Source organism: Canis lupus, chromosome 34 (assembly GCF_003254725.2).
Source record: "Canis lupus dingo isolate Sandy chromosome 34, ASM325472v2, whole genome shotgun sequence".
Classification (NCBI taxonomy): domain Eukaryota; kingdom Metazoa; phylum Chordata; class Mammalia; order Carnivora; family Canidae; genus Canis; species Canis lupus.
Window position 1 is genome coordinate 10,960,960 of NC_064276.1, and position 70,396 is coordinate 11,031,355.

The 70,396-nt window shown below is 55.0% G+C and overlaps 2 protein-coding genes across 3 annotated transcripts; one reads left to right on the plus strand and one right to left on the minus strand.

The window, feature by feature from the left end:
• Window positions 1–11,131: 11,131 nt before the first annotated feature.
• Window positions 11,132–20,583, minus strand: NDUFS6 (NADH:ubiquinone oxidoreductase subunit S6). The gene is made up of 4 exons (XM_025451285.3): window positions 20,350–20,583; window positions 19,776–19,829; window positions 12,123–12,245; window positions 11,132–11,318 (listed from the first exon to the last, which is right to left on the minus strand). Exons 1-4 carry the CDS (start codon window positions 20,479–20,481, stop codon window positions 11,253–11,255), a joined length of 375 nt encoding a protein of 124 aa, XP_025307070.1. The 5' UTR covers window positions 20,482–20,583; the 3' UTR covers window positions 11,132–11,252.
• A 1,132-nt stretch (window positions 20,584–21,715) lies between these two features.
• On the plus strand, window positions 21,716–23,325 carry MRPL36 (mitochondrial ribosomal protein L36). Of its 2 annotated transcripts, none has more exons than XM_025451287.3 (2): window positions 21,716–21,740; window positions 22,879–23,325. In XM_025451287.3, the coding sequence occupies exon 2, from the start codon at window positions 22,895–22,897 to the stop codon at window positions 23,225–23,227; it is 333 nt and encodes a 110-aa protein (XP_025307072.1). In that variant the 5' UTR covers window positions 21,716–21,740; window positions 22,879–22,894; the 3' UTR covers window positions 23,228–23,325. The 2 variants fall into 2 exon arrangements, with proteins under 2 accessions (XP_025307072.1, XP_025307071.1); XM_025451286.2 differs by lacking the exon at window positions 21,716–21,740 and adding an exon at window positions 21,999–22,063.
• The last annotated feature ends 47,071 nt before the right edge of the window (window positions 23,326–70,396 follow it).

Here is a 70,396-nt window from a genome sequence, read left to right on the forward strand (position 1 = left end):
TTATAAGTAATTGCATGAAAACGGAATTTAAAATCTCCCCGTGTCTAATAAATCAGTACCGTGATGCTGACCCTGGGCTCTGAGGACCCGCGCGGCCGCTCAGTGCAGAGGGGTGGCCCACAGCTGGGGCGGTCGGCAGTCACGCCCGGAGCTCCCCCTGGGTGCAGACACCCTGCCGGCCAGGCCCACCCAGCAGGAGCATCCACCCTCACTCGGGGGCTCCTGGCCAATCACCCCGGGGCAGGGGGCCGTGCCCACCTGCAGGCCCACCCCCTCGTGGCCACACAGCCCTGCGCTGGGCAGGGAGCTGCAGCACCGCCGGGTCTGTGTGGAGAACGGGTCTGCAGACTTGCCCACGAGCTCGCTGGCTCGCGAGACCAGAGGTCCAGCTACACGGCCTCCTGACCGGGTGTCCCAGCTCAAGGACACTCACAAGAGGCCTCCTGTGGGACAGTGGCCTTCGGGCGTCCTGTCCACCAAGTGGAGCTAGGACCCCCCCCCCCGCCCCCAGGACGGATCTCACAAACATCCCCTCCCCTTCCTGGGGCAGATTCTGGCCTCCTGGCAGGTGGATGCTGGATGCCATATCAGGTGTCTGCTCCAGGGCCGCCCGCGGGACGCGGCCACGGCTGTGCACCACTGCCCTCTGCTGGACAGGCCAGGGCGTGCGGCGGCCTGGCAGGGGCTGGCAGTGCCACCCTCCCACCCGGAGCTGGCCGGCCCCTCCTGCCCTGCCTGGTCGGGAAGCACGGGGTTGCACTACTCTGCACCCACCCTCCTCCAGACCCCAGGACAGGCCTTTGCTCCGCAGGCTGGTGCAGGGTTGCCTCCCGGGACCCTCACGTGGGCGAGCCCCTGCCCGGCCACCATCCGAGGGCTCCGTGACTTCAGCCACGCTCCCCCTCCTCTCAGCGGCTGTGAGGCTCCCCTCCGCATGTGGGCCTGTCCTGCGGCGGCGGGGTGTGGGTGCAGCTGCAGGCCGCCAGCAGAGGAAGCGGCTTCCAGGCTCTTTCTTCATCCTCTCCAGACACCCTTAACCACAAATGTTTTCTTTTTAAATTGTATTATGATTTATTCAAATGCATTCTCGAGGGTCTCAGTGTAAGGAAGACAGTTGTCAATGTCAGACTTTCAGGGGACAGATGGCAGGACGGCCACCTCGTGGATCCAGGTGAAAATCTGAAATTAGTTCCTCCACATGAAAATGTCTCTTCAGAGTCCCAGAAGATAGTTGTCCCTGGATGTCCTCACATCTGAGCCACAGCAGGACAGGACGTGAGGAAGGGGCTCCCATTGAGGTCAGGCTGCTCCCGGGGTTGGCCAGGGGAGGACCCAGGGCCCCAGCCCTCTCTGTCCCTGAGCCGACTCCTGCCTGCGATTCCTGTGAGAGGGGGCCTTTCCCTGACCCCTGGCGTCTTTCCCCGTCTGTCTGGTCTGTCTGTCCCTGAAGTACCTCTGGTGGCCTCTATCCCCCTGCCCTGGACTGGAGGGCAGCTGCAGTGTGGTGCCCCCTCCAGCACCCCCCGGGGCCAAGCAGGGTGTGCACTCCCCGCAGAGGTGAGTCGGGTGAGGCCTGGCCTTGGCACACCAGCTGCCCAGAGCCTGCCTTTGTGTGCGGGGCTTGGTCTCCCCACCCTCCCATCGCTGGGCATTAAGGATGCCAGCACCCAGTCCCCTAAGGAGAAACCAGGACCAGCAAACCCCCAAAGAGGTCAGGGGTGCCCTGGCCCTGCAAGGCAGGTCCACAGGGCGTCTCCAGTGAGACGTGGCCATGGGGTCTGCTGGGTGTGCAAAGTGTCCCAGGGTCCTTGTCCCGCTTCCATGAGCTGCCGTGATCGAGCCCCACGCCGGTGTGACCTGCCTGGCCTGGAAAACACTTTCATTCCCACGACACGATCACATCTCAGGCAGTGGCTTTGCTGGCAGCCACAGGGGACATGGTCCTCTCCTTACACGGGTCTTTGAAACCCACCAGCCTGTGTCTGGACTGTGAATGGAGAAAGGTGGCAGTGCGCCGGCGGGTAACACACTCTGCGTGATGTCAGGGCATCCTCTCTCTCCGACCAGGGGCATGACTGATTTCTTGGAGGAAATCTACATTATGTGGGCTAGAGATTCACTCTGCCAGAAGAACCTGGTGTTCAAAACCTGCTCGTGACCCTGCCAGTGACCAGCCAGGTTGTGCGGTTCCCCGGGCCTCCTCCCTGAGTCAGGACATGCGCTCAACCATGTGATCACTGCCCTTTGGCCGTGGCAAAGCCAGGAAGGACACGGCTCCCGCGGATCCTATCTGCCCCTTCGCAAAATCACCCTCATTTCTAGACCATCACTTCGCATTTGCAGACAACACCTTGTGACCTTGGGCTACTTCCTGTGAGGTTCACCAGGATGGCAGCAGAATTCATCCCCAGAAGCTTCAGAATCAGGCCAGACCCAGGCTCCCTCCCCAGGAGGCACCGAGGGCAGAGGGGGCCTGGCCCCAGAGCCCTTGCGAAGGTGGCCGCACATGGTCCTCGAGCCCCGACGAAGCAGCCTGGGCCCCATTGGCGGGAGCAGCAGCACGCGGGTGAGCAGGTGCGCGTGGAGGTTTCCAGAGGGCGGCGCAGGCCCCTGCCAACAAGGCTGACCGGCCCTGGCTCAGGTGAGGCAGTGCCCGGGCACCTGTGCAGGCAGGTGATGGCAGTGGGGAACCAAGGCTGGACTCATGCGGAATGAAGGTGACCTCCCTCCTTCCCGCATCAGGCCAGGTCAGGGACCCTTGTAGCTGCAGGACGGGTGGCCGGCTGCACAGGACCCAGAAGGAAGAGCCCTGCCATGCACAGGGCCCTGCAGCGGCAGCAGCAGTGGCCTCACCCCCCAACACCGCCCACCTCCGTTCTCCTCGGCCACGGCAGCCGGTACGACCCAGCCCTTCACCCCAGGAAGTCTGAGGGCTCACTCGCCCAAGGCCACAGGAATGAGAAGCACACGTTCCCAACATGCCCCCAAGCCTGACGACGAGGAGCTGGTCCTCCTTCCCATCCCGCACCCAGGCTCACGCACTGCCCACCACCCAGGACACCCGCTCCCTGAGGACCGTGCAGAACACCTGCCGAGGCAGCAGGGGCAGCCGCCACACTCAGAGTGGGTGTCCCTGCTGGTGAGGGCCACCCCGAGGCCCTGGCTGGGCCCCTTGGGAGATAGTTCCAGGCCAGCATCCACTGCTGGTGTCTGAGCTGGCGACTGGCACCTCCATCAGGCTGGCAAGCAGGGAGCCCACGCACGGCCTTCCCCCTGCCTCCATGGCCAGGGGCCCAGCGCCCCGTGTGTGAGCACCAGGAGGCCACAGGCCGAGCGCTCGGTGTTTACACGTAGGAGCAGCAGGGGCCCGGCCCACACCCTGGGCAGCTCCGACAAGCACGCCCGCTCACGGGCCTTGCCCCCAGCCCGCCGAGCCGCCCGCCGCAGCCCAGGCCCCACCAGTCCCACAACTACGTGTCCTTCCCGGCAGCAGATGGCTGTGGTCCTCTGCCCCCGGGAAGGTGGAGCTGACCAGCACGCCTTACTAAATGCCAAGGAGGACGCCGGGCGCCACACACACCACAGAGGTTGGAGGACTCTGGGAGGGGCGGGCAGCTGGGACGTGCTGCCGAGCGCGCAGCTGGGGGGCCCCTGACACGGGGCTGGAGGGCTCTGAGGGCCAAAGCCGGCAGACAGACAAGAAGGCCTGTGCCCTGTGGCCAGAGAGACAGTGAACCGGCCTTGGAAGCGCGGCCGCCCCCACTTAGCCGGCCAGGGCCCCCAGAGCAGGTGGGGCAGGGCCACGCACACCTACGTAAAGTCAGCCCGCGGCTGCTCTAAAACTCTAAAAACTGGTCGGGGAACTCATGGGAGGGCAGGAAAAAGAAAATCGAGAAATAGAACAAAAAGCAAACAAAAAAGAGGCAGATGTGAGCCCTAACATACCAGTAACTACATTCAGTGCAAACAGTCTACACACACCCATTAAAACTGGATTTAAAGACTGTACGCGGCCGTGGGAACCTCGAGAAACGTCCCCCAAACGTGAATCAGTGAAGGCAGGCGGTGCAGACCCCAGAGCAGAGGCCAACCCCGAGCGGGCGGGGGGGGGAGGTTTCTGGGTGACGACCCGGCTGCCACAGCCACGTGCGCTCGGAGCCCACAGCCCTCTGGGGTCCTGCCCTCCTGGGGACGTCTCCCGGGGAAGGGCCGGGACGGTCCACCCCGTGGATGCGCCCGTGCGCGGTCCTGGGCGCCTTCCCGCTGCGCCAGCCTCCGCCTCCTGCAGCCCGGTTCTGAGGCACCGCTGCCCGGGCCGCCGCAGGCAGCTGCAGGGGGGCGCTCCTCACTCAGAATCACACGCTTGGCCTCGGACGCTTGGGCGCTGGCCTGGGCTCCGCCGTCCCGTGGACATGCGGACCCCGGCACCGGGGGGCACCTCCCGATCCTGGCCCATACAGGACGGCTGTCACTGAGAAGTGGGGAGCCCTCCCTGGGAGCCCCTCATGGCCCACGGACAGGATGCCCTCTGGGGACAGTCCTGGGGTCACAGCAGAACTCTGGACGGCCGGGCTCCCCCCTCAAGCCTCTGCTGGGCTGGATGTCCTGAGGACCATTGTCACGCCCGCCGGCAGCCTGCCCTGGCCCCAGCCCCAGCCCCGCCCGGGTGGAGGGGTTCTGCTGCATCCTCAGGATGGCGCAGGTGCTCCCCGTGAATGCTGGCAGATGTTAGCCTCGTCCTGCTCCTTCTGCGGGGACGGGGTGTCTAGGGTACTTCCACCAGGATCCAGCGGCAGACCTCCCCTCGCGGGCTGTGCTGGGAGCTGTCCTCAGCCTGGGGGCCGTGGGGGCCGCAGGGCCCACAGGGTGGGGCAGCTGTGGGGGCCGCGGGGCGGGGTGTGCCCAGAGGACACGGGCTCTCCTACAGACATGGCCTCAGCGAGGGCCATGAGGCCGCCTGGCGATGCCACTCCTGACCGTAGGCAGGCAGGCTTTGGGGGGTGACCGCGCAGGGGGACGCAGCTGTAAACAGAGCCTACTGACTCGCTTGTAGAAAACCAGCCATTGTGATCCATCTCTTCATAAAAGCCAGGGCTCCTAAGGCCACTCTTCCTTATGGTGACCCCCCAAGGAGGAGCATTAGCGTCGGTGGACAGTGTGGGGAGCAGGGTTGGGCTGAGGACCAGCTCCTCCAAGGTCATGGGTGGTGGGTCAGGACCAGGTGGGCGTGGGGGTGCTGCCCCTGGGCCAGCCTCCCTCAGCTTCTGCTCCTGCGGGACAGGGAGGCGGGCAGGGAGGGGGCAGGTGCACCTGGGAGCTGAGCTGGGCACAGAGCTGCGTGGGCCCTTACAGCTTCCTGAGGACCAGGAAGAGCTGGGGGAGGGGGAGGGAGCTACCCCCAGGGAAGCCTCACACCCCAGGCAGGGATCTCAGTGGCTCCTCCATGCGTCTGGTCCATCTGATGAAATCTGGTTTTGGACATTCCCATGTTAATAGGTTTTTGCTTGTTTCATCTAGTTTCAGAAATAGTGATTTCCATTTTTATGTCTCAAGATAACTGGGAGACGAAAGTGTGTTTTTACCTCCTTATGCAAATTCCTGAGGTTTGTGTGTTTATTCAGAAAACTATCTTATAAACAGAAAGTGAACCCCCACTTCCTTCGTGGCTCCTTCCGGGGACCGGTCATCCCTCTGTGCACACACGATGCCGAGCCCTTGCGAGGTGGCAGGCGGTGCCACGTCAGCCCGCCAGCATACCTGACTCTGCAGTTGGATGCCAGGTGGGCAAAGCCTAGTGAGCAGGGCGCACGGGTCAACGGCAGGGAGCATGCACCCTGTTCCCCAGGGAGGTGTCCCCCCAAACCCTCATGCACCCAGAACAGAAGAACAGGCCTTATCTGGAAACCTGGTCTTTGCAGGTGTCCTCGGTGACAATGAGGCCGAAGTGGAGCAGGGGGATCCTGCCAACGGCTGGTGTCCTTCCAGGAAGGCCATGGGCCATGTGAGGACAGACTCAGGGGCAGGAGGGACAGCAAGGGCTGAGGCAGAGACGGGCGGTCTGCCAGCCCAGGACCCCCAAGGCCTTCCGAGGGATGGCACAGGGGAGGGGGCCCTGGGACACCCGACTTCAGATTTCTGCCCCAGGAGAGTACAGTGCTGTGTTCTAAGCCTTCAGTCTGTGCTGTTCATTCAGGCAGCACTGGGAAACCGCACCTTTCGTCCCAGGACTCCGGGAATCTGCGACACCTAGGAATACGGCTGCTGTCGATCACCAGCGGGGGACAGGTGCCCAACACGTCCACCCTCCACCCAGGTGACTGTCGCACACGTACACGTTCAGTCCAAACTCACAAGCCTGTTTCTGGTGTGCCCGGCCCAGGGGGACCGCTGCCTTGTCATCCAGACCCCTGCAACCCTGTCCCGGATGCTCCTGGTGGATGACATTGTGTGCACCCTACATGCCCCCCATGCTCCACCTGATGACATCATCCAGAACCTGCACCCCATACTCCACATATGACATCATCCAACCCCGCACCCTATGCTTTGTGCAATCACACCACCCAACCCTGCCCCAATGCTCTGCATGAGGTGACCTGACTCCATGACCCCAACCTTTATGTGGATGACATCCAGGACCCTGAACCTCTATGTGATGATGTCATCCAACCGCTGGCCCTGATGTTCGTGAGATGACATCACCCGATACCAACCCAAATCTGTGTGATGACATCACCCACCCCACCTCCACCCCATGCTCCACCTTTGAGGGGCGGGGCTCGCTGGCTGCAGAATCACACATTAGCCTCCATGTCCAGTGTCCAGGGTCCAGGGCTATGGCGTGTGTCAGACGACCTGAGAGCAGGGGCTAGCATGACTTTGGGGTGCCCCATGTGAACACGGCACTCTGGCTTCTGTGACATCAGGAGGCCAAGGTGGCAGCCTGATAGGAACAGTGGCCCTTTCAGCTCTGAAATTCCCAAACCACTGTGCACTGTGCTCACAGGACGTTACCTCCCCAGAAAACTCTGTATGCAAACAGAAGGGTTATGGTTTATTACATGTCATATAAAATCTGTGACGAGGGCAGTGAGATGATAGGGGTCACCCAAACCACATTCCCGAATGGCTGGTGTTTCAGTGAGCGAGGGGCTGTGACACATGGGTGTCCTGCTAGCGGCTCCTAACCAGGCCACGCCCGTGCACCTGCCACGGTCCACATATGGTGGTCCACAGTCAGCATGCCAGGGTCAGCACACAGTGGTCAAGATGGCTATGGTCAGCACGGCCAAGGTCAGCATGCAGTGGTCAGCATAGCCTCGGGCAGTATGCAGCAGTCATTACACAGTGGTCAGCACGTGGTAGCCAGCAGGGCCACGGTCAGGACAAGGCAGTCAGCACAAGGGCAGTCCACACCGTCCTTCAACTAACACACTGAGGCAAGTAAGAGAGACAACCTCCCAGGCCCTAGTTTGGAATAATTTGCTTGAACAGTCGCGAACAAACACCCCATAGCATCTTTTCCATGTTTGCCAACGGATCCCTTGGGATATTTTCCTTATGGAGCCCTGCATGCACATTTCGGGGAACTCAGCTGCCCTGGGGCACATGCGGCAGGTTGATGCTATCTGCCGCCGCACACGGCCACTGGCACTTTGTGCTCCTCTCACGGAGCGTCCACCTATGCCTCTTCCCATTTCCCCTCCAAGATGGAGTCTTTTTTATATCAACCTGGATTTGAGGATATTAGGAGTTTATTTACCATGTGAGCTGCCAATATTTTCCCATCTTCGTTTGACTTTTCTGTTTTAAAGACAAATCAACATGTAATGTATTCCAGGGAAAGCAGAACAAAAAAAAAAAATTACATTCTTCCACACAGAACACAGGAGGGTCAGGAAGCAGCAGAACAAGGGCAGATTTACACCCAAGTACTTTACATGAAATAAGGTGGACAGAAATCTCCAGTGAGGACACAAGGAACTGTAAATGGGGCAGCAAACATCCAACTAGGTTTTATTTCCAAGAGACCCAATAAAAACACAAAGATACATTAATGTTAAGATAAAAGGACAAAAAAAAAAAAAGATAAAAGGACAAAAACACATAACATGCCAATACTCACCTAATAAAGGTGGTGTGGCTGAAGTAAGAAAAGCAAGACAGACCCGAAAGTAAAATGTTTTCTAGAGACAAACATAATAGAGACACAACTGTAAGAGGTTCTGTCCGATGGAAGGCACGGCTGCCTCAAGTCGCATGATACTAACAGCAGAGCCTCACATGTCCTTTAAAATGGGGAACCAGAGGAGAGAGAGCTTGGTGGTAAAGCACCCCAACCCACACTGGGTGCCTGGGCGACTCCTGCTGGCTTCTGCACCCCACCTGCAGATGTCACCCCTACAGGGGCACCCTAGGTGCACAGCAGCCAGCCGCAGAACAGACCTCAAGCAAGTCCTGACCCACAGATTTCCAAGGACTGAATCCTACCGAGAATGTTTCCCTGAACTGGGCCACTACTAACTACACACATACAGTTACATCTGAGTGGTAACAAAATACAACCTCTCAAAACAAGGGGGTGTGGTTAAAGCAGAGATAAGAGGAACTTCAGAGCAGTAAATGCTTAGAAGGGGAAAGCTGAAAATAACATAAAACCACCACCTCAAGAACTTAGGAGAACCTCCAAATAAACAGCAAGAACAAAGAAATCAAAAATAACAAGCAGAAGTTAATCAAACAAAATCCAAAAACACAGCCAAGCAGACGGACAACCACAGATTGCTAAGTGGTTGATGAACCTCAGGTGAAAAAAAACCAGGGGAAAAACCAAAAAGGCACACATATGGGGGATCCCCGGGTGGCTCAGTGGTTTGGTGCCTGCCTTTGGCTCAGGATGTGACCCTGGAGTCCCAGGATCGAGTCCCATGTCAAGCCCCCTGCATGGAGCCTGCTTCTCCCTCCGCCTGTGTCTCTGCCTCTCTGTCTCTCATAAATAAATAAATAAAATCTTAAAAAAAAAAAATGGCACATGCAATCCTGGGGTGGGGAAACCACTGCAGATCCTAAAACTCCAACCAGATCTCAAGAAAGCACTCTCAACAGCATTATGCCAGGACCTTGGAGAACCTGGGTAAAACGCCTAGACATGTAGAAAACACAGAGCGCAGTAGGGCCAGCTTACAAGACGTGAATGCACTAGAAGCTCTGGGGACATCAAGTCCACTAGCGCCTCCCCCAGCACAGAGCCCAGCCCACAGGACTTGCTGAGAGCCCATCGGCCAATCGGTCACAGCAAGCTGGCGCCTTCTCTCCAGAGAGCGGAAACGCGGGGCCTCTCCCCAGCTCCAGGGAGCACAGCCCTGACCTGGCCAGAACTCAGGACAGAGGAGGGGAGACGCTTCACAAGCCTCACCCAAGCCTGAGCTTTGGTGCGCAAGTCCCGCACCACAGGCCGAGGTGCTGGAGGACTGCAGACCAGCAGTGAGTCGGGCCCTCCTGGCAGAGGAATGGTTTCCCTTTAGAAAGTCAGAGTAGGGCAGGGGGTGGGGGTGAATGGGTGACGGCCACTGAGGGGGGCACTTGACGGGATGATCACTGGGTGTTATTCTGTATGTTGGCAAATTGAACACCAATAAAAAATAAATTATTAAAAAAAAAAGCCAAAAAAAAAAAAAGAAAAGAAAAGAAAAGAAAAGAAAAGAAAAGAAAAAAGAAAAGAAAAGAAAAGAAAAGAAAAGAAAAGAAAAGAAAAGAAAAGAAAAGAAAAGAAAAGAAAAAATCAGAGTAACTCACCAGGTCATGTTGAATGGAGAAAAGCTGGGCATCCCTACAGATGAAGGGCGTAAGCTTCCTATCTCAGCCAACTGGACTGAAGGCCCACCTGCACCAGCAGCTCAGCCTGGGGGCCTCCCTCCCACGGACATCCCAGCTGCCCCCCGCCCTCAATTGCCGCCAGTTCCAGGCTGTGCCAGCCGGGTTCCCTTCCTGGGTGGCGCCATGCCACCCAGCGCAGCTCAGAAGGGTCTCCAAAGCAACCGGACTCCAAGGCTTGGGTTTCCCTCCAATGTTCATCCTGCTCCCGCTCCACCCTGATGACCCTGCCAGTCCCATCCAGCTCACCCCACACCTGCCCCGTGACCCCAGGGTCCCTTAGCCTCCTGCCCCCCCACCCCCACCCCCTTCCTCCTACACTTGCTCAAAGGCCCTTCTGCCGGGAGTCTCATGAGGAACCACTGTGCGCTCCCAGGTGTGCACAGGGTGTGAACAGGTGCGTACAAGCAAGGTGGGGCAGACCCCACCCACTGCCCCTTCAGCCCCACAAGGGGTCCAGGAGGGGCTCTGCATTCCTCTCAGGACAGGTGACCTGACTGCTTGTGCACAGGACTCCACTATTCTAGGCTAGTGATGCTCTTTACTGTTTCCAGCTCCCAGGACTGAAGAGAAAAGTCGCACGTCCTTCTGATAACGTCTCAGTCAGGTAATCTGTTCTTCCATCTAGAATACTTTTCTCTACCCTCTGAAGTTGGGAGCTTAAATTTTGTCATAATGAGAACATACCTGGCCATGCCTCCTTGCTGGTCATGCTGTGCTGTGGCGTTCCCGGATGTGCAGGCTTTCCTCCAGTCTCCTTCCTCACCATCACTGCCTCCTCGGGGACCCCACATACCACACGTCAGGGCTCGCGGGCACTCTATGCAGCCTCGCTTCCCTTCCCTCCAAAGTCGTCCCACTACTTGTGTTAGGAATCCTTACTACTCTATACGCGCACTGCCCTCTGGCCTGCATGTGACTGTGAATACCTCCCGGCAGGTGCTTCCTGGGCATTAAGACTCCGTATCTCAGCCCAACAAGAGGACAGAAGGGGAGCCTGGCCACAGGAAAGCAGCCAAAGAGGAGGCCTGAGCCTGGCACCGACTGCTAGGGGAGCCCTAAGGCTGATGAACCACCATGTTTTCATAAAACCTCTCCCCTCTCGCCCCTCAGCTACTCCATGTGGTTGCACGGAGTAAAGCATGTGCTCAGAGCACCCAATACACACCCCGCAGGAGGACCCCACTTCAGCCTGCGCTCTACATGAACGTTCATTTTCTGAAGTCCATTCTTTGAAAGAAGCACACAGCTGCCCATCCTAGATACAACACTCTTTATTCGGCACCAGCGGTGCCCCGGGAACAGCAAGAGGCCCTTCACCTGTGGGGTGTGTGCACCCAGCTGCCTGCAGGCCCCCGGGGCCGGGATGCATGGCTGCTCTAGTGATGGTGATGTTTGAACTGCAGTCCACAATAGCCGCACGTCCCCGTTTTTGTTTCTTTGTCCTGAAAAGATTCAAGAAGAAAGATCTCATTTCTATACTGTGCTTCCAATCTGAACAGGTTCAGACACTAGACAAGAAGTCATGCACAGAACCTGAAATACAATGTCAACTAGAAATGGCTCAAAACCTCTGAGGTCGCTACTGAACTGAGAACCGTCAGGGCACCAGAGGCCCAGGTCTGACTGGCTCCACCCTCCCTCGCCAGCAGCCGTGGGCAGTGGCCTGTGAACCCCGGCTGCAGCTCCGGCTCCCGGACCAGAACATGTGGTCATCTCAAAGGACTGCTGCCAGGACAAGGATTAGCGAGCAGTCACTCCTGGCCTTAGCTCAGGAGGGCCGAGGTTCCACCCTGAGCCCAGAATTCAATAGACTGGAGCAGCAGGTGGGGTGCTAAGCAAAGGCCCGCCACCCCCAGGCCACCAGCAGATAGGGTGCTAGGGTGCTGCTGGCTCCCTCCCCTCCATCAAGGCCGCAGGCTGAGCCTCAGCCCCCACTCCCCCTCGTGCTCTGATGCCCTGGGTCCTCTCTGCTCCAAGGCTGTGTGTGTGCAGGGGCACCCAAATGAGGCTCCAGGCAGACAGAACCCACGTGTGTGGAAGGAAGTGGCCAGTCTGTCCCTGCTGGTAATGCTACAAACATCACACAGCACCTCATGGCACGACCCAGGCAAAAGGGTGCCCTTCACCCAATCTGCCCGCGTGGTCGGTGGGAAAGATCACATGGGCAAGCATGCAGTCAGTCTGCACAAGAGCCACTCGGAACGAGACCACTTAGACTAGGGCAGCAAGGACAGGTGACACGGTACCAGGTTTATGTACACTTTCGGGTGGCCAAGAGCCCCCCCGCCACCGTCACACGAGATCACACGACTTTCAACTTCACTCACGGGCTGCTCAGCTATCAAATCAATGGCAAAGTTTTCATTCACCTGGAACAAGAGAAAAAGAAAAAGTTGTGCAGCCAAGGACAAAGGCTTGGTCATTTTATGAAATTTAAGTGTCTATAGACAACACCCCCACACTCTCAGGTCCCACCAGCACACACGTTCCATGCATCTCCTCCATTCTCATCTAGCATTGCTGGACATTTCAAAACACACATGTAATTTAACAGGCGCGCGCGCGTGCACACACACACACACATATTTAACATTCCTTTTCTTTTTTAGAATATTCTATGTATTCATGAAACACAAAGAGAGAGAGAGGCAGAAGGAGAAGCTGGTTCCCTGCGGAGCAGGAGCCCAATGAGGGGCTCAATCCCAGGACCCCGGGATCATAACCTGAGACAAAGGCAGGCACTTAGCCACCAGGCACCCACACACATTTAACTTTCCATTTGGTTAAAATTTCCAACTCATGGAAATGGTGCCAGAATCGACTACAACATTCCTCTCTGGTCCATACCTGATTCTCAGACCAGACCGCTAGCACGGTGCCTGCGGCTTCAGCACAGCACTCTGCTCCTGGCCCCAGCTCTCACTCCACCCATGGGGACACGTGAGGAGTGACACCGAGGCAGCGCCCAAGGCCGACTGTCCCCGCCAGCACCACACACGCAAGCACCAGGGCTGAGGAAATATCGCAGGGCCCTCCGCAGTCACAGAGGCGAGGAAGCTCTGGCCATGTCTACGCAGCTGCCAACTTGGGGAAGCACCCAACAGGGACAATACAGGACAACACAGGACACAGGGGGGATGGTGTTGCACCCACAGGGACCACAACCCAACGAATATGCTGAAATCTCTGATTTTGTGAATTTTAAAATTCAATAAATACTTCATTATAGGAACGACCTCCTTTTAAAAACCAGTAAAAACAAAGGGAAAGAATCGCTGTTCCTTCTACTTTCCTAGCCTCACCAAAGCGTTTTCACATTAAGACTGGAGCTGCTGGGCAGACAGCATCACCCTCAGCCCCATGTGGAGACGCTGGGCCACCACCTCACCACCCTGAGCTTCGCTGGACTTGCCCGACGGCCCCACAGGTAACCTCGCCACAAAGAAGACAAGTTTGACGGAGCTGCTGGAGCCAGCCCAAGTTGCACACTCCCAGAAGGAGGCAACAAACCCCACGACAGGCCACAGTTAGGAAGACCCAGCCATGGGCAATGCCACAGGAGGAAAGGACTCAGGTCCTCTGACAAGTGAGTCAAGAAGGGAAAGGGATAGTTTGTGTGTGTTTGGGGGTAGGCAGGGGCGACACCCAAAGTGAAAACAAACTGAGACGCTACAGCAACTGCAATGCATGGAGCTTATCTGGATTCTGACTCAAGAAACATTTTTGTTTTACTATGACCCAATCAGGAGTGTTTACCACCCACTAGGTATTTAGTCTACAAGCCGCTGTAATCTGTGATACTGATGCCATGGTCACATGAGCACCACCCGGAGCTCTGCAGGCACTGGTGAACTCCAGATTCCACGGAACCACAGCGGCGGCAGCCTGCTGCAAGGCCCTGGTGTTGGGGCAAGCAGGGTGCTGGTGGACCAGAGCGGACACCGGTGTGGGCGCCATGGGAAGCATCCTGGCTGGACAAAGAACAGATCTCACAATGAGCGCCTGTGGCAAACTGGGGACACCGGCCACTGCCTTGCTCATAGGTGATCTGCAGTGAGCCAGTCACTCAGAGCCACCCCCAACCAATGCCAAGGAGACAAAGCCCAAGGCTGGGCAAGCTGGGAAAGTAAAGCATCCATGCCTGTGTGTCGAGGGAAAGGACAGAACCCAAACCACCCGGTCCCTGCGTGCCTCCCTGCCCAGTTACGGGGCCGACTCTATGTCCCAGCACGGTGGGCCAGCCCATGCCAGGAGCTGCAGTGACCTGCCCCAGAGAGCCCTGCAAATCCAGGAAGGGCATCCAGAGGCATTTCCCTGCTCCAGAGGTTTGTGCTTCCTGAAGCCGGCCAGGCAATATGTCATCCCTGACCGCGCTCTTGGCCTCAGCACAGGCATGTGTCTCACACTAGGGCTCTTAAGGAGCCACAGCTGATGGCACCTCTAGACCTAGCATCACCACCACCCACCCAGGGTAGAAAACAACTACAAGACCACAGCTGGAAGATCACCCACTTCCGGAGGCTGGGGGTCATTTGAGTGGAGCACACAACAGTGGAACGAACGCCACAGAGGCGGAACATCACACTTCCCGACAGACATCCCTGCAGCCACCATGGGGAGTGACGGCCCCGCGGAGACTAGTCAGGAAGTGCAGCCAGGGCTACTCTGCCACCTGCTTGGTGGAGGGTCAACCTCGTGTGGGCTTAGGGGTGAGAACTGCCCAGCCGGGGGCCTGCCCTGTGTGCCCAGAGCCCCACCTACAGGCAGAGGCCTTACAGTAGTGACAACAAGGAAACAAGCTTTAGACATGGGTCAGCCTTCACAAGGGCGGTGGGACCTCAGAATCTCAAAGCCTGGAAATAAGTTAGAAAGGCACAATCAACCTCAGTTAACAGTTTTTCTAAAGCCAGCGGACTGCGTCCAGAGGACACGCGATCCAGCAGGGCCCCACCCCTCACTCTTCCACAGAAACAGATGGTCTCGCCTGCCATCAGCACGGACGACACCACATGCCTCTCACAGGAGCTTAAGCCCCAAACCCACAGAACGTGGATGTTCTGGAAAAATTTAATTGTTTTTAAAAAGCTTTATAGTTAACAGACACCAATCTTGTAAAGCTTTCCCTCCAAGTTTTGTTTCCACGAACACAGAAGTTATTGGGAAGTATAACACACCACGTGTGCAACATGGCCAGGCAGGGTGGACTTAGTGCATGGCCACACGGTGAGGCCGAGAGGTGCAGCCATGCTGTCCTACAAACTCCTCTAAGCACAGAGCCCCCCAGATGGCCTCACCGCTCCCCAACGCTGCACCTCCAGTGGGCTGTGTGCTCATTGCTGCTGCAGACACAGCCATGTGTCACAATGAAGCTTCATGGTGTAAAGTAGGACGGTGTCTACCTAAGTGACAAATGTGTCACAAAGGCCACACTAACAAACCCCCAAGCTCCGTCACAGCAGTCAGACCACCGTCTCCCGCGGGAAGGGCAGCTGACGCCTGAGAGTGACACAGGACTGCCCCCGTCACTCAGCACCACAGTGACCCCGACCTTCCATGATGAACGTCTCATTCCCGGGGTTCAGTTCAACCATAAGCATACAAAGAGCCCGGGAGCAAGCAGCACCCAGTTGACTGCGGGTGACCATCAGAGCTCCGTCTTGCTGCCATCACCTAGACTAGGCCAGACCAGGAGCAGCAGCACTGGACCTTAGCAGGGAAATGAACCAGAGCAGGTCACCACATCCACGCTTCTTGCTCAGCTGGAAGCATAGTGGGTCTTTAGGCACACAGTGTGCCACACACCTGCAGCCGTCCAACAGCTGTACAGCTGTCCCCTACACATCACTAACCTAGCAATGTCAAACTACCTTCTTGTTTATCTCTTGATGGCCAATCGATTTGGGCATAAAGATATTTAGGTTTAAACTCAATTGTCAAAAAGCTGTTGTTTTTAGTTTGTTTTTGGGACTGACAGTTCCTACAGAAGTTACTCCCTTATATCACACTGGGATCAAATCCATTAGAAATACAACATAAGACACTGGACTATATAAAATAGTATTTAAAACAATACACGAAGGAATAATAACCTAGTTGAGTCACCCAAGTTCTGTCCAATGCTAGCCCTGTTAATAGAAATTCACAGGTTCAGAAAGGGAATAAAGGGGAAAGGAGAAAAAAATGAGTGGGAAATATCAGAAAGGGAGACAGAACATGAGAGACTCCTAACTCTGGTAAACAAACTAGGGGTGGTAGAAAGGGAGGTGGGCAGGGGGTGGGGTAACTGGGTGACGGGCGCTGGGGGGGGCACTTGATGGGATGAGCACTGGGTGTTATTCTATATGTTGGCAAATTGAACACCAATAAAAAATAAATTTATTTAAAAAAAAAGAAATTCACAGGTTTAAAAATAAAAGCCCAAACCAATTATTCAGATTATACGGTATCTTTAATACAAACACCAATACTTATATTTAGTTCTACAACTGTGTAGACATAGGTTTATATAACTTTTAAGTCATGATACAAACTGAAGTGTTCTTCCAAATTAATTTTTAACACAAGTTCAGAGAAAATGTTCAAAAACAGCACCTAGGATTTTTGTACAGCAGTGTTCACAGTTGCTCTGGGGTGACACAAGTCCAGGGACGACCTGGCCAGTGTGGAGGAAGAGGACAGGCGCAGACATGAGGAGCATGTGGTACAAGGTCATGAAGCCATCAGGGGAGAGAGGACAGTGGACCTCAAGGCTTAGTGTCCAGGCTGCCACCATCTGAACCTTGGGCTTTAGAACCTTCGATTTTCGCCGAATCTAAAGAGTAAACAACTCTTAGGTCTTCGGAGTCCAGGGTGGGGGCCGCTTCCTGCAGCTCCAAATCCCTGGGGTACCACTGCACCTCTCTGGCTGTTTCAGCCTTCCCAAACCTCCCAGGCATGTGCGTGTGCACACACCTTAACGTCACCTCGGTTCAGATGGCCTGCTGACATGTCAGTGTCAAACACCAGTCAGCAGGAGACAAAAGATGCTCTGAGTCTTACTCTGTTCCTGGTCTTGGGCAACTCCCGAGAATTTTCCCAAAGCCTCTGCACAGGTACTGTGCGCCACCCCAGCATAGAAGTCACCTCGCCAGGCGAGTGGTCTGCTCTGCCACGGCTCGGGAGAAGCAAGACAGACGAGCTAATGGCCAGCAAGCCCTGGGAAAAGGACACTGTTCACTCCTGGGTGGGGCCTGAGGGCCAGTCTGCATTTGCCCCGTCTGTAGGTTCCTTTCTTCAGCACATGTAGTTCATGCTTTCCATCCACAACTTCCACAGAATCCTCTTCAAGCTTCAAGCTTCACATTATTGCAACAGGACAGCAGGTCAGGTGGGCCTCGGCACCTCGGGGACTGCTCCGAGGTCACCTGCGGTTGACACCTGCAAGCGGCTACCGAAGACCAAGGGGCCCAGCGGGTGAGTCAGAGTCATTACCAGACTCACCTACCAGCCAGGGGTCTAAGATGGGCAGGAAATGTCCAGAGCACCCTCCCCTTGGACGGATGCCCACTCCTCACGAATGCTGGTGAGGGCATTCATACCTGCGCAGAGCCACCCCATCATCGTTGTGGTTCATGGACGGGCTGTGCAGAGCTGTGCTGGGTGGACCTCAGCCTCCCAGGGTTCTGGGCTCTCTGCTTAATTATGTATCTTCCAAACCTACAAATGATACCTGTCTCAGTAATAGCAATCCTGGCAGCCGCAGAATGAGGGCACCTGTTCCCTGATGTCTCTCATGGGGTGCCCACTGCCCTAGCAGCCTGTCCACACTGACTCAGCATCCAGAGCCCAGTGAGGTCAGGACGGCAGATCCAGAGGCAGTCAGAGCGACAATAAATACACACCCCCAGCTACAAGGTGACACAGAGGCGGCATTGCTACTGTTGTCACTGTTGTCTTCATCCCTGCCATTCCTCACTGCGGTCACTTGTCCACACAAACTCTTCCATTAGAGTACAGGAAACGTGGGCTTTCTATTACATGTATATGACCTCAAAGCCAATGAAACTCTTTCTATAACCTGCAGACGAATATCTGCTCAGTTCCAGCCCCTCTGCCTGGCTGGGGTAGTCATGGACCAAGGCAGGCCTGGTTTCTGCCCCTCTGAGGCTGGGAGCTGGGTGGCATGTTCTTCAGCACCTGACTGTCCCCTCCTGGAAGACCTGTCACAGGCCCACATGAATTCCTTTGCAGACATCCTGCAAACTGTATCAGGCACCTCTGGTCAGAAGCGGCCAAGAGCCAAACACAGATACTTTCCACTTCTTCCTGCAAAGGCCAGTTCACCTCTCAAACTTCCTGCCATCCTTGTTCTCCAGATTAAGCTCAGATTCAGTTCGTTTCCTAAAATACAACTAAACGAACCTATAGAGACAACAAAATCAGTGGTTGTCAGAGGCTGCGGAGAGGAAGGTATGAACAGGTGGAGCACATAGAATTTTTAGGGCAGGGAAATCACTCTGTATGATCCTGTAACAGTGGACACATGGCATGCATTGTCATAACCCACACGAACATGAACATAAACCACGGTCAAGTTAGTAACATGTCAGCATCCATCAAGTTCACAGTGATCAGCTATCACACACGTAGCACCCTGATGAAGATGTGAGCAACAGGGGGTGACATGGGAACCCTCTGCACTTCACCTATAAGTTTCCAGCATAGGTAAGTACCTTCTGTAACAATGTCTTTGGGAAACCCAAACAACATTAAAATACTCCTAAATATCAAATTTTTGTCGTGAGAATGAGAGCCAGAGCAGGATTCATCATTTACAGACATGCCGTGCACCCGTACAACATGAACATGTGCCCCAGAGCACGAGACCCGGAACCAGGATAAGGTTCTGGACCTGGGTGAGTGGACAGAGTGAGCTGACACTTCAGCACCTTCTCATCTAGTCACACTTCGTCTGCTTCACTGATTCTGTTTTTGTTTGCTTGCTTTTGGTTTGAAGGGCCCCTCCATGCACCTGTTACCTCTCTGTCCACCTCTACCCCCCCACCCCCCTCCTGCTAAGGCAAACAGAAACCACTGGAAGCCACACCAAGTCTCCAGCAGAGAGGAGCTGGGGACAGACCCAGGTGCTTGCCAAAGCATCAGAATTGCTAGGGAGCTGGGGGCCAGGCTGCATGAACCCATGTCCCCCACCCTACCCCTGCCCCCGACATCCACAAAGCAGGAACAGAAGTAACTAATGAGAATTTAAAAGACAATGTAACCATGATCAAAGGGGAGTGGGAACACATCTTACAGACAGCTGGGGATTAACAGGAAGGCTGCCCCAGGAAGGAGAAACTCAAGAGGACTACAGAGGACAGAGGAGGAAAGGGCTTGGAAGACCGTGAGCACTGGGGACGTGGCAGTGCAGGTGACAGGGGAATCGAGAGGCGCACAGGCTCCTGTAGGAGGGCCCTTCCTCTGTGGCCAAACACAGGTGTGGGACCCACCACCGTCACTCAGGGAAGGGCAATCGTGGGCCAGCGTCAGTCCCCACAGGAACACGGCCTAGTCTGCTGGGCAGGAAATAGGACAAGCACACCCCACACGGTGACTGGAAGAGTCAAAGTATGATGTGACTTTAATCTGAGGGTCTCAGGAGTCTAAGGCACAGAAATGAAAGAAAAGATCACTCCCGTTTATACTTACACAAGACGTCACTTAGAGCTGGGGGGGGGGGGGGACAAAACGAACACAGACACAGACACAGACACAGACACAGGGGCATTTCAGAGAAACGCGCGGCTCCAGAGCTGCCGGGGTGCTCACTATGGGAGCATTTAAGTCTGGGCACTATTACTTCTCGCCCGTCACGTAAGCGTTTTGCAAAGGCCCACCGCTCGTGTTACGAGATCTCTTACCTCTTTCTGACGACCAACGAACCGAACTTTCCTGTAGTCTTGATCGTCATAAACCTGGAGACAGAAAAAGACCCCAGATGACTTTACAGCCTAACTGTGAAGAGAGCCGCTCCCTCTCAGCGGCACGCCTTAGGGGAAAGTGCTCCTTCGGGACCTCTGGCCGTCGGTGACCAACAGGGGGACGCGGGGCCGCGCGAGCAGGGGCTTATTCGGGCAAGGCCCGCGGGGCGAGAAGGCGCAGCGACGGCGCCGCGCGGGCAGCAGGCGGAGCTGGACCCCGTGTCCTCCCCGCGCCGCGGGCGACTCCGTCAACAACGCGGGGCCGCTTCTCAGCTCGGGCTGCCCACTGGGACCCAACGCCGTCCCCGCGTCGGGCCACGGCAGCCCCCGAGCTGTCACTCGGCCACCGGGCGCCGCCGGGCTCTGCAGCTGGGGGCCGAGGACCGGGGAGCCCCCGTGGGGTCACAGCGCGAGACTCGCACACCTGGGCCCAACCCGAACCGGGCCGGCACGGGGCTCGGCCCCCGGTTCTCCGCGAGCCGAGACGGGGCGGCCTCCACGCCGCGGCGCTTACCTGGCCGGTGTGCGTGATCTTCTCCCCGGTCGGCGACGCCCGCACCCCCAAACACCTGGCGCCCCGGGGCGGGCGCAGCGCCGCTGAACCGCTCCGGCCCAGGAGCCGGCAGAAGGTCACTGCCGCCGCCATCTTTGGGCTGAACCCTGACCCGGCGCGCCGGCACGCTGACGCATGCGCACGGCTCCCCCCGGGCCCCCGCGGCCCGCACTTCTCGCGCAGGGGAGGCGCGCACGCGCGGTGCGCTCGGCGGGAGCCGCCGGCAGGTGCAGCGGCTGGGCCCGGGCTCGGTCCGCAAGAGGCGGCAAATCTAGGCGCACCTCTAGCCGGCAGTGCTGTTGGGTGATTCCTGCCTGGGGTGGGGCAGGGGAGGGTGGAAAACGAAGGTGCAGTCTTCGCATCTGATGGTAGTTGGTAATCATGGGGGGTTCCATATCGCATGTTTTCCTTCGCGAAGGGCCGTGTATAGAGGCCCTGTAAGTGCATTCCCGTTGCGCACTGCGCATCGCTGTCACCGCGGGAGCGGCGTGTTTCGGGATTTCTGCAGCAGAGCTCCAGTAAAGCACGCTCAGTGTCCTCCCCAGCGCAGATCAGCCCCGAAGGCCCCCTGCTCTCGGGCACCGTAGGCCGACCCGGCTCGCAGTCCCGGCGTTTCCCTCTTCCAGCTGCCTGTCTCATAGACCGCTCAGGAGGGTCACTCACAGGAGCAGCGCCCGGATGGACAAGGGCTGTGGGCACGGGGGAGACTCCGCGCAGGCCTGGGGTGCCCGGACGCCGGGCGGTGTTGCTGATGAGGGACCACACGCACTGGAAACCTCTCGGGACAGAAAGATGCCCACAGACGGGCACCACGGGCAGGCCCGGAGCTGACCCCGGCGGGGATTCGGTGTGGTCAGGGTCTTGGCAGGGCCCGCAGGTGCAGGGGTGTGGTGGGGGCCCCAGCAGGTGCAGGGATGCGGTACCCAGCGGTCGAGGTCGTGGCGGGGCGCGCAGGTGCAGGGGTGCGGTGCCGGCCCCAGCAGGTGCAGGGATGCGGTACCCAGGGGTCGAGGCCGCGGCGGGGCGCGCAGGTGGGCTGCACACGGCGGGTCCCGACACCCGTAGGGAACAGCAGGTGTATTGACTCATTGTGGGCTCGGGCGGTGGGCAGAGGGGACTCGCCGGAGTCTTTGAACTTCTCTGTTGGAAATGATCCTAACACAAGGCTGGAGGGAAGAGGTAATAAGTGCAGCAGGTAGGACCAGGGCCCGTCACCGCTTCCCTGAGCGTTGCCACATCTCTCCCAGGATGTCCACCTAATACAAGTAGCGGGTTCTTCTAGCTCTTGTTTCCACTTCGGTATTCGTCCGTGTTTTAAAAACGTCTGGTTGGCTGTGACTTCTGCATTCCAGGTATCTATTTCCCTCCCCATTCTGACACTCCCTGAGACCCCAGGGACCGGGGCAGGAGGGCGGCCCAGGGTGGGCGCGCAGACGGCCTGGTGACTCCGCCCCTGCGCCCGGCACTGCCGGGGCCGCCACGTGATCCTGCCGCCATTTTTCTTTCTGGCGGACGCTCCGGGCGGCGGCGTCCCTGCCCTACTGCGCAGGCGCGTGCGAGGCGCGCTGCCGGCGGTCGCGGACGCCTTCCTGCCAGGTCAGGGGTCCCGGGGGTCGCGAGGGGCCGGAGGTCGGCTACCGAGAAGGGCCGCCTGGATGCTGTCCCCTCCCGGCGGGCACGTCGGGGACCCAGCGCTCCCTGCCGCGTCCCCAGCCTGCAGGGACCGCCCGGGGGCGGGGGGCGCAGGGGGCCGGCGGAGGGGCCGAGGGCTCGCGGGGTTGGGGTAGGGGTGAGGATGGAGTCTGGGACTCTCGGGGTTGGGGGCGGAGATGGGGTGAGGGTGGAGCTAAGGCTCCCAGGGATGGGGGTGGGAGTGGAGCCGAGGCTCAAGGTAGGGGTGAGGGTGGAGGAGGTGCCCGCGGGGTAGGGGTGTGGGTGGAGCAGGGTGCTCGCGGGGATGGGGGTAGGGGTGAGGGGAGCTGAGGCTCTTGGGGGTGGGCGTAACAGTGGAGCAGGGGGCTCACCGGTTAGGGGTGGGGTAGGGGTAGGGGTGGAGCCGGGGGCTCACGGAGTAGGGGTGGGGGTGGAGCAGGGGGCTCACAGGGTGGGGGTTAGGGGTGAGGGTGGAGCAGAAGCTCCGGAGAAGGGGGAGGTGGAGCAGGGTGCTCACGGGGATGGGGGTGGGGGTGATGGTGGAGCGGAGGCTCCCGGGGGTGGGGGGGAGGGTGAAGCAGGGTGTTCATGGGGGTGGGGGTGACAGTGGAGTGGGGGGCTCACGGGTTAGGAGTGGGGTAGGGGTGAGGGTGGAGCAGGGGGCTCACGGGGTAGGGGTGAGGGTGGTGCAGGGGGCTCACGGAGTCGGGGTGGGGGTAGGGGTGAGGGTGGAGCGGAGGCTCCCCGGGGGTGGGGGTGGGGATAAGGGAGGCCCCGGGTGGTGAAGCTCCTCATGGAGCGGGGAGGCCTTACCTGTTGCCGCTCTGCCCTCCGCAGGGTGGGCCGCAGCAGCATGGCGTCTGTGCTGGTGCGGAAGGTGCTGGTGTCAGCCCTGAGCCCGCTGCCCCGGCTGAGCCCGCACCTGGCGATGCCCCGAGCGCTCTCCACTCTCCTGCCCGGACCCTTTCGCGCTGCCGGTGCCACTGGTACGAAGTCCACGGTGTGGGGGCTCATGGGCCCCGTGCCCCTGCCCGGCCCCCTGCTGCCAGGCCTGCAGCCTGCCCTGGGGTTCAAGACCAAGGGTGTCATCAAGGAGCGCTGCCGGGACTGTTACCGCGTGAAGAGGCGAGGGCGCTGGTACATCTACTGCAAGACCAACCCGAAGCACAAGCAGCGACAGATGTAGTAGTTCCGGTCGCTAAAATAACGTGCAAAGCTGCATCACTTCTTGGAAAAATGGTACCACCTACTGAAAGAAAAATAAAATTTACACACGCGGCCTAATCTTTGTCGACTGTCCGGTCTTGACTCTAGTGCCCGTGCACCTCACCTCCTGTAGCAGCCAGGTCCAGTCAGCTAGGCCAGCCAGAGCCCAAATGGGAAACGCATTGTTCTTATCTCCTGTGCAAGCCGCGGGTACTGGGGCCGAGGGTAGAAGATAAACGGAGGGAGAGCTGGTCAGAACGCAGCCGGTTAGGAAGAGCCCGGTTCCCTGTGCAGGACCCTCCTGGCAGGGGGAGCTCAGCCCTGGCTCTACACTCAGCCAGAGCCCTGCTTTTAATGACCTCAGATGCTTTTTCTCAGCATTCCTGTCTTGATAAGTGTGAAAGCCTTGAAAGCAATTTTTAAGTCGATAATTTAATATTCTATATGCAAAGTTAATTCAGATCTGAACTAAGCATGTTTGTGGTCCATGGTGAGACATGAATGTGCATGTGTATGTGGTGCGTGTGTGTGAATGTGTGCCCTGCTCAGGTGTGCATGCTCATGTACACGTCAATGTGGTGTGTACGCGTGCAGGGCACCCACCTGGTGGGAGTGTGCTGAGCAGAATAGCTCTGGTACCCTGTGCAGCCAGTGGCACAAGTGTTCGTGTGTCTCCTGTCTTGGGGTTACAGCTGCCTCACCCACATGGTTTGAGCTCTACACAGTGGGTCTCCCTGACAGCCTTCCTGCCCAGGTCACAGCTGGAGCGGGTTACACTGGGCAGGACAACGGTACAGGGTGGTGAGTGTTGGTGAGCAGGATGGCCGAGGCCAGTGAAGGCCTAGCACGGGGACGGCCTCCTCAATCATGCTGCTCCCTGCAAGGTGGGGTCCAGGCTGAGACCTGCAGGGCCAGGGAAAGGGAGATGCAGGGGCGACGCCAGTGAGGGGCCCAGGCAGCAGGGAGGCTGGAGGGGCTGAGCAGCACCCTGCACATGGAAAACTGGATGATCCCACAGCACGTGAGCAGCTCGGTGTGCCCCGCTCAGCCACGGCACACCTAGTCCTGACCTCAGGGCCTGACCGTGGTACCCAGGACCCCAGCACAAAGCCAGGGCAGCTCAGAAGGGAAAGAAGGAAATGCCCTTCCCTGGAGCATGTTATCTTGGGCAAGGATGGGATTCTGCTGGAGTAAAAACCTTCTTTCCTCTTCATTGCCTCAAGTACTTCCCAGACCTCTGCCCTGCCCTAGTTTAGGTGTAAGCGCTCTAAGGGTAATAATTACCCATCTAGGTTTCAGAACCACTGCAGAATAGATGGGTGACATCAGGTGGTTTCTCCCCCTCAGCACTGCTGGCTCTAAGGACAGATTTTTCTCTGCACCTGGTTATCCAGGGCACTGAAGAGTACAGCATCCTTGGCCCCCACCCTCTGGGTGCCGGGAGTACACTCATCCCTGGTTGTGACAACCGAGACTATCTCCAGATGTGGACAGATGTATGAGGGTCATGCCCCCTGGCAGGGTTTGTCTGAGAACTGAAGCCCAGAGCTAGGCCAACCCTGTTTCTATCCTTTGCTCTCAGTCTGCTACAAGGCCTGGTCTGTAGTAGACACTCAACAAACTCATGAGGAGTCACATGACAGTAACATGGAGATGCCTCCTTATAAACAGCCTTTTGTCCTCCCACATGGTTGGAACAGGCTCATCCTATGAGGCTAGGTTCACAGCTTTCTTGTGAAGAGTTGGCAGACGGGTCCTGTCCATGGGAATGCAACCACCTCCCATATGGAAGCTTGATGCTACACTGGTCTAGGACCCACACAAACACACACACCACACACCTTCTTTTCAGTTGTTTTCTCCTGACAGGTAGGCATGAGGTTTATACTTGTCCTTGGGAGTGGCTCTGCAGGGTTGATGGTGTCAGTGTCATGTATACAGGTATGTGACTCAAGATACAAAGGATAGGCGACAGTGGGTTTAGGGAGGCCATGGGGCCCTGTCCACAGGAAGCTGTGAATAACCTACCTACAAGCTGGAATTCTAACAGTGTTGATAAGCTTTTAAATCATCCATTCCTCCTAGGTTGATTAATCTGATCTAAGGTGACAACCTGTGTGCTGGCCAAACACAAGCTCAGGTACTTTCCAGTGTCTGGATGGACAAGCATTTACAGCCCGGAGACTCCAGCATAACAACAGACTTGGTTTAGGTCGAGAGGCAGCTGGCAAACTACTCCAGTTACACTCTTTCATGTGTGTGTTGTCTATGCTTTCTACTAGGTGAATAGTTGCTGTATGGCCTGGAAAACCTAAAAATACTTACAATTTGAGTTACATTTGAAGAAACAGTGTGCCAGCTCCTTGTTTAGATCATTAAATTCTCATCTTACCCTGGGATTTGACTTCACAATGACCACGACCTACCAGAAACATATCAGTTTTTCTATCATCCACACAGTGAGAAGGATTTTTATATTTGTAAATGCTAGCCATGAACAAATAGAAATTGAGATAAAAAGTGCTATTTGGGACGCCTGGGTAGCTCAGTAGTTGAGCATCTGCATTTGGCTCAGGGCATGATTCTGGAGTCCTGGAATCGAGTCCCACATCAGGCTCCCTGCATGGAGCCTGCTTCCCTCTCTGCTTGTGTCTCTCCCTCTCTCTGTGTGTCTCTCATGAATACATAAATAAAATTTTTTTTAAAAAAATGTTAAGTGCTATTCATAATAGCACTAAAACCGTGAAATGCTTAGATACCAATCTAATAAAACTATACACATTATATTTAAAATTACCAAACACTGTTTAAAGAATTTGAGTGAGATCTAAATATTGAGCTATACCATGTTTATGGATTAGAATATTTGATATTGTCAATTCTCTCCAAACTGATCTACAAACTCAATGTAATCCCAGTAAAAATCCCAGCAGGAATTTTTGTACAAAATGCCATGGTTATTCAAAATTTTATATGGAGAGGCAAAGTATACAAATAGCCAAAAAATTTTAAATTCAGTTGCCTACTCTTACTTCAAAGCTTACAATGAGGCTCCAGTAGCCAAGACACTATAGTACTAGTGCAACGGGTGAGCAGAACAGAGTTGAGGTCAGAAATAAACTCACACATAATGTGATCAAGTGCTTTTCTTTTTTTTTAAGATTTTATTTATTTATACATGAGAGACGGAGAGAGAGGCAGAGACACAGGCAGAGGGAGAAGCAGGCTCCATGCAGGGAGCCCAATGCGGGACTCGATCCTGGGTCTCCAGGATCACGCCCTGGGCTGAAGGCAGATGCTCAACCGCTGAGCCACCTGGGCATCCCTCAAGTGCTTTTCAAAACAATTAAAGGTGATTCAGTAAAGAAAGGGTAGGCTTTTGTACTATGGTGCTAGAAAATGGAGTTTCCATACACACAAAACAACTTTCATCGTATATAAAGATTAAAAATAGAATATAGACCTAAATGTAAAATTTAGTACTATAAAATCCTCTCAAGAAAACAGGAAATACATGTGATTTGGGGTTCTGCTGGTTTATCAGGTATAACACCAAAACATGCCCCATAAATGAAAGCCTTCATAAATTAGATTGCACCAACGTTGTATCCTTGAGATACTTTCATCAAAGTTCACAACTTCTCTTCAAAAGATACTGTTAACTAAATGAAAACAAGCCAAGAACTAGGAGAAAATCTTTGTAAAACACATTTCTGATAAATGCATAGAATATCTAAAGAAATCTCAGAACTCAATAATGAGGAAACCACAAACTCAGTTAAAAGCAGGCAAAAGATACTTCACAAAGGAACGCATACTGATGGAACATAAGCACATAAGAATGTTTAACACTGGATTTTAGTGAAAAGCAAATTAACTTCACCACAAAGTAACACCACACACTTAATGGAGTGGTTACAGAAAGAAAAAACCAAGATCCTGCAGTGATGGTAACTCACTGAAGGTGGCACAGCCGTGTTGGATTCAGCTTGGACGTTTATCAAGTCAGATGATTCAATTATTAGCAGTCCCACTCGCATATTTGTCCAAGAACAATGGAAACTGATGTTCACAGTAAAACCTTTATGTGAATGTTTATGGTGGCTTTATTTATAATTAAACAAAACAACCAACTGGAAACAGCCCGTGTGCCCTTCAGCTAGGGAATAGATGAACCAAGTGTGGGGCCTTCTTACAGTGGAATACTCAGCAGCAAACAGCAAAGAAGCCACACAAATGAAAACATGACTGAACATAAGGTCCACCATCCTGACTGATAGAATTCTGCACTCAGAAAGGTACATACTTCATGATTCCAATGCTATGACATTATGGAAAAGTCCAAATAATGGGCACAGAAGATCTGTTGCTAGGAGCTGGGGGTGGGGAGCACAGATTGGCTACAAAGGAACATGAAGGAGTGCTTTCAGGTGATGGGATGTTCTAGATCTTGATTATGGTAGCAGTTTCATGACAACATATGCTTATAAAACTCATAGAACTTTACTTCAATAAACCTTGCAAAAGAAAATTCCCAAATGGAATTTCTAGATAGCAAATAAAGATTAAATAAATAAAGACAAAAAAATAAAAAAGGAACTCCGTGAGATGTAGGGCCATATCCGGCATTCTGGCACAAATGGCAATGCTGCCCTGGGGACAGTGGAGAGAACAATAGTTGAAGAAATAGTGGGCAAAGTATTTCCACATTTGATGAAAACAATCCATAAATCCAAGAAGCTTAGCAAATCGTAATCAGAAGGAATGTAAGGAAAACCATATAATAATACATCATTATTGAATTGCTAATATCAAATAAAAAGAAAACCTAAAATACAGACAGAGAAATAAGACTCATTCCTCAGAGGGACAGAAACAGCTGCACACTTATCAGAGACCATCAGCCCGAAAAACAGTAAAACCTCTTTACGGTGCTGGGGAGAACTGCAACCTAGAAATCTACGTTCAGTGAGAACATCTCTCAAAACTGAAAATGAAAGACAAGAGCTGAGAGAATTCAAATGGAAACACAGATCTACATAAAGAGATGAATCAAGCTAGAAATACTAACTTTTTGGGTAAATATAAAAGATATTTTTTCCTCATGTAAATATCTTTTTTCAAGAACCATTTAAAGGAAAAATAATGGCGAAGTATGATGGTGCTCATGGCATCTGTAGGACTGCAGCGAGAGCATGTCAGCACAAGGATGGAAGCGGGCATTCATGAGGTTCTTGCAAACATCATGAGAAGCCAAACTGTGATGTCAAAGTGTGTACTATACACATTAGAAGCCAGCCACCAAGAAAATAACAAGATATATGTAATAAGCCAATAATAGAGAAAAAGATGCAAAATTTCAATAATTAATTTAAAATAAGAATACCAAAAGAGGAAAAAGGAACAATGTATTAATATGATAAATAGAAAATGAAAGACAAAAAAGAAAAAGAAAAAAAAGAAAAAAAAAAGAAAATGAAAGATAAGATGATAGATTTAAATTCAGTCTTATTGGTAATCTCAGCAGGTGTACATGTGCAAATGTCCTGGTCAGACAGCAGAGAGTGTCAGATTGTATGAAAAACAAGACTTGAGGCACCTGGGTGGCTCAGTTGGTTGAGCATCTGACTCTTGATTTCAGCCAGGATCAGGATCTCAGGGTCCTGGGACTGAGCCCCATGGCAGGGAGCCTGCTTGAGATTCTCTCCCTCTTCCTTTGCCCCTTCCCCCACTCTCTCATGCTTTCTTTAAAATAAATCTTTTTTTTTTTTTAAAACAAGACTCCAGTATATGCAGGCTATAAGAAACCCATTTTAAATGGTGACAGGGTAAGTGATAGAAGATATATCATTCAGACAATAATCAAAAGAAAGCTGGAGTGATTATACTAATATTGTCAAAGTAGACTTGGTCCCTAAGCATTACCAGATGTAAAGATGGATGGGTTAATTAATCAACAACAGATGACAATATTAAATCTCTATGCATTTAATAACAAAGCTTGAAAATACACAAAGCAAAAATTTATAGAACTACAAAGAGAAACAAAGATCATGATTGTAGATATCAATACTTCTCTTTCAATAACTGATAGGAAAAGTAGGCAGAAAATATTAAGGATGCAGAAGATTTGAAAAACACTATCAACCAAATTAATCGATATTTATAAAACATAACCCCCCATATCAGCAGAAAATGCATCTTTTTTAGGTTCACATGGAATGTGCACCAAAACTGACCATATTCTGGACCGGAAGATGAGTCTCAATGTATTTCAAAGGATTTAAGTCATAGAAAATATGTTCTGGCCAGAGTGCTATTAATCTAATATTTAATAACAGAAAGACATCCAGGGAATCACACAAATAATTGGAAATTAAACAGCACAATTCTAAATAAACCTTAGGACAAAGAATGCAAAAGGGAGAGTAGAAAATACTTGAACTATGGGAACTAACATGACATATTGACATGCATGGAAAGCCATTAAAGCTGTACTTAGAGGGAAATTTACAGCAGTGAATGTTATATTAGAAAAGGTGAAAGGGGAGGGGAGCTAAGTTGGAAAAATCAGAGAAGGAGAAAAACCATGAGAGACCCCTAATTCTGGGAAACAAATAAAAGTTTGCAGAGGGGAGTTGAACACGGGGATGGGGTCACTGGGTGAGGGGCACTGAGGAGGGCACGTGATGGGATGAGCACTGGGTGTTATACTATATGTTGGCAAATTGAATTTAAATTTTAAAAAATGTAAAAAACGAGAAAAAGGTGAAAGGACTGCAAACAATGATCTTATCTTTTACCCAAAGAAACTAGAAAATGGAGAGCAAAATCCAAACTATAAAAAAAAAACAGTAGAAATAGGGAAATGAAAAAAACCTAAAGGCTGGTTCCTTGAAAGGAGCAAAGAACCTGGGTGATTCAGTGTCTGCCTTTGGCTCAGGTCGTTATCCCAGGGTCCTGAGATCGAGTCCTGCATCAGGCTCCCCACAGGGAGCCTGCTTCTCCCTCTGCCTGTGTCTCTGCCTCTCTCTGTGTCGAAAGAAAAAGAAAGAAAGAAAGAAAGAAAGAAAGAAAGAAAGAAAGAAAGAAAGAAAGAAAGAAAGAAAGAAAGAAAGCTATGAGATAGATGAATGTCTAGCTAGTCTGATCCAGAAAAAAGGAACAAGATGCCAATTATTAATACCAGAAATTTTTTTTAAGATTTATTTATTTGAGAGCAGAGGGAGAGGGAGAAGCAGACTATGTGCTAAGCACAGAGCCCAACTCAGGGCTTAATTCATGACCCCGAGATCATGACCTGATGCAGAATCAACAGTCGGATACTTAACCAACCGAGCCCCCCAGGTGCCCTAGAATGTCAGGAAATTAAAGTTTAACACCAGATACTGACAAGCTCAATGACCTGCGTGTAGCCGAATTTTCCAGTGCCTCTCCATGGCTCCCCCACCTCCCTTCTGCTGGCTGCAGTCACATCCCAAGGCACATGCTCACCTCTGCCCACTGGGCTCCTGTGCCAGCGAACACCAGCCCACTCGCCTCTAATGCAGAGCCACCCAAGCCGCAGCAGGATGCCTGATAGGAAGGACAGTCTTCAAGCTGCTTCCACCTTCAGGAGAATCAAGGTGCCTCTCCAGGGAAGGTTCACTAGAGACTCCTAACTCTGGGAAACGAACTAGGGGTGGTGGAAGGGGAGGAGGGCGGGGGGTAGGGGTGACTGGGTGACGGGCACTGAAGTGGGCACTTGACAGGATGAGCACTGGGTGTTATTCTGTATGTTGGCAAATTGAACACCAATAAAAAATAAATTTATTATTAAAACAAAATAAAACAAAAAGAAAACACACTGAGGAGGTAGACCAGTTAAACCAAGGGCATGTGTACCCAGCGGGATGGGGTTGATTCAGGGACGAGTTTCTGGTGAACCTTCACCTGGATTGGGATCGAAGTGGCACCTCCGAAGAAGGCGAGCATGAAGCACACAGTGACCTGGGGAGCACCGAGTCCCCTGGGAGGGCTGGACGCTCTACTACACTCACCTTGTCACATAGATGCCCAGAGAGGGCATGTGGCGAGGAGAATTGTGGGAAGTTATTGGCATAAATTTGGGGAGGGAAGACCTTGTCTTCAGCAAGATCCAGACTCCAGAAGTCAGAAGAGAAGAAACCAAGCAGGCTCGTGTTAGCAGGTGGAAGGCCACACCCTGGGCAGTGAAGAGGCAGCCACGAAGCAACACGTGGCCCAGACGCTGCATATTGGAGAAGCGCCCTGTGTTCCCCACACTGCTTCCTTCCGACACCGTGGCCCGCTCCGTCTGCCCCAGGAACCAAATCTCCAAACCCGACTTCCAGACAGGCTCTGGTCAGGAGGGAGGGAAATCAGATGTCTGCCCTCCTGTTGTGGGGAGGACAACTGTCACCTCAGTTCTGCGTCCCCCAGGGGAAGTGGCAACCGGGTCCCCGAGACATGGTCTCACACTGCTAGGGTGGCTCCCTCTGCGCTGCTCCCCGGGGTCCTGTCCGTCCTCTTCTCTCCCCTCCACAGGTGCCGCCTCAGAGGGCAGGGGCTGAAGGTCAGGCCCACGGTTTCTCCATAAAAGTCGTGGACAGCCCACTGGGGCCTCGGCAGACCCTCTGGACATAGGACAATGTTGCCATCAGCACGTTCTGCAGCACGAGACAGACTGGGCGGGAACGCGCACACACACAGGGACCGTGACATCCTGGTGACGATTGCAGGCACGCAGAAGGCATCGCAAACCCCGACGGTCAGACACGTTGACCGAGAACTGGGCAGAAGACGCGAGGAGGGAGTGTCCAAGAGAACACACGGACGCATCACAGATCTCACTGGAAATCAAGGAAGTGAGAAGAAAGTAAAACTGAAGCACGCGTTTGGCATCAGATTTGCTGACATTGGGAAGAGAATGCCCTGCAGGGGGCGGGGGGAAGCTGGGGGTGTGCGAGGACACCCGTCCACTGTGGTGGTGGTGCCTACGCAGGGACCGCGTAGCAGCTCCCACGCACAACATGTGTGTCCCCCCCAGACCCACTTTACGGCGTTCGTAGTGAAATACGTGCACACGAAGTGGGTCCCAGGAGGCCATTCTTAGAGCAGTGTGTGTCACAGCAGAGACCTCGGGCGGTGCCATGGTCAGAGCCCTTGGAAGAAGGACACGGCCTCTGGGAGCCTCGGGGCAAGGACGAGTCTTGCACCTGGAAGAAAGCCCCACAACAGTGTGCAGAGTGTGTCTTTGTCTATGTGAATATTGAACTCTTGCAGATCTAACCACATGTCCTTCCAAGTAAAAATATTTTGGAAACTGTGTAAGAAACATTCTAGAGCAGTACATGTCAATATAGGGGTCACAGGCCCTCCTCACGGGGGGTGGAACAGGCGGGAAGGACATGAGTGGCACACTCTGTTGGGACATGGTTTGCTTTACTCTGTGTTTGAGGAGTTAGGTTTGTGTGTCTGTAACTGACACATGAGAGAAGAATGTAGAAATCTGGGAACAGGATGCTCGCTAAAGAGAACTGGGGCCACGTAACCGCTGCGCAGAAGTGAGGCCCTGCCACCTCCTGGCCTCAGGGTGCAGCTTCCTCCTGGGGACCCGCGCATGCAGACCCCGTGTGTCAGACGCCAGCGTGCTCGTGGGGAGGTCACCTGGGTCTGAGCTGGTTTCCAGGGTTTCAGCCCCACGTGCCCCGCCGGAGCCTGCCCGCACCCTGCTTACTCACCCTGCACTACTGCCTCTTGTTTGTGATTAACCTGCTGCGACCGGAGCCCTGATGTGCCCCCTGCACTCCCCCTCAGATGGCTGAGCCTCCCTGCAGCCTCTCCTTTCCCATCCCCTCTTTTCCTGCGGGGACCACAGGACCCACTGTTTTGTCATTGAGGCATGGCTCATGCACGACGTGATGACTCATGTGCACCCCTTGAAGGTGGTCACGCTAGGTCTAGCTGGTGCCTAGCGCCACCCCTCATTAGAGCAGCTGCCGAGTGTGAAATACGGTATCATTAGCTATAGTCGCCATGCCGTACATTGATCCCCAGGACTTACCTATTTTATAACTGGAAGTTCATGCACGTGACCCCCTTCGCCTACCCACCACCACCACCACCACCCTGCCTCTGACACCACCAGTCTGTGCTCTGCATCTCTGAGCTCAGGCTTTGGACTGGTTTGGTTCATTTTCCACAGATCAGATCACACAGCATTTGTCTCCCTCTGACCTAGCGGTATCCCCTCCAGCTCCGTCCACGTCGTTGCAGATGCCACGATTTCATCGTCCTTGATGGTGGAGCAGTAATCCACTGTGTCCAGCTCACCTCTTCCATGTCTGTCCACCGTGCTTCCCCTGGGCAGCTTCCACATCTGGGCTGCTGCAGATAATGCTGCCGGGCACCTGGGGGTAAAGTGTCTTTTCCAATCAGGGCATCCGTCTCCTTTGGGTAAATACCCAAAAGTGGGATTGAGGGGTTATATGGTATGTCTATCTTTTGTGGGATGTCCATACTGTTTTCCCGTGCAACATTTCTTTTTTTTTTTTTTAAGATTTGTTTATTTATTTATGATAGAGAGAGAGAGAGAGAGAGAGAGAGAGAGAGGCAGAGACACAGGAGGAGGGAGAAGCAGGCTCCATGCCAGGAGCCTGACGTGGGACTCGATCCCAGGACTCCAGGATCATGCCCTGGGCCAAAGTCAGGCGCTAAACCGCTGAGCCACCCAGGGATCCCCTCGTGCAGCATTTCTTTAATCGTGGAATGTGAGGGGAGAAGACAGACATATTCTACTCTGTTTCTCTAACCCTTCGGTGTGTTTGAGCTGCTGTGCCATCAGCTTCTCCTAATGAGGTCTCTTGTTTGTCTAAGCAGAGGTGGCCAAGCCCCATCACTGCCTGTTCTGGCCAATAAAGTGTCACTGGAACAGCCACGTTCCTGCCTTTGTGTGGCGCCAGTGAGTACTTTCACACTGCATCGGCTGACCTGAGCCATTATGACGGAGGACCCAAAATGTTGGCTCTCCCGCCCTTTACAAGAAACATCTGCCAGCCTGGTTCTAGAACACTCTCTCCAACAGGTGCGGCCTCCGAGCATAGGGGCCCCTGTCATCTGTGAGCACCCGTGACAGTTCAGCAAGCAGCGTGCATGGAAGCTCTCTGGTGCCTCAGGCTTTACACTTCGCTCCAAGGCCTGGGAACAACAGGCCATGGAGTCACACCATGTAAATAAACAAAAGGAAGATTTAAGGAAAATGTCACAAGCTTCCTCTCCTCTCTTCAGTGTTTGCATTCCCTAAACCCGACTGAACACATGCGTGCTGTTGATTCCCGTCACACTGAGCATGCTGTTCAGAAACACCTGATTGTCTGGATGCTTCCAAGTAGAACCTGGTCCTTCCTGTACTCAGGCCGTTTGGCTTTTTGTCATTGTTGCAAAGTTTAAATATTGAAATGAGGGGTCACCTGCGTTGCCCAGTGATTGAGCATCTGCCCTTGGCTCAGGCCGTGACCCCGGGGTCCTGGGATTGAGTACTGCATCGGGGTCCCCGCAGGGAGCCTGCTTCTCACTTTGCTTGTGTCTCCGCCTCTCTCTGTGTCTCTCATGAATAAATAAATAAAATCTGGGACACCTCAGTGGCTCAGTGGTTGAGCATCTGCCTTCAGCTCAGGGCCTGATCCTGGAGTTCTGGGATCGAGTCCCACATCAAGCTCCTTGCATGGAGCCTGCTTCTCCTCTGTCTGCTTATGTCTCTGCCTCTCTCTGTCTCTCATGAATAAACAAAATCTTTTAAAATAAATAAATAAATAAATAAATAAATAAATAAATAAATAAATAAAATCTTTTAAAACCAAATAAATAAATACATCTTGAAATGATGTGTTTTCCGTAAATTTAAATTTTAAAGTCTTTAACAGCTCATTGAACCTGTCTTCTCAGGGTGGTAAAACACTACTTTGGGAAGAATGTGAAGGGCACATCCGTCTTGTGTTTATAAAAGCATCTAACAGAGTAACTGTCGGCAGCTCCCTCGTCCATCTGAGTGGCCAGGTGGGCAGCAGGCCACATCACGCAGTGGGCCAGCCCACTCTTCTTTGCCACAAATGGGTACAAATGTAAGATGGACACTAGTTGATGTGGTTCATTGCTTGGACTTCCAGGGTGGCCTTACCAGAGGCCGCGGTGACCCAGGGAAAGTTGATAGTGGATTGGTTCCTCCCATAACAAATTACCAGACTTGGCTTAAGGCAATGAAACTTTATTCTCCTTGTGATTTCATCTCAAGATCCTTAATTACAATCTGCAAAGACCCTATTTCAAATAAAGTGACACCCTGAGGTTTGGGGTAGACAGAAATTCACCGAGCACACGATTCAATCCTCTACAAGGGAATACAGACTATTTTTGAAAGTGATGTGAAGTCATTGCTAATAGATCATGTATCTGCACTGTTCAAAATGCAAAACATGCCTGACGATGTGGTGTTTGCCTTACTCTTAAACTCCAGGCCCAGGCCTGTCCCCGGAAGTGGGCAAGATGGCCTTAGGAGGGTGAATGCCCAAGCGAATCCCTGTGACCCCTGCCCTCTTCCTGTTCTGCATGCCCACCCAGACCTGAGAACACGCTGCACAGGGTGCCCGTGTCCCTTTTCCTGTCCCAGGCACCTTGGCCTCTGGTTTCCTCGGCAGATTGGGAGAGGAATGTGTGAGCCTTGTTTCTGATGTAGGGCATCTTTCTGCATCTGTACAAATGTTTATTTCCTGTCTCCTTTTCTGATGAATAAAGCATTTTGACCCTTTAGCCATTTGTAATTAGTGGTTGTGATTCCCACTTAGAGGTCAGTCATTTTTTTCCCTCCAAATGTGCCAGTTTTCTTTTTCTTAAGAAGCGTGAACAAAAGAACAAAGAGCTGTTTTGCATTGCGTGAGACGCAGACCTCGGCTGTGTTGATATTCAGAAGCAGAGCTGCCAGAGAACTGCCCTGGTGCCTCTGGTGTCCAGCCAGGCAGCTCCCACATGTGGGCTTCAGACTCGTTTCCCCCTTTGGCCACAGCATGAAGGATTTGGGGGCTCGATGCGTGTCTTCCCTTACGCAGCAATGCCAGCATACAACACAGGCTAAATCCTGTGCAGAGTCCTAGCAGGTCAGCTGCTGTCCCCGCATTCCGGTGTGTGGCTTTGTCCTCAGCCTCTGTCTCAGGTACAGTGTTTCTTAGGCATGGGATCACTTCTTGCAAAACTAAGCCATACTTGTTTACTGGCAACTTCTATCAGTTTGATTACCTACTGTGTTGTTGGAGATAGAATAACAGATGGAGTCTTTTCTGCTCAGTGAATCAAAAGTTGTGAATCTTCATTTATTTATCTGCTCACTCAAATATTTATTACACTTTTATTTTGCACCATATACTATACTAAACACACGGTGCGTGTATGGATTCGTGCATTAGAAGAGTCCTGCTTGATCACCTGAAGATGTGTAGTCAGCTATATATTCTGTGCGCCGCAGGAGATGGGCTGGAACTCGTAGTGGTTTACCCAGAATACTCGGTGTACTGCCCTCGTCTGTGGAGGAAGGCCATGGGAAGGCACTGGGAGCTGTTACAACAGCTGTCCACGCCTGGTCTCTTCCTGTCCTGTCTCTCACCAACAGTTCCAGGTGCTTGGTTTCCATGCACCACTTGGCACAAGGCGGTGGCTGGAGCCCCAGCTACCACAACCAACATTCCAGGCAGTCAGGCAGGGAAAGGCTGGAGGACAAACCAGATGCCCACCCATCCTCGGTGGGCCTCCTCCTCGGCCTCCCTTGCCCTCCCTGCCCCCTCCAAGGCCTAAACCTGCTCTGGGCTTCTCTGCTCTTTTTCTGGCCAGGGTTTTCCAGACTCCCTCTGTTCTCCAAATGCCCCCTTCTCAGATGACACAGAGGTGAGTTCACCTGTCACGGGGGTGGGCACAGATCCGTAAGTCCCAGCTGCCAGCCGCCATCTCTGATTCTGCCGTCTGACTGTCTTTCCCTCGGTTCCCTGCGAATTGGGACCCGGGCTGACAACAGAGCCAGGCCTGAAAGGGGCTGACGTGGGAGCCATGGCATCACTGTCAGGTTACTGGGCGGCGGGCAGAGAGAGGACAGAGATGCACAGGTGAGGCTGGGGGTGTGCATATCCAGCCCACCCATTCTGCTTTCTCTCGGGAGGGAGGCTCCATGCACAGCCTCGGGCTTGACCCCACGACCCTGTGAAGCAGATGCACAGGCTCCTCTGCATCCTGCCCTGGGCGGGGCTTTAGGGCCTATGAGGGGGAGGCTCCGGCCCGAGGTCTTCTCAGGGTGCTCAGCTCCGGCTGCCAGCGGGCCATGGGGCAGCTGACCCAGACCCGAATGTCCGGGGGAGGTCCCCACCCACACCCTGCATCAAGCAGCGGCTGACATCCTGACTGGGCCCTTTCCTGGGACTGACACTGGCAGCCAATAAGAGCGGACACGTCTGCAGGTGGAACAGGCTCCCTGCCAGCATTCTTGTTGTAGGGCACCTGCCGGGTGCATCCTGTGAGCTGTGCGGATGCTGCGGGGCTGCCCAGCTCCCTGGGTGTGGGGCACAGTCGGGGTCGCTGCAGAGCAGACAGATGGAGGGACCTCTGGTCCATGGCCTCAAGAGGCTCCGGTGGGCAGAGTGGAATACAAGCCAGGGACATTCTGGGGAGGACACCATCGGGTCCTCCGAGACACAAGGTGGCCTGCTGGGGAGGCTCGGGGGCGCCGTGCTGCCCGTCCCAGATATGGCTCCTCGCGATGGGCAGGCCCTCGGGGGAGGCTGCAAGCCTGTCCAGGGCAAAGGCAGTTCTCTCCAAGGAGAGTGGCCCTGAGACTGCAGCGGAGTCGCCCTCTGCCCTGAGAGTCACAATCACGACTGTGAGGCTAGCCCTGACCCGTACGTCTGGCCTGCCAGCCAGCTCTACAAGGTGCAGCCCTGCGGGTCCCCGACGTTCTGGGAGCCGGCTCCTCCCTGGGGCCCCTGAATGTGCTGGCTGCCCTGGCCCTGCCCACAGGCTGACTCCCACTGGACAGTCTGTTCCTCACAGCTCCCAGGTTGGCCCCACACAAGGAGCCAAGGGTGGGGGGGGGGGACCAAGAATCAGGTGCTGCTGCTAGCCACGCCCCTCAGCACACAGATGGCACCCGCCCCCTGCAGCCCTGTCCTGGGGCACTCACCCTGGGGACCTTCAGCGGCAGGAGAGCCATCAACGGTGACCCCGAGCCACTCCTCCCCCCCGGCAGAGAGGACATTTCAGGGTGAGTTGCCCAAGAGCCCAGGTGTGGGTCTCTCCAGAAGGGGCCATGACCCCGGCCACAGCCAGCTCGAGCCGGCTACTGTGGGGACAACCCGGGAAGCCCAGCGGGCTGGGGTGCGGGATAAGCAAGTGCACTTGCTGAGCACACAGCACTGTGCTTGGAGCGTCTGCACCCCCCAGACTCACAAGCTAGAGCCCCCACCCCATGTGACACCCTGAGGCAGGCTCTGGGAGGGGCTGGTGTCGACGGTGGCAGGGTGGTGTGTGGTCTGACATCACCCCGAGGGACACGGAGAGCTTTCCCACTGCCCTGGGTGAGCAGAGGGAGCAGGGGTGTCTGCAGGCTGGGAACAGGCCCCAACTCCCAGCCTCCGGAGCTGCAAGAAATGCACGGGCATCTGGGCCGCCCAGCCTGTGCCGTCCTGCCGTGCGGCCAAGCCAAGAAGCATACTTAGCCTGAGTCCTTGAGAAATTCGGAGCACCCCAGGGTCTTGCCTCCCCGGCACACCCACCAGCCCAGGGGGGAGCCCACTGAGTTCATCCCCACTGTCCCCAGAGCTGAGGACGCCTTTCCCCAAGGCAGGCTGACGCCTGCACACCCATGGACCGCTTCCCTCCTGCCCTTGTCCACGCTAGCGCCACGGCCTCTCCCCGTCCGACCACAGGGGCGGACTTCTGGCCTTGTCCTCAGATGAGCTCTTAGAAAAGACACTTTAAGTTTGATTATAGATTTTACATGGATTTTAAGGCAAAAATTCTCCTCTTTTCATTGTAATACGACAACAAAGTGAATTTGGAGATATTTATCCAGAGCCGCGACAGTGGGCATTGTAGTCAGCGGGGCCGCTGAAAGTGAGTAGCTCAGCATTCTGGAAAACACGTGATGGATTTTTCATTTCTTCCCCTTTTAAGGGTCCTCCTGCTGAGAACGCGCTGTGGCATGTGCAGACGGGATTTAGTCAGACTCCCCAATCTCACTCTCTTTTTTAATAAACCAGCGTAAAGTAGAATTTATTTACATAATGCAATGATCCATGAAGGTTACCATAACACCGAGGACCACATTAACCGCTTGAGTGGAATTCATTAGAAATTAACTACCACTTAAATTAATTTTCCCATAGTCACAAGGCTGTAATGGCGGGAGAAGGGACCGTCCATCAGCAGTGCTGACAGGGGACCTGTCACCACCGTTATTTATAGGTGAGTGCATTAACCCACGGAGCAGGCGCACTGGGCCCAACCTGGAGCCTCCAGACTCATGAAAGTCTGCCTCAGAGACCCCAAAATCCCTTATTAATAAGTAATCTGGCCTCCCTCACCCCACCTGTCCATGCTGGGCCGGGACCAGCAGGAGGGACCCTGGTCACCATGACCTACAGATGAGGGGTGACTGTTTTAAAAGCCTCATTGTAAAACACTTGTTATAAGCAGAGCTAGTGGGAGTCGTGGCCTTTCCAGGGCCCTTCAGGGACGCAGGGCATGCAGCCCCGCACACGTTAACTACTTATTGTCATCTGCGGGGACCTTGGGGGACACAGCCATCCCAGGGGCAGGGACAGCTTCAACGATGGATGAGTGTGCAGTGAGCCGCTGGGTCTCCTCTAGAAGGGCAGAGTGTGTGTGTGTGTGCTTGCACACGTGTCATGGTGTGGCACACACATATGCACACACACATGGGCTGCAGTGTCCGTGTGCAGTGTCTACAGGCATGTGGGTGCACAGTATGAGGTGTGCACACATGGTGCGTCTGCGGGGGGCAGTCCCAACTGCCCAGGGCTGCTGGTTTGGGAGTGTTCAGGAAGGTGGCCGGGAAGCCATGCTGGGGCTGCCACAAGGTCTCTGCTGCCGGCTTCCCGGCCTCAGGCTGCCTGCGTGGCCAGCAGGCATTTCCGGACCTGGGATCACACGCCCTGTCTGGGTGGGGTTGGGTGTGGCTGTCCTGGGACTGGGGACACAGCAGTCTGTCCTCTCCTCTCCAGGCCAGGGAGCTCAGTGGTGGGGAGCCACGGCTTGGAGGGGTCCCCTGTGCCTGGACCCGCCGTCACACTACATGTGTGTGCACGGGAGACAGGGAGAGCGTCAAACACACCACCCCTGTGGGGACCCGTGGACCCGTGGAGACCAGTGTAGGACCCTGTGTGGGACCCATGTGGGACCCCATGTGGGACCCCATGTGGGATCCCGTGGGACCCATGTGGGGCCCCGTGTGGGACCCCATGTGGGACCCATGTGGGACCCCATAGGACCCATGTGGACCCATGTGGGACCCCGTAGGACCCATGTGGACCCATGTGGGACCCTGTGGGACCCGTGTGGAACCTTAGAGAGCTGGGGCATCCCAGGTCACCTCCTGGGGTCGAGGTCAGGGCAGGTGAAAGGCCTGGGGAAGAAGCCATGGTTTGACAGGGGCCTGGACGGATCCTGCGTAGAGTTCCCTGAGTAGGTCGTCCGCACTTCCCACCTGAGGGTAAGCACAGTTAGGTTGGAGCTCCAGCTCCTGCTCCCAGTTGTGGGAAACCCCAGCGATCCAGAGGCAGCCGCAGAGAATCTAGGGAGGCTGCGAGGCCCCCAGAGGGGGTGGGATGGAGTGGGGAACCCTGGCCCAGGTGACTCTCAGCCCCCAACCACGTGTAGGACTGGAGCACAGGTGTGCAGGCTGTCCTGTGATGGGCCAGGGTGCCCATCTACATCCTGAGCTGGTCCCCCAGCCCTAGAAGGACAGACCCCTCCCCCCAGAGTGGGCTGTGGAAGGGGGACTGGAGGCCAGCAAGAAGGCCCCCAGGGTCTCCCCAAAATGACAATGGGGTTCAGGGCTCAGAGATCCAGACCTGTGGCCCCAGGGCCAGTGATGGAGGTGCAGTCCTGGGGAAAAGAGAGGAGACCTCCCAGGCTGAACCCCAATCAGAGCCCCTCCTGCCAGGGCCACAGCTCCACACCCTGGAAAGCGCAGATGTGGGCCAGCCTTGGGCCAGACCCAGGATGGGGATGTCTGAGGCCAGGTTGGAGAGGAGACCCCCAAGATCAAGCTAATGCAGGCTGAGGAAGCAGGGGCTGCAGAGGTGCAATGGGAGCCAGGACAGGTGACCCCAGGATGTCAGCACCCCGCTCTTCGAAAAAGTGCCTCTGAGAACTGGCTCTTCCAGCCCTGACTATGCAATGCCAGCTGTCGGGGCTCACTTCCCGGGGGGCGAGGACCCGACAGTGCAGATAGATTGCCCAGGGTCTGTAGCCCAGCAGCCTCTGGTCCCCCAACCTGTCCACTCTGCTCGGACCCACTCAGGGAAGGGGCTCTGTCCTGATAATGCCGTGGGCTTCTCAGGACCTCACTGCACCAGATGCTCTGCAGTGGGGTCTTTCCAGAAGCAGACTCCCTGATAAACCTCCCTGTGCCTTTCCAAGGAGCTCCCTTCAAAATGTAAGCATCTTCGGGAGATCTCTAGAAGCTCTGGAAAGAGCTCTCAGCCCAGGGGTGCTGGCGCGTGGACACCAGCATAGGCACCCATTGTTTGCTGCTCCGGCCTCTCCCTCGCCGGGCCGGGCGCAGGGGCCTCTGATCTCTGCGTGGTTATGATTAGCCTGCACCGTGTGCTCCCCCCTCATGCAGAGCTGTTTTCTTCTCCAATTCTGCAAACTGGAAAGAGCACATAGCCCGAGGCCACCAGAATAATGCAGGTGTCACGCGTTAAAAAACATATTTGTTTTGTGTCCTCCGAGGACAAATGATAGACATGTAAAAATGTTTTCCCCGCTTTTCTTCCAGGGAATACTTAGTTTAGAATTAACTTCTGTCAGAGGAAACACCGGAGCCTGTGCCGCGCCGTGTTATTTCCCACCGCGTCTATTTTAGAGGGAAAACGCTGCCCGGTGTTTGACACGTGTGATTACAAGTTTACAGAACCCACTTACGTTTGTGCTGTTATTACTGTTTCTCTTTAGGAAAAGCTACTCATTAGAACCAAACAGAAGCTTTCTTTCAGGAGAAACAAGGAGATGCGGGGAATTGGCTACCGCCAGCAGAGCGAACCTAATACCTCCGCGGGTCTGGAGAGCGGGCGCCCCAGGGCTCCCAGGAGCGGAGACAACACCCTGCCCCATGCGGGGACCCCAGACGCTGGCCCCCAGGGGAGAGGGGCACAAGAGCTGGGTCCTCACTTCCTCCTGGGAAAATGCACACAGACGACACCCATGTTGTGCACACATATACACGGGCACTCGCCCATGTGTGTGCACACGCACTCACAAGCATGTACCATATACGCACACACACACATGTGCGTACATGCAGCCACACCTGCCCCCTTAGGGCCCAGGGGCTAACTTGGGACAGACAGCAGTGGACAGATGGTCTCGGGCGCAGCTGGTTCTGAGCTCATGGCAACCCTGCCTGTGGCCACCATGGCCCGAGATTACCCACAGCTACAGTGCTTCTGGCTGGAGGGTAGAGGGAGCCCCCAGAGCTGCTCGGGGGGGCACAGCCCCAGCCCAGCCCAGGCTCAGGCCAGCCGCCAGGCTCCTGCAGCTGCCCGTAGTCCCGCCCCTTCACAAGTCACCGTGTGTCCTGGCTAGCTCGGCCAGATCGGGAGGTTAAACAGCAGACGTTCACATCTCCCCATCCTGGAGGCTGCATGGCGAGAGCCAGGTGGGTTTCCCCGGGGCTTCCGACCCCAATGTGCGGATGACTGCCTTCTCACTGCGTCATCCCATAGACGTCCCTCAGTGCCAGCTAACTCTCGGAATGCTTCCTAGAAAAATCATGTCCTAGGCCTCAGAACTGAAAAAAAAATGAGCAAGAAGTGTCTCGGTCTGCAGGATACATACCCCCACGTCTTTCCCCGTAAGACAGAATGTGAACAAACTGTGGGTGTGTGGAAAGGCCTTGCAGAGGAACCTCCAAAGGATGAAGCGCCGGGCTGCCTGGGGTCCTGTACTCATCCTCACCTGGGAGATGGGACAATTAGGGAAGAGGAGAGAGGGGACTGAGGCCCAGATAGCCCCCTGTGGGGTCCGGGACCAGGGGTCTGAGGTCTGCATCGAGTGGACCCACCCCTAGCCCTCTACCTGCATCCTTGCCTCCCTGCTGCTCAGCTGTGGGAGCTGGAGCAGAATGGTGTCCACACTGGGACAGAACAGCCCCACTGACACCCTCGGCCGTGCCTGGCCATGGATCACTGACCACGGGCCATGGAGCCACCGACCACGGAGCCATGGAGCCACGGAGCCATGGAGCCACTGACCATGGAGCCATGGAGCCACGGAGCCACACAGAGGTCGATGGACAAGCTCAGGCCTTGCTTGTGTACTGAGCCAGCAGAATAAATGCAGGAGGTGATGAACTGAGCTCCCTCCCTGACCAGACACGTCAGGATGCTGGCAGGAGGTTGGGCACCTTTGCTGAGGATGGTTCATGAGACCTGGAGGTCAGCACGGAGCCCCCTACCCCCCTGCCCCCATGTCAGGAGCAAGGAGGCTGCTGCTGCCGTGGTGCTGGCCACTCAGGGCTGCCTGCCCTCAGCCCCCACACCAGCCCCTCATCTCCTTAAATCTCCCATCCTTGCAGGGAGTCTCCAGAGCTCAGCTCCACCTTGGGACCACAGTTCTGCGGCTCCCATGCGATGGGGCCTGGCTCCAACCTGGACACTGTGCCAGTGCAGGCCGACCTCCGGTCCTGAGGAGTTCTCTGTGGCTTCCCGCTCACCCCCTGCATGTCTGAGCTGAGGGTAGACCACCCACAGGCAGGGTCTGGATTCCCCGTCTACACTCCAAGTTGGAAACATGGGCACCGCTCCCGGATGCAACACACAGCCCCTCTCTCTCCGGCCCCTGTCTTCCCTACGTGCCTTGCCATGTCCACCTCCATGTGGGCGGGCCGTGGGACCCAGACATCACCCTCCCAAGTCCCTGCTGTCGCTGGGACCTGCCTCCCCCCCCCCCCCCCAGGTTGAGACCTGCCCCTCTGGCACCATCCACCAGACACACACGAGATCCATGCAAACAGCTGAAGATGCACATGGGCTTCTGTGTTCTGTGTCCTGACTCTCCGTCCCTGAGGCCCTCACGGGGGTGCAGGTATCCCCCGCCACTCCACTGACAGCCCTAGGGCCACCCTGGCCTGAGTAGCTCTCAATGGACACTGTTGATCTGCATAAACCCAGTGAAGTGGCCTCAGTGAGGGGAACTTGTGCACATGGGTCAGAAGCCCCCGAGCCGGTGGTCCAGATGGAGCGTCTAGCTGCACAAGATCTAATCTCCACAGGGTTTGCTACTGTAGGAGAGAGACTTTTTCCATAATTTCTTCTCATGACCAACCAAAATACCTGTGAAAAACTGAGATACCTGCTTCTGCTTCAGAAGAAAACGTAAAGAAGGCCATCTGATTTCTCAGACTTTTAATTGACAAGTTCTGTGTGTAGAACACGGACCCTAATTGATAAAGGCTGCACTGTCTCCTCATTTAGAGCTCCGGGGTTTTCTGTTTGTCAGTGATCCCGTTCTAAATCAACTTTGCATTTTCTGTTTACCTGTGTATTTTATTTTATTTACACAAGTAAATTATTACATGCCTAGAAACCTAACAGATTTAATTAGGTATTAGTCTCGAACTCGATCAAGAATTTTCCCCTTTCTTCTTAAAATTGTTCTATCATCCTTCTAACCTGCCTGCATGGGGGGCAGTTCAACTCTGAGAGCACAGAGATTTGTAAATTGTGTCAACCTCATCTTCGTGTAGTCATGTGCAATTGAACAGAAATTGAATTTTAGGGATGAATAAATAACAGAAAAGCTTGCTTTTTCCCTGAGTTGTCTGAGCCCTCAGAAGACAAGGGGCCATGAACAGGCCGGGGACAATCCAGGTCTGCATGCTGGGCCCTGGCAGTCTGTGATCTCTTGAGGCCACAAGGACATGCAGGACTGTCCTGGGCACGGGTCCTAGAAGGGGGGGACAATTTGGACGCTGGGCCCCTGTGGTCCCACCACACCCGGACTGCAGACCCTGGCAGAGAGCATGGAGCACCCCAGCCCTTCATCTGGCACCTGAGACTGAGACGACCAACGACCCGCCCTGCCATGCAGACGCATGACCTCATGACCTGGTTCTAGCCCACCTGGGCTGTGTTAGTCAGGCTGTTCCGGAGACCCAGAACCTGTAGTGTGTATGTTGGCTTTTATAAATCTGCACACAGATTTTAAGGAGATGGCTCACGTGATGATGGGGTTGGTCTGAAGTCTGTAGAGCAGGCTGGCAAGCTGGAAATTCAGGGAAGAGTTGATGTTGCCTGCCTTGAGTTCAAAATGTGAAGGGCAGACTGGCAGGCCAGAAATTTGGCAGGACTTCCACATTACAGTCTTGGGAAACTTGTCTTTGTTCTTAAGGCCTTCAATTGGATGAGGCCTGCCCATAGTACGAAGACTAATCTGTCTTACTCGAAGTCTACTGGTTTAAGTGGTAATTACATCTTAAAAATTACCTTCACAGCAACATCCAGACTGATGTTTGACCCAACAAATGGGCACCATGACCTACCCAGGTCAACACATAAAATTAGCCATCAGATGGCAATGTGGCCACATTGGGAGCTCCAGGAGCCATTTTGCAACCATGAGGAACCAAGGACAAAGGAAAGGCTGAGGGATCGTGGACCAGCCTATGGGCTGGGGAGAAACAACCCCTGCGTGTCCAGGACACTCTGCTTGCTTAGCCTTGGGGGTCTTCCATGCTATGGAAGTCGGTCGCAACATCCACCTTCCTGAGTACAGGCGATGGCTGGAGCAAGAGCACTGTGATGAGCTTTGCCAAACCCGTCCTGCCATCAGCCAGATGTGGCACCCAGGGACCCAGCAGTGCCTCCCAAGCTGTCCTGGCGGGAGCCACAGAGAGCCAGTGTGCTCTGCACGGTGCAGGCAGGCCCCGACTAGGGAGCTGAGAGGGGCCAAGCCGCAGCCTCGCCAAGCCTGACTGCCCCTCAGCGCAGCCTCCTCCCTGTAAACGCAGCAAACTGACCGTCGAACCCTGGCGGCGTTTCTGCAGCTGAAACCTCACTCGGCCACGTCGTGGTTTATTCTTCCTTTAGTAAACCGGTCAGGCTCTGACTTCCACAGACGTGCAGGCGATGTGAGTCCAGGGCCTGCTGGGGGGAAGAAAGACGTGTGGCTACATTGTTCCTACCGTGCCCGACATACCCACTGGATGAAGGGGGCGACCCCTGCCAGCAGACAGGCGAGCCTTGGGGCCTGACCCAGAACAAGTGGCGCAGGGCTCACCACCCGTTACTCTGGGGCGACACTGGCCTCGCTGATGAACGCGCTTGCGGCAGGAACCGAGAAGAAGTCGGAGCAGAAAGGTGACCCAGAGGGGAGTGCTCCCAGGAGGATGCCTGGATGCCTGTGACGCTGGATGCGCAGCGGAGCTGGAGGCCCTGGCAGGGAAACAGCAAGGAGGCTGCGCCCAGGGCACCTGTCAGTGTGGGTCCAGCTGCGGCCACAGAACCCAAGGAGGTGGCCCCATTGCCTCGCACACTCCCAGTTAAAAGCATCTTCTTTCCTTCACTCACAACTTTTTCTTGCACATCAACATCCTCTGAAGGTCACAGGGTCGGTCCATGTGGCTTCCCATCGCAGGGCTGCCCCCCGCCCCTGCAGAGCTGTTGATTCCACGTCGCGGACACCCCAGTCAGGGCGGCACTAACCACAGGCGCCTGCAGACAACGCCCTGTGGCCCAGGGGACTTGCTCGGGCTTGCTGACCCCAGTGGCCGCAGGAACATCAGAGGGATGGGACAGGCCCGTCCTGCAACTCCATAGCAGGGAGCCCTACCGCGACCCCCGCGTCCACAGAGCCCGCCCCCCCACCTCCTATTCAGGGTCCGTGTCTCGGTGCTTTCTCTCCAGCAAGGGAGGCTCAACTTCTTAGCCATTCAGTTTCATTTCAAACCAACACATGCTCTTTCTGCAGCCAGGAGGGAGTGTTGTTTGTTCTAAAAGGAACAACACACAGAGCTGTGACATAAACACAAATAATTGGCTCTGTGACATTCTTAATAAAAAAAACATGTTGATTTTGTTGTAGTGGCAAATTTATAGCATATTTTTCTGCTAAGTGAGAACAAATGTGATCTGGGTCGCAGCTCCCGTCAGCATCCCAAGATTGCCCCCTATGGACACGGGGTTTACAGGGACCCGCTTGGCGGGGGGCCTCCAGGGGCAGGTGCCCCGAGGGGTCAATGCGGCTTCTCCCTGATGCTTTCCCGGGGTCTCCATGGAGTCGGGCTCTGGGGCTTGGTTCCTGTGCAGCCCCTTGTCGCGTAGCCATCGTAGCCCTCGGACGTCCATGGGGGTCCCCAGGGCAGCAGCTATAGGCTCTCAAGAAGCAGCAGCATCAGCAAGTGCCCAGGACTGCAGAAAGCTGTGTGTGGACTCCCTCTGCGTGCAGTGGACAGCCGGCCCCCATGCCTGTGTCCAGAGAACAGGTCCCCACACAGGGGGGACAGACCCACGGGGGCGGCCGAGGGCTGGCTCCAGGGTAGCGGCGAGCTGCCATCCTGACATGCAGGCTGAAAGGGCAGGATGGATTGAGAGGGCAGCTGGTAGTCTGTCCCCACAGGCTTACGCCACCGGGTGCTCAGGAGTCCCATGGCAGACCCACCAGGTGACTGTCCAAGACACAGCATGAGGGACCAAAGCCAGGGCCGGGGCTCCAGGTGCCACATCCACATCTGAGGCAAAACCACTCACAGATGAGGACAAGCCAGGCAGCTCAGCCCACTCCGCCGCCCACCCCGGCCCCCAGCCCCGAGCAGGGCCGACTGCTCGATACCCGGGGCTGGTCCGTTGGGAGTCTGCACCAGGCCCCAGCACTAATGCCACAGATAGCCCTGGGCCGTCGGGCGCCAGGAGGTTGCACGCAAGCCAATGGTCAGCCCGAGGAACCAGGAATGGCTTTTGGACATCCTCAACGGGGAAGGGCCCTGGTGAGTTCCTACCCGAAGGGCTCGTCATGCAAGAATAAGCACGCAGAAGGCCAGGCTTCCCCCACGGCCCTCCGGTCAGCAAGGTCCTCTCTGGATGCTGCCCCCACTCGGCCCCAGCTGCTCTGACCCCGCATATCTGCACCACAGGCAGGAACCCACAGACTGGTCAGCATTCTCTGGGAAGGGCGAGCTGCAAGGGGATGATTTAGGAAGACCCACCCATGTGCGCCTGGAGTCAGGCCGGACCTTCCAGGCTGGTGCTGGTCAGGGTCGGGGCAGAGGTCACAGCATGGAGACAATTCTGAGGCCTCCACGACCCCCACCCCGGGGCACACGGGTCCAAAGGGATCCAGGAGTGAGCCGGGGGCTGGGTGTGAGTGTCGGCGGGCAGCTGGTGGGGTCTCGGCTGCACAGGGCACTGCTGCTGGATCCGAGTCTGAGACATGCCGCTGGACCCTGGGTCCACCGTCGCGGTTCCACGGAGAGTTAGCCACATGCATGGCTGTCTACCTCCCAGCACCTCCTGCTCGAGAAGGGGCTAAAGGCTGAGCCCAAAATGGGAAGAGGAACCCTTCCACTAACCCCCACAGCAGAATCCAGCGCCCTGGCCACCCGCGTTAGGGTAAGGCTCCATTGTTACCTCCGTGAAGGTTTGCATTAGTGGGTGGCACCTTCTGTTGATTTGGGGGCACAGGGCTCTGCGTTTAGGGGGACACGCAGATGGGTGTTGCGCCAAGCAGGAGTGCCCCCACCCCAGGACATGAGTCCAATGGCTTTGGGGTCGGCAGCATCATCGCCGGACATAGGGGTGCAAGAGAGGTTCTTGGGGCATGTTGCTGCAGGCTGGGGGCTGCACGTGGCCCAGGGCTGAGGTCTTCCCCACAACCCTCCCTGCAGGACCCTCTGTGGGCAGGGCCCCTCCCCACCCAGCCCCTACCTAGTGGCCTGAAGGTGTGGGACGTCCAGCCTGGGCCCACAGGGAGGCTCCACAGAGAGGACAGAGCTGGGCCTAACCCTCTGCCTCCAGCCCAGCCCCAGGGACGCCAGGACCCCTGCCAAGTCTCCATCCCCAAGGGTGCACCGGGGCGGCCCTTCCCAGGCACAACAAAGCAGGCCTCTTTGGCAGGCACATGCGACTCCATGGGCTTCCCAGCTGCACCCCTGGACACACCCTGAGCTCCAGGGCCTGACGTCAAGTCACCCCCCGGGGTTGCTTGGCCCAGGGTCTGAGCAGAGGACTGGTGAGGTCAGCCACCGACAGAGGGGACAAGGTGAGGTGTACGAGTACTGTGCGAACCCCTCACCTTGAGATTCCTTCAGAGGAGGCTTCTGAGTGCAGAGGGCTAAGGCCACTCCCTCAGAGTCCACGTCTTGCAAACTCTAACCAGGGGCCCCACTGCGTAGAGGCACCAGGACAGAGCACCATGTGGTGCCATGAGCCCCCTCCTCTGCTAGACAAGGGGCCCTTCCTCCCCCACCTACAGGCAGGACCCTCCTCCAGATGCCATAACCCTCTAGCTACCCTGCAAGGCAGCTCCAGTCCAGAACGTTCCTACACGAAGATGTGTTTACTAAGGACTTGTCCTTTGTCCGAACAGCTGGTGCAGCTCTGCTCACCCAAACCCAGGTCTGCGCAGGATGACAAAGCTGGCTGTCACATCCACCTGCCGCCGTGTCACGATGTTTTAAACGTGGTGGGTCAGGTTTCTCTCTTAAGAAATTAAACCAAATGTGGCTTTCGCTCTGGTACCCAGTCCCGCAAGCTCTGCAGGCTTCTCATTATGAAACTGAACACAGCAAAACATTTAATTTGCATGGGATTCCATTTTGCTCTGTTGCCAAACCCCATACAAGAAGAAGAAACATTTTTTTTCTTTTAATTTAATTATCAACTTTTTGCAAAGAGTGAGCAGTCTGTTCACATCCTGGATGAAAAGTGTATTTGGGGATAATGGACACTCGAGAGCTCAAGTAAGGTGATTTACCGACCACATCTTCAGACTTGAACTTACTATGAATTTTTAATACTTTTCAGTAACATGTTGCACTTGGAAAAACAAACACACAATGGTTAGAACGGGAGGGCCAGGCTGTCGGAGGTCAGGAATATGGGCTCTACCACTTTCTCAGAATGATTGAACGTGTATTCTGTAACCCTCCTTATACAAAATAGCATAAAAGCACTTTTCTTCCCAGAAGTATCCTGTCCTCCATGCCAGGCCCTCATCAGGGTGAGGGGAGCAGGCCGGCCCGGGTGCCCAGAGAGGTCAGCAAGCTCCCAGCCAGCAAACACTGGGCTTGGGGGCCTCAGCACAGCATGCACTGCCACAGTGCCACAGCCACAGCTGACTCGAGGTCCTTGGTCGCAGTGCCCCATCTGACCCCACAGGCCGTGAGACTGAGCCAAGTCTGCCCCACACCGCACACCTGAGCACGCCCGGGCAGTGGAAGTGCCAAGCTCAGGCCTGTCCTGGTCAAGTCCCTCTGGCCCTGCACCCAGAAAAGTCTTTGGGGTGCTTTCCAACATCTCCCTGGAGATGGTCATGAGAATCCAGGAGGAGACCCCTTGTGAGAGGTAAAGTGTGCCAGCACATGCGTGCACACTCAGACATGCACAGATATACACACTCACCCCCCCACAGGCACAGTTGACCACACACATGCACATGTACACTCACCCCACGTGCATGCATACTCACCCACATACATGCAATTATGTGCACACGTGCACGCACATGCACACATACATTCACCCACTCACATACACATATAGACACACACAAACTCTTGTACACTCACCACTCACATGCACACTCATACACACACACACAGTCACCCCCACATGCATGTATACTCACCCACACATGTGCACATGCACATACCGCCCCACACATACATTCACCCACATGCATGCACATGTAATGTATGCCCATACACACGTTTACTCATCCACACATGTGCACAGATATTCATGCACACTCATACACTCACCCCCCACAAACATGTACACCCACTCACACTCAAGCACTCACTTATCCACACATGCATACTCACCCACACACATGCACATACAGACTCATGTGCACACATACACACACACACACACACACCCCTGCTCCAGCTGATCCAGCAGTCCTTGACAACCTGAGTGGGAGGAAAGCATATTTTTTGCAATCACCCTCTATTAGCAGACTCTGCAGCCTTGTGCCCACATTGCTCTGCACCTGCTGCAGCACACACGCTCCCCAGGCCCAGGGAGAGCAGGGTTTGGGGCCCCTTGGGCTGATGGCATCGCGCTCAGAGTTAGGGAAGTGGAAAGCCGCTAACACTCCCTGGCAACGAGTGGCAGCAGGCCCACACGCGGACGCGGGAATGAAGCACCTGCAGATTCTAATGTGGGAGACGTGAAATGTCAGGCGGTGGCAGCTCGCTTCTCAGAGGGGGCCCAGCCTCCGAGGTGGCCACCCAGATCTGCGGAGCAGGGGTGAGGCCAGTGGGTGGGTATCTCCCAGTTCCCGCGATGCTGTCCCTAGCCTCAGCCGCGCGCAGAAAGGGAGTTCCGAGTTTAAGGACGGCCGCTCTCTTAGTCTTTTCACAGCATAGAATTTAAATGATGTAGAAGTTTAACACATGAAAAGTGAGAGGCATCTTTACACTTTCCAGCAAATCACTGAGTCCCTCCGAAGTGAGCTCCTGACAGCTCTGCGTGTATTCTCCTGGTTCTTCTTGTGCATGTGGCATGTGTCCACTGCGTGTATGTGCATGTGTGTGTGTACTTGAGTGTGCATGTGTGCACTGTGTGTGAGTCGAAATTTTTTTTTTAAGTATAAATGGCTCTTACTATTCTATAATCACAGAGGGAGGCCTGGAGTCCTCCTCGTGCCGTGTCTGCATTTCCTGGGACAGGGGCCTGGGTTCTCGTTCCATATCTGTGTGTCGGGAGTGGGTGGGGTGGCCCTGCAGTCCTTGTGCCGTGTCTGCGTGTCCTGGGAGGGGTCCTGGGGTCCTCATGCCGTGTCTGTGTGTCCTGGGGGAGGGCCTGGGGTCCTCGTGCCATGTCTGCATGTCAGGGGGGGTGGCCTGTGGTCCTTGTGCCTTGTCTGTGTGTCCTGGGGGGTGCCAAGTCCATTAACAACAGTGGTGGATTTGCGCTCCATGGTACTACAAGGGCCTGTTTCTCAAACTCCTGAGGGGCTGTGGGTCCTGAGCAGGCAGACGGGACTGGACACTTGCAGGCTCAGTCCCCGGGCAGCAGATCTCAGGCCAGGCAGGTGCTCTGTCACAAGAGCGGACTCCACCTCCTCTGGATCTGCTGCCTTTCCTGAACAGACGTTTGCTCAGTGTCCAGAAAGGTTTGGAAGATGCCTGCATGTCTCCTGCCCCCCAGAGCTCCGCTGCTCCCCCTGGTGGCCTCTGTGGGGGGACCTACACCTCTCTGCGGCTAGCAGCCCTCCCTTCTGATGGCTCCTGCGGGGACACTGCCGGAGGACCGCACGAGGGGCCTGCACGCCATGGCATCATGCTGGGCTGAGTCCCACGTCCCCGTCTCAAGAGTGAGTCCCAGCTCCTGGACGAACACCCCACGCGCCGCCTGCTCTGGGCCCTTTCTCTGGCATTTGAAGGAATGCTGGGGGGAAGGATGGCAGGTGCAGGCACATTCTTCCAGTTTGACACAGATGAGGGTCTGGACCTCGGGGGAGGCGGCTGTGCGCTGACACCGAGGGGTGAGGTCAGCTGGCAAGGGGGCCAGTCAGGGGGACGGCTCGCCCCTGAGCACCTGTGCCTGAGTCCCCCTCGGGGAGGAAATGAGCATCAGCTTGAACCCTGTGTCTGCCGAAAAGGTGAGATCAGATTACAAAAGATTAGATCACAGATAAAACAATGAAACATGAGGCAGAAATTCTATGACAATATTTTATAAGCTGGATGTTGGGAGATCTTTTCCTGAAACCTCGACCCTTAAAGGAACATCAGACACCTTTTACTCTATCAAGTTGTGTGTTTTTGCATGGCCCGGCCAAGCCGCAGAAACACAGGTAGTGAGGGGGACCAGAGGGACACTTGCAGACCACACGACACATAGGAGTCAGTATCCCTCATATACAAGCCGGCTTTCCTCTTTAGAAAAAGACGAGCAAGCCAAGGGGGAAATAGCAAAGAACGAATGGGACCCAGCTGTTTGCCAGAGGCGTGGGCACAGAGCTGAGGGAGGTTGTAGGGCGCCCGGCCTCCCCTGGGGTTGGGGAAGCGCCAGATGGGGGGGATCAGGGACCACCCGCCGCTACCCTTGGGGTCCACAGCGTCTGAGTCCGCGGCCCCACACCCAGTGCTGAGGGTCGTGCGGGGATTGGCACCCTTCGTTTCTGTGAATCCAAACAGCCTCCGAGATGGCCCTGTTCGCTAAATTAAAGGTGAACGTGTGTCACCCCGCAGTCATGCTTCGGGGTGTTCATCGCACGGAAATATTGGCACTTACAAAGATGACATACGTTTAAGAGTTTCTGTTGATGAGAACTGGAAGCCCCGCCGGTGCCCCCTTGGCAGACGTGAGCAGAGCCGGGCGCGTGCGGGCTGCGGGGGCGGGGCGGCAGCCACTGAAGGAGGTGCCGCTTCTGCAGAGGTCGGCTCGGGGCGCACGCCGCCGCTGGTTTCCCAATGCTGCGAGCTGTGGGGAGCGCCAGTCCAGAGCAGCCAGCCTTGTGCACCGAGAGGAAGGTAATCTTTGGAGCAGTGGGTGTGGTACAGGTTCTGCTTTTGTTTAAAAATAACAGCAAGACAGAAAAAGCTCACTGGTGTATAATTCACATTGTGCACGTTTGCACACGTGTGGAGACGTGTCCGGACAGATAATCACCCGGTTTCCAACACCATACCTCAGAGGGATGGGCTGAAGCTTGGGGCGGACTGCTAACGTGTTCATCAGATGGCTCCATGTGCTACAATATGCTGCTTCGGTAATTAAAACACCCAATATAACAAAACAAAACAAAAATTAAACTGAGTGAGGAAACCACTATCCCCACTCAGGTGGCGAGGCCTCAATGTTAGGGCCTCAAAGCACCCCCCCCAACTCCACCCCCTGCAGACTCTCCTCTCAGAGAAAGCAAAGTCCTCCCCTCGGGGGGGTGAGCAGGAGTTGGGACCAACCAGCCGAGAGCAGGGTCATCTGGCAGGTGGGGACGGGGTCAGGGTCGACAGGAGTGGGGAAACCAATGACGTGTGTGCAGGAGTCATGGTGCCCTTTGACCTGCGGAGAGCAAGCCAGTGAGGCGGCCACCCACGGGACGGCGCGACACTCAGTTCCTTCTGGCCGATGGGCCCTTGCTGAGCATCCCTGTCGTACTGACCCCTCCGTCCTCTATCTGTTCCATAACCTGGGCAGCTTTCTGGAACAGCCTCCTCCCATGTCCACACCTGGGGCCCCTGGATGCTGAGCCACGACCACACCCCTAGAGGCAGGACACCTGTGGCTTTTTTGCATTTTCCTGGCTTCCATCGTATTCAGAGTCAGGTCCTGTCAGCAGAGTGGGGTTCTCGTCAGCGTGCCACCGTCCCCCGAGATGGTGCTGTCGGGGTGTGGCTGTGCCCTGGGCTTGACACACAGAGACTCCAATGCATTTAGCTTTCAATCTTCAGCGGTTGGATTGTTAAAGTTTCATTAGAATTCCCTAAAATGGGGGCTCCTGGGTGGCTCAGTGGTTGAGGATCTGCCTTCAAGTCAGGTTGAGGTCCTGGGGTCCTGGGGTCCTGGGCTAGAGTCCATTGAGTTCCCGCAGGGAGCCTGCTTCTCCCTCTGCCTGTGTCTCTGCTTCTCTCTCTGTGTGTCTCTCATGAATAAATAAATAAAATCTTAAAAAAAAAAGAATTCTGTAAAAAATTTACAAGACGTCAAAGTTGCATCTAACAAAGAAAGTTCTGAGCCTTGGTAACTTCCCCCTCCCCCACCTCCCCCTTCCCCAGGATCCTCCCCCCATTCCTGAAGGGTCTGTCTGGCCTTTCTTGCTCCATCCCTAAGATAACCTCCATACAATATTTCCTACAGAGAATAAACAGTCAAAACACCGAGTTCTCAAATCGCTTGAAATAATGTTTCTCTCCCCGGGGTTTTGTCACCAACTTGATACATAATTAGGTTCTTTTGTTTTAGCTTGTTTTCAATTTTCAGGATTGCATTTTCTTCTCTTTGCTTTAATTTTATTCTTTGTTTGCACAAAACACAAATGATTCCGGAATCATGGTCTAACAGGACGTGCAGCACCCTTAGGAGACCGCTCCCGAGCCCTGTCTTCACCTCCCCACTCCCTCTCGTGCCTGCACTGGATACCCTGGGAACCCTGCACAAGAGGTGACCTGCTGCACAGGGCTCAGGAATATGCACTCTGCACCCTACCCAGGCAGGTAGGACGGCACGCCTCCCTGGGGTGGCCTTTGTCAACTAGCTTCGGTGAAAGGGGCCTACCCGGAGGCAGAGGGTGGGACCTGGACCTGGACCTGCACCTGCATCTGACCGGCTGGTGGGAGGCAGAGCATGACCTGGACTTGGACCTGGATCTGACCGGCTGGTGAGATGCAGAGGTGTTGACACAGCGCCTCCAGGGAAGCATCCTGCCCCCTGGCTTCCCAGCATCATGCTCCTGAGGGGGTGTTGCACCCTAGCCTTCTCCCGAAGCAAGTGAACTCGAGACCACCTGCAGCTTTGTGGCTCCCTGTCCTGTCTGCCGGGACCCTCCCTGTGTCTGCAGGTGGCTCAGAGGGCGCTCACCTTTCTCTGGGCCTGTTCTCCACCTGCTTCCCCTTCACTGTGAGGCACCATGTCCATCTACAGGATGTTTTCTCTGGCTTGTTTCCCAATGTGTTCTGAGTGCAAGTTGTTAACTAGATGTTCATATGCAGCCATGTGCTCTTGCTCCTCTGCGGCCCTAGACAAGTAAGGCAAAACCAGGCCATGTCCCAACCAGCCGCAAATGTGGGGCTGGAGATATGGAGCTGAGGCAGGACCCTGCGACCCAGTCCTGCAGTGTCACGGTGAAGCAGCGTGCCCTCTACTTGCAGGAAGCCGATTCTCTTTGGCTTTAACTGCGAGCCCAAGCATGTCCTGAGTGAGCCTGGGCCCCACATGACTTATACATGCCTTGTTCACAGCAGAGCATAAATACTGCACGAAAGCTTGCATTTGTCATTTGTGCTGAACGCTTCTGAACTTATGCAATATGGATGACGTTTTGTAATGGCCCTCATGTCGGGGTCTTTGGGGAAAATATGGTTTCCAGCAAGACAAAGCAAATTGCAGGCGTTCCTAAAGGGGCCCGACTCTTGTTCACGGAAACACATTTAATCCGACATTGTTACTCCAATGATCACCAGTGTCGTCTTTTATTGAACACCAAGCGGGTCCTGCCTGTCAAAGCCACGAGTGGCTGAGTGTCCTCACAGGGAAATGCCAAGCCCGAGGGGCTTGAGGCTCCATGAGAAGCTGAAGCCGCAGTGGGACCATTTGTGGGGTAGCTAGCACACACACGGGGCGAGCATGAACCCAGGGACCCCAGCCCATGACTGACTCCGTGTTACCTGACCTTGCAGGGCACTGAACCCTCCCACAGGCCACCTGCAGCCCCACCACGGGCACCTGCCCAGGGCAAGCCCCCACAGGTGAGGAGCAGTGGAGGTGCAGCTCAGCCCCCACAGCCCACTTGGGTCCACATGGTGCCCAAGGCCAGGTAGCCCTTGGCTGAGGAGGGAGCCCCAGGGCCCTGCCCCAGGAGCCTGTTGACAGTCTGTGCAGCTGCTGAAGCAGAGCAGAAGGCAGACAGCCGGGGAGGGACTCTGCCCTCAGGTCACGGCTCCCCAGAGCCTGGAGTCAGGGACAGTCCGACAGATGCAGAGACTGGGTCAGGAAAGACACCAAGCCCCCTCTGGGCCCAGCTGCCCGTACACCCAGTGCAGAGCTCCTGCCTGGACACTTCCATCAGCTGCCAACGGAAAGAGCCCAGGAAGTGGGTGGTGTCTGTGTGGCAGCCTGTGTCTCCTCAGAGGAGCAAAACAGACCAGATTTGTGAGGTCTCCACACACCAGGGCAGTGGGGACAGGAAAGGGGAGCAGCGGTGGGCAGAAGGGCTATGTGGCTGTGTCATGTATGCGAGCATTGTAAGTATGAACCATGCATGAAGTCTGCATGTGGGGTGTGTGTGAGTCTGTGAAGCATGGGTGTGTGAAGTGTGAGGGTGTGAAGAGTGCCTGTATGTGAAGTGTGTGAAACATGCGAGTCTATGAAGTGTGTATGTGTGAAGAGTGCGTGTATGTGAAGTAAGTGTGTGAAGTGTGTGTGAAGTGTGCATGTGAAGCATATAACTATGTGAAGCATGTGTGTGAAATGTGTGTGAAGTGCATGTGTGTGAAGCATGTGTGCGAAGCATGCATGTATGTGAAGGGTGCATGTGTGTCAAGTGTGTATATGTGAAGCGTTCACGTGAAGAATGTGTATGTAAAGGGTGTGTGTGTGTGTGTGTGTGTGAAGGGTAAGTGTGTGTGAACCATGTGTATGTGAAGGATGTGTGTGTGAAGGGTATGTGTGTGTAAAGCATGTGTACGTAAAGTGTGTGTGTGTGAAGAGTGCATGTGTGTGTGAAGCATTTGTATGTGAAGCATGCATGTATGTGAAGGGTGTGTGTGTATATGAAGGGTGCTTGTGTGAAGCGTGCATGCATGTGACAGGTGCATGTGTGTGAAGCATGTGTATGTGAAGGGTGCATGTATGTTAAGCATGTGTGTGAAGGGTGCATGTGTGAAGTGTGTATGTAGGTGAAGGGTTCATGTGTGCAAAGTGTGTGTGTGAAGCATGTGTGCGAAGCACATGTATGTGAAGGCTGCATGTATGTGAAGGGTGCATGTGTGAAGCGTGTATGTAGGTGAAGGGTACATGTGTGTGAAGTGTGTATATGTGAAGCATGTGTGTATGTGTGGCACGCATGTATGTGAAGGGTATGTGTATGACATGTGCATGTACATGAAGCGTGTGTGTGAAGCGTGAGTCTATGATGTGTGCACGTGGTCACAGGCAGCCTGTAGGGAGCGGGGTAACTGCACCGTAACACCTCCATCCTCCCCTCTCCGACAGTAGTTGTCCCATATCCCGGGGTCCACATGCCAGGAGGCCTCGGGGATGCTCCCCGTCTGGGCCGCCACCACCAGGGCCTCACCACACAGCCCAGCAGGGTGAGGGAGGATCAGCTTCCAACACACGAGGACCCATGGATTCGGGGAGCAGCAGAGCCAGCAGGTGGCACGGGAAGCAGGCTCCACAAGGCCACTGCACCCACCAGGTGGTCCCACTCGCCTGGTGCCCTTGGCCGCACAGGCCATGGGCCCACGACGTGTATCCAGCTAATGAGTCCTGGTGACACCCTGACATGTTCCCCTGGAAGGACTGGGGTACCCTGCTGTGACCATAGTGACCACCTGAATAGGGTGAAGCCCCCAGTCCTGCACAACATACATTGGTTCCCTGTCACTGCCAGACAGGTCACCCCAGCTCTTGGTGGCTTCCTACAGGCCACCTCTTCCGAGGGTCAGGAGGCAGTGTGGCGTCACCGGGTCCCCACGGGCCATGGGAGGTGTGGGCCAGGCTGCATCCTTGAAAGTTTCTGCAGGCAAGAGCCGCCTCCGGGCTGGCGCTGGGGCTGCCGGAGGGGCTCACCTACATGTGGCAGGTGGGCCGAGGCCTCGGCGCCTCACTGGCTGTCAGCGGCGCTGCCGTCTTGTCCTGGACGTGTGGCCCATCCACAGGGCAGCGGGCAGCACGGGGAGAGGGAGCCGGCAGACCCAGCTGTGATCTCCCTTGGCTTCTCCGAGGACCCCACCTCCCCCCACCACCTCCCCACAGAACCTTCCCCACCCGCCTCCCCACAGAACCACAGACCTCCTGATCATGAGGCACAGGACCCACTTCAGAGGCCTGCACACAATTGACAGATGCTTCTAGAAGATGGGGTTTACTCTGAAAATGAGGAGACGTGTATTTCGCTGGAGCTCAGCTGCAGGAAGCCCAGAGCCGAGGAGGCAGATGCGCAAGGTGGGGGCCTCGGGGGCGGCGAAGACCCAGGGACAACCGGGCTCCTCCCAGGAGAGCCCCGCGGCTTCCCGCCCTCAGACGCACACTCCGCCCTGCGCGGCACCTGCTGCTTTGTGAGGACGGACAGACTCCTCTTCATCCCCTGCCTCCGTGTGCAGGAGCCACACCAGACCGGAGAGGAAACAGCCGAGCAGAGGCTGCTGGCCTCGCGTTCTTCCCTCCAGACCTGCAGAAGCCGCTCTGCGGGGCGGCGCAGGACCCGAGCTCCATGCAGCGCTTCAAGTGGCTGCACAAGACGAGCGGTCGTCCAAGTTTCCGTGGAACCTCCCGGACCTGGCATCTTGGCCGTGGCCCCTGTTCCCCAAAGCAGGCTCTCCCGGGGAGCCCAGGGTGTCTCCACAGCAGACGGCAATCCGGGAGGCAGCATGACCTTGGACACACAGCTGCAGACCCACAGACCCGAGCGTCTGGGACAGCCCCCCTTGGGCAGTGGGGCGGTGGGGCAGTGAGGGTGGTGGAGATGATGTGGGGCGATGCGGGCGCCGTGGGGGGGCGGTGTGGGAAGTGGGGGAAGTGCGGGGCAGTGGGGGTGCCATTGGGGGGCGGCAGGGGGGCGGTGTGGTCAGTGGGGGCGGTGCAGGCGGTGTGGCCGGGAGGGTCTCCCTGCCTGGAGCGCCTGTGCAGACAGCCGACAGGAAACCTGGGTGCCCAGAGGTCCGGAGAGCATGTGCCTCCCAGAGGGATGCTGATGTCCAGTCCTGGGGTGGGCAGCACAGGTGTGGTCAGGTGTCCGGTCCAGAAGAGCCCATGGTGCCAGCGAGCACGGACGAGAAAGAAGAACAAGGCACAGGAGCCTCAGCCAAGGTGTGCAGCCGGCTCCGGGCTTCCTCCCAGAGGTGAGGTGGCAGCCAAAGCCAACAGGCACCCATGGCCACCACCAGATGTGGAGGCCAGTGTCCCCAAGGCACCACAGCACGCTGAATCATGTCCCCAGGAACATGTCCTGGACGTAACCCTCAGTAAGCACGGCCCTATTGGGAAATATGGTCTTTCCAGGTGTGATGAAGGTAAAGATGGAGAAAAGAGGTCAGCCTGCCTTAGGGTGGGCCCTCGGTCCAGGGTGGTGTCCTTGCAAGACTCAGAAATGGAGCGATGCAGGTCAATGGGAGGAGCCCTGTGGAGTCGGAGGCAGAGCCGATGCTCAGGAGGCAGCCCACTGCCTGACACGGAGACAAAACCCTGCGCATCCTTCCAGCCCACAGCTCCCTGAGTACCCTTGGCATCGCAGTGACCGTCCTCCCCTTGCAAGGCCTCTGCCCCCACTGCCCTGGATACCGGCTCCTTCTTCTGCCTGGGACTGGGGTCGGGGCTGCGGGACACAGCACAGGGCTCTGGAGCCGCTGTCCCTGCCCGCCCGCCTGTCCTAGGGGCTGTCGGAGCAGCACCCAGGACTGCTGGGATGGATCGCACTACACGACAGTGCCGACTGCCACGGGCCAGGATGGATGCTCCCCGACCTGCAGAGGGAGATACAGCTCTGTGATGGATACCCCGCTAATGGGCCAGAAGAAGAATCGCGCCCCAGCGGGGAGCGCCACAGCATCCATACATCTTGTAAGAGGCTGAGATCCTAATCTCTGGGCATCCTGCTCCCGCCCATCCGTCTTGCCGCCCTCCCCCATCCGGGGAAAGACAGGCGCCAGCCTCGGGGCCTGGCCACTGCTCCTTCTGGGCTCTGCTCCGTGGGGACTCGGTACGGGGGGCGCCCCAGAGGGCTGCCGAGCCGACCAGGAACTCTTGGGAAGGGCCCGGACCATTGGCCGCAGCCACTACCCTTGTGGCCCAGGCACTTCCTCCTGGCAGAAGGAGGCCACTTGGGGGCGGCTTCCATGGCCAGAGCCCCGCCACAGCCGGAGCAGAGGGGGTCCATGTGGGAGAGGCAGCAGTAAGCCCCTCTTCCCCAAGCGCACCCTAGGGTCCTCTTCCTGGGGCTGTTATTCCAGAGACGGCCCGAGGTCTGTCTCAGGACTCCCCCTGGGGGCTTGCTCTCCATGCGGGTGTCTCTCTCCACGAGGGTGACGAGGCCTCTGAGCTGTGAGTGAGCAGGTTTGCAGGCACAGTGGGACAGCCTAGGGGTGCCCGAGCACCTGGTCCTGGCCTGGCTCTGCTCAGGGGAACCTCGGCCCACCTGTGTCCACCTGGGAGGGACCACTCTGTAGGCATCCTGCTGGGAGATCACCCGTTGGGAATTTTGTCTCCAGTGTCAGCAAACTGACTAAGGAAGAGTCCCCGGGGCTTTCCCTTGCCAAGGTGTGGGAGGGGAGACTTTCCAGGGACCCCTGGCTCTGCCCGCAGCCATTTCCAGAAGAATGGCAATGAGAAATTTGCTGGTTTTCCAGGATTTCAGTAAGGAGCATGCAGTCTTCACGTCCGAGTCCTGAGCAGACCTGGGAGGTCCCATGTGAAGCAGTTCCTCCTTTCCAGCCTCTCACGGCTGCCTGCTTGCGGGACCCCACAGGGGGTGCCTCCTGGCATGGACAGAAGCAGGCTGGTCCCCAGGCTCCCTGCAGCTCCCGGCACTGCTAGTGTCCCCTGGCTCGGGCACACATCACCCACCCCTGCCTCCCTGTGGTGGATGCCCCCTGTGAGCCTGTCCCCTAACCCTGCCTCTTATAAGGTCACCTGTCCTGTTGGACTGGGCCCATCTGCTCCAGCATGACTTCATCTTCTCTGATTTTTCCTGCAAACACCCCATTTCTGAAAAAATGAAAGACCATTTCAGGTGCACATCAGGGGACGTGGTTCAGCCCCGGTGTTCGCAGGGACTGGGTTTCAGCCTCCTGCTGCCCTGGCAGGAGGTTATGGCCAACTGCTCTAGCTGCTTCCATTTCACGTTGGTTCTAGCACTATGGCTTCTGCATCAGGATGTTTGGGGAACTTGAGGGCACCAGGAGCTGTGTGGGCAGGAGTCCTACGGGGGGCCCGGCACCTCCATCCTTCTCTGTGGCCTCTTGCAGACAAGTTCAGGCCCTTAACCCCATGGGAGCCGACCTTCCAGGCCTCACTCACCCGTGCCCTCCCTGCCAGCCCATGCTCCAGGAGAGAATATTTGCTGGATGAGTAGCCAGCCAGTGACCAGTCAGCCACTAGTTTTTTGCCGAATCCCTGGTTGAAGAGCAGAGAAAGCCTCCAGCTCGGCAAGGACACGGTACATATGTAAACAGAGTTAGCATCTTTCCGAAAACTGCGACACCTTGACTACAGAAACACACAGTGGTTCTCGAGCCCAGAAGAGCCAGATCCCAGGGACAGGATGGTCTGTGGGGGCAGCTCCATGGTTGCTAGGGCCCTGGGCTGGGGACAGAGTCCCAGAGCTGACCTTGGGCAGGGCGCAGGGAGCCTGGCTGCACAGCATCCCCCCAGGAGAGACCCAGAACCAGGACATAGATGCAGTGCTGTGCCCTAGGTCCTGTCTGGACAGGTTGAGGGCAGGGCAGGGGCCCCCGCACCGAGGACGGCCACCCCTGGACAGGTGGTGCTCATTCTGGGCGTGCGGTGAGGTCCTTCTCTGTGCCTCCAGGTCTCCGGGTCAGGACTGCCCAATCCCTCTGGTGGCTTCCAGGAAACCTGGCTGGGGGAAGGCCACCATGGGGGGCAGATGTGCAGGATATGCCTGGGCTGGTGGCAGCTCGGGCCCAGAGGCACACGAAAGGGCAGGCATGTGGGGGTCCCATCTGTCAATTATCCTTCAGAAAAGATCACAGTGGCCTTGTCATGAGACCTACGGCCTTGTGGGCAAGGGCGGTTCTCTGGGGGTGGCTGACGCCGCCTGTGGGCCTCTGGGGTGATTGCCATCTGACAGGTCCCCATGGCATGACCTGTCAACACATCCAGAACCCGAGCTGCACTTGCTCCCACTTGTGTGTCCCGGGGCTGCAGCCCCACAGCCATGAGCATCCTGGGGTGCCAGGCAGGGAGACATAGCGCCCAGGTGTGCCTCGTCTTCTCCCGTGTGTGCGCGTCTCTAGATCAGTCATGCGGGGTCAGGGCCCTACTTTCACCTAATTAGCTCTGTGAAGACCCTTTTCCCAAACAAGGTCACAATCAGAAGTTCTGGAGTGCACGGAGGGGCCAGGTCAAGGTCATGGAGCAAGTGTGGGCTCCGCTGGCACAGGGACCACACACTTGTCCTACTGCACCAGCACCAGTGGCCATGTCCACTGAACCACAGGAAGGGGCCCCACAAGTGAGCAACCTCCCCAAACACTGCCCCTGTACCCACGGCTGTCCAGGGCAACCCCAGCCCTCCCAAGAGCAGTTCTGAATTGTCAGCCCCATGCTCTGAAGGAATGAAGGCTGTGCACCTTTGGGCACACGGAGCCCTCCCTATGCTGAATATGCCACAGCAGGGCTCCTGGGAAGCCCACAGACGTGCAGGCCCCAGCTGTGATCCGGACAGGAGGAGCCACAGCAGGAAGCAGGACGGCCAGATAACCTTACAGTGTAAGTACACCCCAAATACCACATGGGACATACTTATACCAAAAAACAATCATCAAGTGACTCAGATTTATGCAAGTGTTCTCCATCCTCCCCAGCAGCCCCAGATGAGCCGGCCCTGGAAGGTTGCGGGCAGGAAGAAACTGCTCTCCAAAGTCTTGGAGTGTGGCACCACTGTCCCCAGGAGACCTTGGTTCTGAGCCCCAGATGTGGGGAGGTGGCGTTGGATCTGCTGGGCGTGAGCGCCCGAGGGGGCAGAGAGGCTGGTGGGCCTGCACTTGCCCGGCCATCACCCCCGGCAGCAGTGGTTGGGGAGCCAGGGGCCGACGGGTGTGTCAGGTGCACCCCATCCAGCACCCACGCAGGGAGACACTCTGCATACAAGATGGGCCACGGCTCCTTTGCTTTTATAACAAATGTACAACTTTCATAACACTTTCCTGGGACTCCGGAAGAACAGCTTGGGGGTGCTGGCATGCTGCATGGTGACTTAGGGGCAGTGCATGGGGTACACGGGCAGCGGGAGGGTGGACCAGCCATCCTCACAAGAGCTTAGTGGCTCAGTCAACACAAAGCATCTATCTGACGCCCTTCTGTGGCCAGGCTGTGGGGGCAGCAGGGCCGACAGCTTCTGTCTCAGGTCCCCACGAGGCTGCCGATGATGCGGGGCTGGGGGGCCCACGTCCAAGACTCCACTCACCTGCCAGAGACCTCCGCTCCTGCCACGGGGCCCTCACCTCAGGTTGCTCGCTTGTGCTCGGGACATGGCAGCCGACTGCCTGCAGGGAGGCCCCTGGATCCCAAGAGCAAGGGCGGCAACTCCAGGGCCTCTCCCCAGAGATCTCTCGTGACACAAGGCCATGTGTCTCAGGGCCGAGTCTGCTGCTTGTCCCAGCCCAGGCACCAGAGCCACAAGCTGAGCCACAGCTGGAACTCAAACCCACACCCACCCCAGGGGCCCTGCTGAGTCCACACCACACCAGCGCCCACAGAATCACACAAGAGGGATGAGAGGACGTGGTTTTACAGGGTCACCAGGCATAACGGACAGGGACACATGATACATGGTTGGAGTGTAAAGGCAATGATCCATCCTGTGGCAATATCGTGATGTAAATACCACCATCTAGCTACTCGACAGCCCTCCACCTCACCCCGTGACCACCGTGTGTACTAAGAACACCTAAGATCCACCTCCTAGCAACTTCCAGAAGCACACGTCATATCACTGATGCAACCACCATGCTGAACACCATCTGGAACCTATTCCCCTTGTAACTGAAAGCTGGCACCGTGGACCCACATCCCCACCCCTCCCCGTCCCCAGGCGAAGAACCATCCTTCTCCACTTCTCTGAAGTTGGCTCTTTTTAGATTCCCCAAGTGAGATCACGCAGTATTTGTCATTTTGTATCCAGCTTCTTTCACTAAGCATGATACCTTCCAGACTCTTCTATGTTTATGTATATAAATCACACACAGATACATAAATTTTACATTTTCTTTATCCATCAGTGGACACTCAGGCAGTTTCCACATCCTGGCTCTTGGAGTGATGCCGCAGGGCACATTGGGCTTCAGATTTCTCTTCAAGGTCCTGTTTTTATTTCCTTTACATATGCACCCAGAAGTGGGATGGCCGGATCCCACATAGTCCTATTTTAATTTTCTGAGGAACTTCCAACCTGTTTTCCATGGTGGCTGTACAATTCTCCACTCCATAAACAGTGCAAGAGGACTCCCTTTTCTCCTCATCCTCCCAACCCTTACTGCTTATCTTTCAGATCAGCCATCCTAACAGGTGTGAGGCAATCTTTTATTGTGGTTCTGAGTGGCATTTCACTGATGTTGAGCGATGTTGAGCACCTTTCCATGTACCTGGCCTTTGGTACATCTTCCTTGGAGATGTCTGTTCATACCCTCATCCAGTTTTCAATAAGGTTGTTTGATTTACTTTCAAGTGGCGTGAGTTGCTTACGCACTTTGCATATTAACCCCTTATCAGATACACTGTCTGTATATGTTTCTCCCCATTCTGTAGGCTGCCTTTTCATATTGTTGAATGTTTCCTCTGCTGTCCAGGAAATTTTTAGTTACATAGGGTCCCACTTGTTGATGTTTGCTTTTGTTGCCTGTGCTTTTGGAGTCAGACCAAAAAAATATTGCAAAGACCAAGCTCAAGGAGCTTTTCCCCTAAGTTTTCTTTTAGGAGTTTTGTGATTTCAGGTCTTACATTTAAATCTTTAATCCATTTTGAACTAATTTGTGTGAGTGGCGTAAGGATCCAATTCCATTCTTCTGCATGTGGATATTCTGTTTTCTGAGCACCATTTATTGAAAAGAATGTCCTTTCACCGTTGATCATTCATTCTTGGCTCTCCTATCACAGGTGAGTTGCTGTGTATGTGGGCGGTTATTTCTGTGCTGTCTATTCTGTTCTATTCATCTATGTGGTTCTTTTTATGCCAGCATCCTATAGTTTTGGTTACTATACATTTGAAATATAGTTTGAAATCAAGAACCATGGTGCCTCCAGCACTGTTCTCTCTTAAGATTGTTTTGGTTATGTGGGTTCTTTTGGGGTTTCATATAGATTTTAGAAATTTTTCTCTATTCTTGTTAAAAATGCCATGGGAATTTTGGTTGAGTTTGAATTGGATCTGTAGATTGTTTTGGCTAGCATAGACATTCTGACATGATTAATTCTTCCAATCCATGAACATAGGCTATCTTTCCATTTGTTTGTGTCTTCAATTTCTTTTATCCATGTCTTATATTTTTCAGTGTTCAGATCTTTTACCTCCTAGGTTAAATATTTTCCTAAGTGTTTTGTTCATTTTTGATGCTACTGTAAATGAGATAATTTTCTTAATTTCTTTTTTAGATAGCTTGCTGCTGGTGTATAGAAACATAACTGATTTTGTGTGTTCACTTTGTGTCCTACAACTTTACAGAATTGGTTTATTAGAGGATTTTCTATATATAAGACTATGTCATCTACAAATAGTGACAGTTTTCCTTTTTCCTTTCTGATTTTTTTTCTTGCCTAATTGCTGTGACCAGGACTTACAGGAGTATGTTGAATAAAAATGGTGAGAGTGGACATCCCTGTCTTGTTCCTGATCCTAGAGGAAAACCTCTCAGCTTCTGATCATTGAGGGTGGTGTTAGTTGTGGGCTGTCATATATGACATTTATTATATTGAAGTACATTCTTTCTAGACCTAAATTGTTGAGTTTTTATCATGAAAAGATGTTTAATTTTGTCAAATCCTTTTTTTTAAATTTTCCATTCTGTCAATGTCTTGTTTCACATTGATTGACTTATGCACGTTGAACCCATCTTCATGTCCCAGGGGTGAATCCCACGTGATCATGATGTATTATCTTTCCAATATTCTATTGAATTTGCTTTGTTAACATTTAGTTGAGGATTTTTGCATCTATTAGAGGGATATTGCCCTGTGATTCTCTTTTCTTGTGGTGTCCTTGTCTGACTTTGAAATGAGGATAATGCTTGTCTCAGAAAGTAAGTTTGTAAGTGTTCTCCTCTCTTCAACTATTTGGAAGTGTTGGGAGTGATTGGCATTAATTCTTTAAACTTTTGGTAAAATCCACCCATGAAGCCATCCAGTCCCAGGTTTTCTTTGTTGGGAGGTTTTTAACTACTGCTTCAATCTCTTTGCCCATTATTTGTTCATATTTTCTATCCCTTTCTGATCCAGTCTTGGTAGGTTGTGTATTTCTAGGAATTTATTCATTTCTTACAAGTTACTCAATTTGTTGGCATATAATTGTTCATAATAGTCTCTTATGACCCTTTGTATTTCTTTGGCATCAGTTGTAACAACTCTTCCCTAGGGACTAGGGAGGATTGGGACTCTGTCTTGTCCAATGGCAAACAAAACTGCTTCTAGGTTCTTAGTCCGGAGGACTGTTCCTGGGACAAGGGTCCATTTCAATCTCAGTTTTGGTCTGCAAATAGCAGGCCTGTTATCATGCATGTGCATGAAGTGGCTCCCACCTGGTCCCTCGAAGGGCTCCTATCATGACCCTGGGTAGGTCCCTGGGCAAGCAGGATTGCTCTTGGGCCATGGCTGAGAAGGGACTGTTTCAAAATCCGCAGCTAAGCTGAGGTCTGCAGGTCTGCCTCCAGAGCCATAGATGGGAATGTGCCCCAACAGGTCCCCGAGTGAGCAGGACTGTTCCTGAATGATCATGAGGAGGCGCTAGAGCCAGGCTCAGGGCTGCTTAAAAATTCAGCATCTGGACATCCTTGCATGCCAGCCCTGGGGGTGGACAGGTGCAACTGTCCCCAGGGTCCTAATGAATGGGGCAGGTGTCAGGGTCAAGGTTAAATGGGGCTGTAGCTGATCTCCAAACAGGATGGGGCTATTTCAGGTTTTGGGGCTGGGACCGCCGTCTAAGCATAGACCTACCTTCTCAAAATGGCCCTCCTTGGTCTGGGGCTGGAGCTTCTCAGGTTCCAACTTTGATCCCAAAGTGCCCTCAGAGGCACTTCTGTCCACAGACAGCCACATTGTTGCTGTGAGGGTTTGAGTGTGGGACCTCTGGTCCCACCACCTTGCTGACATCTAGATAATAATGGTGGTTGTGGAACAAGGGGTGGTAGAAAGGGAGGTGGGTGGGGGGGTGGGGGTGACTGGGTGACTGGCACTGAGGGAGGCACTTGATGGGATGGGCACTGAGTGTTATGCTATATGTTGGCAAATTGAACACCAATTTAAAAAAATAAAATAAATAAAATACCAATTTAAAAAAATAAAAGAAATAAAATACCTTGATAAAAAAAAAGAAATAATAATGGTGGTTGTTTGAAAACAGTAGACTTTGGGTGATTTGTTACAGAGCAATAGCTATCAGATAATTTGCCCCATTGTGATTTATTTTGTGTCTTTCCCCTGAGTAGAGGTGTTCTGCTCTGCTCATCTCTGAGGTCCCAGTGTCTGGAAATGCATCTGACACATAGCAGGTACCCCACATTGGAGATCACCCTGTCCTCTCCTGGGCCTCCTCCCCAAAACAAGGCCAAGTGTATGGAGCTGAGAGCTGTGAGTCATGTGCATGCTTGCACACACAGGCCACATGTCTACATGGGTGCACAGACTACAGGAGGCTGAGGCTGTAATTCTCTTCACACAGAGAACAGGGCTCTCAGACATGAGGATGCTACCATAAATATCTCATATGGTCAGTGACGAGGGTGGTGGGCACTCTCACATCTCCAGCTAACCTACATGGTTTCTGGCAGGGGCCCTTCAGCCACCTGGGTGTGGCATGTGACACCTCCACTGTCCACTCAGAGTGGCCCCTCCCGAGGCCGACACAGGATGCTAATGCCCTGCTGGGTTCTCCAGTGGCTGGAGGACTCTGGCCTGCACCTGTGTCCCTGCTACCACAGCCACCATCACAGCAACGAGGCTTCTTGGGCTCCAGATCTCCACCTCTCCCTCTAACTGGATTTCACCCCTTTTCTTATTAAATAGAATTTGTGAGACGCCAACCCAGGGGAGTGCAAAATTCTGGGTAGATATTTGGCTGAGTGCACTCAGCTTGTCCTCACTCCAGGGGCCATCCAGCACAGCCCTGATTTAAAGGATGCCCCAACCACATCTTTGTGATAATTGGTGCTCAGGGCAGGCATGCCCAGCTAGACCCCCTGCCCAGCTGTGGGCACGCTGGGGCATTTTGTGATGCCCCAGCTGGCAGAGTCCCACGAGTAAGACCAGGCATGGCCTTCACAACCTTCACTGCAGAGACCCCCTGAGATCTAGTTCCAGCCCCAGATCCCACCAGAACCTCATGCTCACCCTCTAGCCTTTGGTTCACAGATGGGGGCGGGGGGTCCACTGTTGACTCTGGCCCTTGGTGTGAGGACCTGGAAGGCCTCCTGCTAGGGAGGTCAGCTCCCACAGGGTGTAACATTCTGCCACCTGCTGATTACAGGGGTTCCAGAGACTCCTGCTCCCATGTCCCCACCCCACCAGGTGGCCAGCCATGGACAATGGCATGACTCACCTCAAGCCATACTGTGAACATCATCTTTCAGGAGCCTGTGGTTCTGAGAGCCTCCATGTTCCAGGGACTCAGCCAGGGTCAGGAAACTCAAAACCAGCCAAACCATCCCCCCACCGAGGCCCCCCAACCACTGCCTTTTGTAGGGAACCCGCAAGGCCCTCAGGAAGCCCTGTGGGAGCAGGTCTATGGGATTCCCCTTCATGTGTCCATGTCCCAGAAGAAGTAAGCCCAGGTGCTCTAATGGAGACGGGCCCTGAGCATCCTGGATCATTCCACTCAGGTCAGC

Bases quoted from the DNA above. Each gene is read 5' to 3' on its own strand.
- NDUFS6 (XM_025451285.3), bottom strand. From the start codon at position 20,481: ATGGCGGCGGCAGTGACCTTCTGCCGGCTCCTGGGCCGGAGCGGTTCA. The intron at 19,830-20,349 runs GTAAGCGCCGCG...TTCTGTCTCCAG, and splicing joins AGATCACGCACACCGGCCAG to GTTTATGACGATCAAGACTA. The intron at 12,246-19,775 runs GTAAGAGATCTC...CTCTTGTTCCAG, and splicing joins TCGTTGGTCGTCAGAAAGAG to GTGAATGAAAACTTTGCCAT.
- MRPL36 (XM_025451286.2), top strand. From the start codon at position 22,044: ATGCTGTCCCCTCCCGGCGG. The intron at 22,064-22,878 runs GCACGTCGGGGA...TGCCCTCCGCAG, and splicing joins ATGCTGTCCCCTCCCGGCGG to GGTGGGCCGCAGCAGCATGG.